This window comes from Lepidochelys kempii, chromosome 3, assembly GCF_965140265.1.
Source record: "Lepidochelys kempii isolate rLepKem1 chromosome 3, rLepKem1.hap2, whole genome shotgun sequence".
Lineage (NCBI taxonomy): Eukaryota > Metazoa > Chordata > Testudines > Cheloniidae > Lepidochelys > Lepidochelys kempii.
In genome coordinates this window covers 38995784-39067872 of record NC_133258.1, presented here as the reverse complement: position 1 = coordinate 39067872, position 72089 = coordinate 38995784, and the positions used below count along the sequence as shown (strand labels likewise).

The following is a 72089-nucleotide window of genomic DNA, read 5'->3' as shown; positions in this document are numbered from 1 at the left end:
AATGAGGAAAAGTTTGTTTTAAGCTTGACTGTTATAGATATATTTTTGGCTTAGTGCTCGAGATATCACATAATGAGTTTCTTTTGGATTAACATTTTAAACACCACAGTCTATCTGAAGCTGGTAAGCAAAGATAAAGTGAAGAGTACTGAAAAAATTAAAATACAGGCATGTACACACACACACAAAAACAAAACCGTGAGGCAGTTTGGTTTCTTAAGGCTTTAAAAAAGAATACAAACAACTTTTATTTATGGTTGTCTTTGAAAATGTTTTATCTACTTCTCCCACTTAGGTATTATGGAAACAGATAGAAACAATTTAAAGGATTCCAATAAAAACAATTTGGCTTTGATATATTGCCCCATATTAGCCGTTCAGTCTCCTGTGTCAAAACCAGGGTTCTCTAGAGCAATAGAACAAAACATTCTTGTTGCCGTTTTTATTCTTGACTTCTCAACAGTCATATGATTCTTCAGGAGAAGCAGCAATTCTGAGAGAAAACTTCAGCTCAGATGAGTCAGTTTCAATCACAGAGGCATGAAAAGGGATTGTATATGGCAGCCCACGCACCAGACCCTAACCACAGCGTAATGGTGGGTGCCAAATGCGTGCCAGTGCAGTTTGGAGGCTTTTCTGAGTGTATATGCTTTCAAGGCCTTGCCTTCTCTGAATCCCATGATTTTTTCTCCTCCATCACAAATCATAGAATCATAGAATCATAGAATATCAGGGTTGGAAGGGACCCCAGAAAGTCATCTAGTCCAACCCCCTGCTCGAAGCAGGACCAATTCCCAGTTAAATCATCCCAGCTAGGGCTTTGTCAAGCCTGACCTTAAAAACCTCTAAGGAAGGAGATTCTACCACCTCCCTAGGTAACGCATTCCAGTGTTTCACCACCCTCTTAGTGAAAAAGTTTTTCCTAATATCCAATCTAAACCTCCCGCACTGCAACTTGAGACCATTACTCCTCGTTCTGTCATCTGCTACCATTGTGAACAGTCTAGAGCCATCCTCTTTGGAACCCCCTTTCAGGTAGTTGAAAGCAGCTATCAAATCCCCCCTCATTCTTCTCTTCTGCAGGCTAAACAATCCCAGCTCCCTCAGCCTCTCCTCATAAGTCATGTGTTCTAGACCCCTAATCATTTTTGTTGCCCTTCGCTGGACTCTCTCCAATTTATCCACATCCTTCTTGTAGTGTGGGGCCCAAAACTGGACACAGTACTCCAGATGAGGCCTCACCAATGTCGAATAGAGGGGAACGATCACGTCCCTCGATCTGCTCGCTATGCCCCTACTTATACATCCCAAAATGCCATTGGCCTTCTTGGCAACAAGGGCACACTGCTGACTCATATCCAGCTTCTCGTCCACTGTCACCCCTAGGTCCTTTTCCGCAGAACTGCTGCCTAGCCATTCAGTCCCTAGTCTGCAGCTGTGCATTGGGTTCTTCCGTCCTAAGTGCAGGACCCTGCACTTATCCTTATTGAACCTCATCAGATTTCTTTTGGCCCAATCCTCCAATTTGTCTAGGTCTTTCTGTATCCTATCCCTCCCCTCCAGCGTATCTACCACTCCATCCCGGTTTAGAATCATCCGCAAATTTGCTGAGAGTGCAATCCACACCATCCTCCAGATCATTTATGAAGATATTGAACAAAACCGGCCCCAGGACCGACCCTTAGGGCACTCCACTTGATACTGGCTGCCAACTAGACATGGAGCCATTGATCACTACCCGTTGAGCCCGACAATCTAGCCAGCTTTCTACCCACCTTATAGTGCATTTATCCAGCCCATACTTCCTTAACTTGCTGACAAGAATACTGTGGGAGACCGTGTCAAAAGCTTTGCTAAAGTCAAGAAACAATACATCCACTGCTTTCCCTTCATCCACAGAACCAGTAATCTCATCATAAAAGGCGATTAGATTAGTCAGGCATGACCTTCCCTTGGTGAATCCATGCTGGCTGTTCCGGATCACTTTCCTCTCATGCAAGTGCTTCAGGATTGATTCTTTGAGGACCTGCTCCATGATTTTTCCAGGGACTGAGGTGAGGCTGACTGGCCTGTAGTTCCCAGGATCTTCCTTCTTCCCTTTTTTAAAGATTGGCACTACATTAGCCTTTTTCCAGTCATCCGGGACTTCCCCGGTTCGCCACGAGTTTTCAAAGATAATGGCCAATGGCTCTGCAATCACATATTACTTTCTCATATTACTTTCTATACCCAGTCACATCTTCCCTCGTCTGCCACTTCTCCTGGGCCTCTTGCAGTTCCCCTAGCATGCTGATATCCACAGGGGTCTGACAACGTTTTTATCTATATACCCCCATCACTACAGTGTGTGAGTGACTTACAATCTCGGAATTATTTATCCTCACAACTGCTTTCTCTTACTCCTACTTACACATCTTGTTGATTCTGCTACCAGTCTTTCCATCCCATACACAGACTTTTGCTTACAAGGCCAGATCCACAGTTGGTTTACCAGATGAGGATCTGGCCAGCAGCGGTGGGTTATTGATGTGTTACTTACATCATTTAAAACTCCTCTACAAGTCACTCTCTGTGATTAACTTTTACCCTGTCTTGTTTTATCCCCTGTGAGATAGAGAAGTACTATCCCCATTGTACAGATGAGGAAGTGAGGCACATAGAGACTCACTGATTTGCCCAAAATCACACAGGAAGTCTGTGGCAGAGCAGGGAATGTCCCAGACTAGCATGCTAGCCAGTGGGGCAAACTTCCTCTCTTTGTGAGCTAAAATCTGGCATTTTGTAAATCCTGGCCAAGAAATTTTGTGTGCTCTACCAAGTTTCTCCAGTTCTGAAAAACCCCAAAGGGCTCTCCTCCTACTAGTGCTGGGGAAGCCCTGGAACTTGCAAGATGTGATGGCAGCATATGCTAGTGTACCAAAAATTGCCAGCTCTGCAGAGATCCCAGAATGGATCTGAGCACAGATAGGAGGGCTCCCGTGGTCCTTTTAACAGAGGTGATGGAGAGGGTATGACCTTTTAACCTTTTCAAACCTAAAAGACTTTCTGGTTCAGTTCAGTTTGAAATTCGAGCTCATCTATAAAATAAGGGTAATAAACACATCCTTCGTCTGGCTTTTCTCTTTGGATTGTGAGAGCCACTTTTCTCATTTGAGCTTGCATGTGTAGGTTTCAGAATCCTGGTTGAATTCAGACCTGAAGTGAATAGTATTGTAAACTAAACATTGGTAACGCACTGCAAGATTTGTTAAGCCTCTGGGCGTGCTGCAAGGCCCATATTCTCTGTCAGACACTTGAGGAGGAGGCAGGTTGATCTCCTGGGGTTGTTTGTCATTGACATTGTTCTTTTGTGGCGCATGAACACACTCAAATGTTATTATAAGTTTATATTTTTTTGCAAGAATGTAACTTCTAAGTCCCTGAGCCTGGGACGGCCACTTATTAATTGAATAATTCAGACCTTTACTAATCAAAATAAATATTATTTATTTATGTATTTATTATTAATTGTATTGTGGTAGTTTCTTGGAATCCCAGTCATGGGCCAGGGCTCTTTGTACGAGGTGCTGTACAAATACAGAACAAAAAGACAGTCCCTGCTCCAAAGAGCTTAGAATCTTAAATACAAGACAAAGCAATGGATACAGACAAACTTACAGGAGAGAACACAGGAGCAGTACGACAATATTGGTCATCCTGGCAGGCAAATAAATAGGATAATTAAATGGATGCAAATTAGCATAGTCTAGATGCCGAGGGGGTGAAAGGGTTTAGTTGTAGTGGGAAAAGCAAACAATGGGAGGGCGTATGATGTCAAAGAACTAGACAAAATGTGTCAGTAGTCAGCTTCATCTTATACTGTCTCTGATGGCCTGCTTTCTCTTACTCCTACTTACACACCTTTTTGATTCTGCTACCAGTCTTTCCATCCCATACACTGACTTTTGCTTACAAGGCCAGATCCACAGCTGATGTACCAGATGAGGATCTGGCCAGCAGCGATGTGTTATCGATGTGTTACTTACATCATTTAAAACTTCTCTACAAGTCACTCTCTGTGATTAACTTTTACCCTGTCTCATTTTAAAAGATTATTTAAATACTCCCCTATTACTAATATGGCTGTTTTCATAGGTAACATGTTTTATATGACCTGAACTCTTTTAGTTCTTACATTGCTTTTTTTTTTTTTTTTTTTTTGGTATGCTAGTGAAATGTGTTGTATCAGATAAGGCTTATAGCTACATCTGCAAAATCATCTGACTTAGTTGTCAGGTGCTGAAAAGGGATATTTAATTAAATAGCAACTTCACCGAAGTTATACCTTGACATTCATAGATTCTAAGGTCAGAAGGGACTATCATGATCACAGACCATTGAACTTCCCCAGAATAATTCCTAGATAGATCTTTTAGAAGAACACCCAGTCTTGATTTAAAAATTGTCAGTGATGGAGAATCCACCACACCCTTGGTAAATTGTTCCAGTGGTTAATTACCCTCACTGTTAAAAATGTATGCCTTATTTCCAGACTGAATTTGTCTAGCTTCAATCTCCAGCCATTGGATCATGTTATACCTTTCTATGCTAGATAGAAGAGCCCATTATTAAATGTTTGTTGCCTGCGTAGATACTTGTAGACTGTAATTAAGTTACCCCTGACCTTCTCTTTGTTAAGATCATTGATAGAGCTCTTTGGGTCTATCACTGTAAGGCATGATCCTTTAATCATTCTCGTAGCTCTTCTCTGAACCCTCTCCAGTTTATCAATATCCTTCTGAATTGTGGGCACCAGAACTGGACATAGCATTCTAGCAGCAGTCACACCAGTGCCAAATATAGGGGTAAAATAACCTCTCTACTCCTACTCAAGATTCCCCTGTTTATGCATCCCAGGATTGCATTAGCAATTTTGGCCACAGCGTCAGATTGGGAGCTCATGGTCAGCTGATTTTCCACCACAACTGCCAAATCTTTTTCAGAGATTTATTTGCTCAAATTCTGTTCATGCCTATGTTCTGGTAGAACACCGTCACTTACTGTATAAACGGCATGTTTAAGAAAATCCTTGTGAATACTATTTTTGTAAATGACCTGATGCATGCTGTCTTTTTAGAGTCAACTCGTGCCTGCATTTGATATGTACTTTTCTGATACTCAAAAACCCGAGCTTCTGAAAAGTCTGTTGCAAATCTTCCCAAAAGACATTCAGTCTGGAAACGCAACCAGAAATTCCCAGGTTTACCTGAACTATTGAACTGAAATGTTTTAGTCTGGAATTTGGCTGGAAATCTTGTGAGAAGAGGCTATCTCAGGAGACTTCTGGTAATTCCAGCTTTCATTGAAAACAGACACTGAAAGGTGATCAGCTGTCCCTTAGCATTCTGCCACATCTGTTTCTGTATTTTGCCAGCACCACAGTTGCAGCTGCATCTATGAAAATTAAAATAATAGGTTGGAAAATATAAACTGAGCATTTCAGAACCTTCAAAAAGATCCAGGGTCAGATTCTCCAGTCAACACTAGCAAGGTTTCCCCTTGATGCTCTTATGCCAGCCCCACTTCTGCTCCCTGACTCAGGATTGTAAACAGGGAAGAGGAGATTTGGCTACGGTACATCCCATTGATCTCAGTTCCTTAAGCAGCTGGTGCAGTTTAGAGCCACCTCTGAACCGCTCTAAGATGTGTTGAGAGACCAGTCTGGCACTCAGCTATCACAGCTAGACCTGCAATTGAAGGATCTGGGGATCAAAGGTTTCTTAAAGTCCTCTTTGTCCATTTTTGTTCTAAAAAAAATGAGAAAAGGTTTCAGACAGGATAGGGAGTGGTTCTTTTTGCTATCAAAATGATTACAGCCCCTTAATATCTTAGAGCATCTTTTTATCTAGATTTTAAGTTTTGCTGCTTAAGAAAGTTATTTAACAAAAGACACTAAATTAGCAGTTCTCAAACTGTGGGTTAGGACCCCAATGTGGGTCATGACTCTGTTTTAATGGGATCGTCATGGCCCAAGCCCAAGCCCAAGCCCCACCTCCCAGGGCTTCAGCCCTTGGTGGTGGGCCTCAGGTTATAAACCCCCCACCTGGGGCTGAAGCCCTTGGGCTTCAGCTTTGGCCCACCAGCATGGAGTGGTGGGACTTAGGCTTTGGCTTCCGCCCCCTCCCCCTCTTAGGGCAGTTGGGCAGGATCAGGCTTCAGTCCCTGTAGTAATTTTTGTTGTCAGAAGGGGCTCACAGTGCAATGAAGTTTGAGAACCACTAAATCATCCAGAAACATTGCAGAAGTGATATGGGATATCACAGGTTTTTCACTTTTCAAAACTTTCTCTCTCAAATTAGAAGCTAGGAGTGAGTAGCTTTCTTTACATTTCATTTAGTTTTTGTAAAGTGAGTATAGCTGTGATATGCTCTATGGTAGCTTTCTGGGCACAAAAACTGTGTTAAACATGGAAACAGGGCCGTCCTCAGGCATACGCAGCGTATGTGGCTGCGTAGGGCACCACTACATTTGGGGTCCCGCCGGGACGGGTAAGAGTGGGGTTGGGTTGTAGACACGAATGCGCCGGCGTGCGCATTCTGAGGGAGGGTACTGCTGGGGTCTCTGGGAAGGGGCGGTGGAACTCACCTGTGTGACTCTCTGCCCACTGCCATTGAGGTGAGGTGGGCCGGGTGGCGCTGGGTCCAGTGGTATCCTTTGCTGCCTGGGTAACGCATTCTTCTTTTCCTCTCCCCTGTGCTGAGCACAGCCCCCGCCTCCCCGTGGAGCGGCCAGCACCCCTCCCCCTTCCAGCAAGGCTGGGTGGGGTGCAGATGTGTGGGCTGTCTGGCTGCGTGCTGAGGAAGTGACTCACTTTCTCGGCAGCCAGCCCGAATGCCTCACTCCAAGTGACCACACTGGCTGGAATGCGTACAGCTGGCTGGGCTGGGGAGCGCGTCTCTTGCCCGGTAGGTGCTGCACCCTTGCAGCGATCCATCCGATCCGGGAGGAGCCATGCAGGGTAGGAGGAGCTGCTGCTGCCCCCCAGGTTCCCCAGCCCCGAGATGCTGCACTTCACCGTGGTGCCAATGGCGTTGTCCGGTGACGTGACCTGACCTGAGGGTTTGCTGCTGTTATTGCCACTCTGCACCCCAAGAGGTAGATTTTGGGGTCCCACGGCTTTCCACCTATCCCTTCTACTGCAGCTGTTGGACCAGTAGGCCGGGGTGAGCCATGATGAAAGCAGTACTGTGTTGCCATTGATCAGCTTTGAGCATGAACATGTTGTTAGCAATAGAACATTATTATCAGATCAGAGCTATTTTTTAATTGTTTTTTATTTTTTAAAACTGATTATTTTTGTGTTGCTAAAAGCAAGTTGGGCATAGGGGCACCAGTTTAATAATATTGCATAGGGCACCATAAATCCTAAGGACGGCCCTGCATGGAAAGACAGATTCTACTGTTTACATTGATGTGGTATAATGTGCATGTGAAAGCAGAGTAAAATTTTACCATCCTGTTGAAATGCTCTTTGTGGACTTGATATTGCTTTCACTGCATTCAATGAGAGCACAGTTGGAATCTGAGCCACTGAAGTATTAAAGTCTTACTCAAACATTTCCTCGGCCAGTCTATACACTGGTTCAAAATTACACTCTCAGTTATGCTGCTGTACAAACGAAATAACTCCACTGAAGTCAATGGAGTTACGCTGTGTTTATACCAGTGTAATAGCAGCATCCAATGTGTGGAAAAATAATTGCTGAGATAAAAGGTAGGGAGCGTTCTATTATTTTGTCTAAGTAATAGCTTAATATCACTTTGTTCTCTGAAAATTGCTGCAAAACTTGCTATTTCTTGAATCTACCACAGCACTTGCAGGGCTTACATATGTGCAGTGGATGAGACATCTGGTTTGGAACAAAGCCATTTTTTAGCCAGGAATAAACTTCAGTTGCTCTTCAACCACAAATAACAGACTGAGGGTAGGGATGAAAGCTAAGTAAACGTTTAATAATGCAATATCAAACTTGATTACCACAGTAATAGCTTACAGGGCATATGATTTCATTACTTCTCCAGAACACATGGAATTTGACAGCTTTTAATTTTTGTAGCCACTGGGTTGTGGTTAACTAGGCATGATTTACTATCTTAGAACAAGATTGTGGCCTCTTACAACCTATACAGGATAGTAAGGGGGCATAAAGTACCTCCTTATGTCCCTGTACCACCTACCTGCATTAGGTTAGTATGAAGCAACCTCCACAGAGCCGCTTCTGACCCTTCTATGCAAAAGGACAGGGAATGGGCGGTGCCTGGGCTCTGTCTCCATAATGTGTACTAGAGTGCTGGGAGATGTACACTGTGGCAGGTGTAGGGCAGAGGGTAAGTTCCCTCCACCCCCTTCTATGTAGGGGGGAACCAGAAGACAGAACTCTGATTTTCTGGTTGGGAATGCCCCTGGGGCAGTGCAACCAATGCACTGTCCCCATACATTGGACTTGTGCCAAAGCCAGGATTGAGCCCTGAGCCTGCCAGATGCCTTTGTATTCCTTAAACAATGTGATGGGCTTTGACAGCAGCAAAATAGGTGATTGGCCCAACTGGTTGAAATATTTTTGGATACTTAGTAAATTAGAGATGTTTGGGAGACTATCCTTCAGTAAATATGTGGTTGCTGCCATTGTAAATTATATCATTTCTGATAATACATTTGAGAAATATTATATATCCTGGAGGAGTGGTGTTAAAATAATTTGTTTCTGGTGCTTGGCAACATGGCCACAGATAAGATGGGTATTTGGGGTGTGTAACAGTATACTGACCCTTCAAGGTTGAGCAAGGAAGACTCCATGGCCATGCTACTCTGGTCCAGGAGTTGTCTCTCAGAGGTATTTACACTCCTAACTTCCAGTGGTTTAAATAGGAGTTAGGAGCCTAAATACCTTTGAGGATCTAGGCCAAAGAAAATAATCGCTGAGAAAGAAGAAGTGGTCCTGGGGTGACAATTTACGGGTTGGAAGAGAACATAGGCTTCTGACTCCGTCCAGGGCTTGGAATGAGAACCTTGAAGTGTGATGGGGGAAGGGTCCTCTCTTTCTTAGCCAAAAGGACTTTTGGGAAATGTAGTCCCAGGCGCTACAGGGATTTGTAGACTTCCACAAGAAAGCATGCTGGGAAGAAGGACAGGATATAAGCAGGTTCTTTGGTGAAGGCAGGAGAGAATGAAAAGAGAGCTGGAGGGGTTGCCAGTTGTTCCTGACCTCACTGAGTTTGCACACTGTATATTAGGAGGAAATACCATAGTAGAAAAAAGGGGGGGTCATACATGTATCCCCATAATGTGAGGTTATGGATGCACGTGTATCTACGTGGTTTGCACATGTTCCCCCCATAATGTTAAGGAACCTGTATTCGAGGTGGAGTAAAGGTACAGTTTGTGGAAATGGTGAATATCCTGCTGTTTATTTCTTTGCATATGATGTATGTGCATGTGTTGATATGATTTAATGTGTATAATATGTGTGTGTTTAATGTGCCCCAGACCCCAAGTGATAAAATTTAAATTCCTGTGCATGCCCCTGCCTGGTTGTTCTGAAGGCCATGAGATCCCGAGAGACTATGCAAGAGCTAAGTAACAAGAAGGAATTACAAACAAAGTAATCACAAAATCCTAAAAGCAGACTGTTATCTGAAGGTGTAGTAGAGAGTCATGGTCCTCTAGTGATGACCCTGTGTCACAGTAGGTCACATGATGTTTATGTGTATCTAAAAGTAGCTGTTGTTCTTGTGAGGGTGGACTAGACAAGCTCACCTTGGACAGCTGCATATCTTCTTTCATAATATTTTGTGCAGCATGATATGGATCTTGATAATCTTCTGCAGTGATCCATTATTACCATAAACACATCCCCATGGTCAAAGGAAACTCTAGGTGCTGTGCAGTGGCATAGGCTATGTCTACACCATCACTTTTGTTGGTAAAACTTTTGTTGGTCAGGGGTGTGAAAAAACACTGACTGACAAAAGTTTCACTGACAAAAGCACCGGTGTGGACAGTACAATGTTGGTGGAAGACACTCTCCTGCCAACATAGCTACCATAGCTCTCTCCCACCAGCATAGAGCGGCTACACAGGAGACCTTACAGGGGCACAGCTGCACCAATACAGCTGTGCTGCTGTAAAGTCTGTAATGTAGACATAGCCATAATGAGTGTAACAGACTTATCTGGAGTGGTGTTAGTCTACTATACAGATTTGATTCTGGGAGCAGAGATACTGAGATACTTTTTACCAGAGATCCCAGGCAGGGAAGACAGTAACACAACAGTCAATGCATACTGTGTCCTTGTTAAACACACATAACCTGTAAAGTTACCATTAGAATTGTTACACTGAGTAAAACATTTCAGCCTCCTTTCCTTTATTTTCCAGGCACTTGACAAGAAGAGCTCCTGAGGCTCTGAAGTGAGTCATGTGGAAGCCAGTTTAGCTATAGTAAATAAAGGCCTTATAATAGGTCCATTGAACTGTGATGACAGCTGCTGCTAGGAGTTATTAAAACGTGTGGTAAGTGCTGTGCGATGGAACAGGAAGAAAACAAGGAAAAACATGTTTAAGTTTGCAGGGAGTCAAGTCAGGTGAGGACTCCAACATTCCAGGAAAGAAATGGTACAGAGGAGAAGGTATGTCACAACTTATGGCATAAATTGTAAATGGTTTCTGTGGCCTAGATGTACATGTAGAACCGCTCTACATGTAAAGAAGGTTTGAAGCAGTAGCTGAATCCCTACTGTATACAACAGGCAAATTTGAGGTGTAGCACAACACTGGCCATAAGAATTGAATATTCCAGCATCTGCATCAGCTTGTTTGTTTTTGTAGTTCTCACTTCAGCAGTTAGAAAAAATGCTTCAGCCATTGGCAGGATGCGACAGAGCCGCCATATCGGAAATGGGTGAGCTAGATAAATGCTCAGATCAAACAAGTGATAATCAAAGTCAAATGGTTTGCCCCTGTGCCAGACTGGTTAGTTCAAGTTAATTGTGTTGGATTAGACTGGTTGAGATTTTGGGCCAGAACCTGTAGCTGAAGACAGTGTATCTACAGTGACTTGCACTAGCTGAGGGTCTGGCCCTTTATTTTGATTTCAAGTCAGTGCATATTATTGTATGACACTTCAATGCCTATTGATAGATGCCTTACAAGCATATTCAGTAGTTGTAAAAAAATAAACATGTAAGATCCCGATTGACTTACTACTTTCTTACTTTCTGCAATTATGAACAGTTTAATGAAAACATTTCATACACACATTGTTGTGTTACTGAAATATGTGAGAGTCACACAGAGCAACAGGGAAGGCTTTTAAAAAGTTGAAACAGGGACAGGTTTGATTTTTTTTTTAAGAGACAAAGGCAGTGTTAAAAACAATTAAAAACAGATGGCAAAACCAGGAATCATGCAGCATTTTAAAATAAAGGTAGAAAAAATCAATATACAGTAAGCAACTTTGAGAATTTTGAAAATGTAAAAAATTTTCCCCAAAATTTTTAAAAAATGGATCAGCTCTGCAGCTCGTTGTTAAAAACAGTAACAATTTCTTACTAAATTTTTACTAACTTAAATTCTTAATTTAAAACATTCAATTTTTTTTATCAAACACTTCAACAGTTTGAGTTAAAAACTAATTAAAAATTTAGTTATGAGTTTAAAAAAGAACTAGAGAAATGTGAGGTTCGTAGATTAATAGGTTTTTTGTTTGGTTTGGTTTCTGGCCAGAAGGGACCATAAAATCATCTAGTCTGGGTTCTTTTTTGTTTTCTGCTTGGTGAGCCTTTAGGGTTCTCTTTTTTTAAGCTTTTCTCCACCATTGTGAGGGCATGTGTGTGCGTGCCTGTAATATATATGATTTCTTTCAGCTAAGTCTTCTACATAATCACTTGACTCCAGAATCTGGGGCTTAAGAAAAGCACCAGATATCATCATTAAAATCATGATAGCTGGCAACACCAGATCCTTTGGCAGAATTCAATTTTATTTTTTGTAATTTCTGTAATTAATATTGATTTTTATTTTTAAGCATTTTTATTTGTAACTATGTTAATTTTCACAGTTGTGGGAAATAAAGGGAGGTTAGAATTGGGGTTAGGATTATGGCAATGCTGACAACGGGACTGCAGGGGGATTTCTGTGCAGCTGAGGGGTCCGAGACTCCCAGGCACAAGATGAGGGGGAGGCTGAGGTTTTGGCTGATGCAGTGAAGATGCCAGGCCAGGGCCATGAGGAGGAGGCGGCAGAGTCCCCAGCTGTGGGTGAGGCCTCCCTGCTGAACAGTTCTGGGACATCCATATTCTGTACTCCTGGCTGGTGAGTCAGTGGGACTGTAACAGGGGGGCTGCAGAGGGCTCCCTTCACAGCTGTGGGGCCAGTGTGGGGAAGGTAGCAGTCCTGACAGGGCAGAGCAAAGACACTCAGTCAGGGCTGCAAGGAGGAGGAGGCACCCTGGCTGCTGAATGGGTCCTGCCCGGGGATGACCCCCATACTCTTGGCCATTAGCAAGCAGGGCTGTGACAGCACGGCTGCAGAGGGCTCCCTACCTGGCCATGTGGCCGATAACATCAGATCCCTGTGGGCACTAGGTTTGGGGGAGGCTGCGGTTCCTGACTGTTATTGATGGATTGTTTTTTGTTGATTTTTGGGTCGGATGAAATAGATGTTTCCAGGTGACTAATGATTTAAACTGAATCCTGCTTAGACTACTTATGAGGCCTGACAGCCAGCAGTAACTTATGGCTACTAGTGTATGCTGTAGCTGGGAAGCTCAGTGACCTCTGAACTAAGGTGCTTAACTAGAAAAGCAGGAAATTGGTTTTAAAAAAGGACTTGTAAAGCAATTCTCCTTTTCCCAGGGTGTCCTGTCCAAAGCATATCGGTATCGTAACAGGAAAGACAAACCCATTGACTGGCTGGTCTTATCTCATTTAGAAAGGCCCTTTAGACTTGAAGAGAGAGTTATGGTAATAGCTTTTTCCAAACAGGAAAATCTGCCAAATTAATTGGCCTGTTTGTTTGGCTTCAGAAAATACAATTCCCCTCTTATGCTGGTGCAACAGCTAAGTGATTTAGATAATAAGCTGCTTTTTGTTCACTTCCTATCAGTCCAACACTCCTGTGAGAGAAAACAGAACCAACCTCCTGTCTGGAAATTCCTAAAGAACTGGGGGAACAATTCCATGAGGGGCCCAGCATGGCACCTACTATCTGCCAGATCCCAGTTACCACTTGATAAATCCTGCCTTTACTAATAGAAGAATTAATGCAGCTTACACGAGGTATTTCGTTTACAGTGCAGACAAACAAAACTGGATTAGTTAAAAAAACATTGTGCTTAGTGGAGTCTGATTAACCTTCTGACCTGGTGTACTGCAGATGTCACCATTCCTCTCCGTGTGATGGACAGGGGCACAGTTTTACATTGCCATGACATTACATTACATAACATTATTTGTGGGGTATCATAACGGTGAATATCATGATTTTTAACTCCACACTTGAGCTGTTTCCTCCTCTCCATTGATCTGAACCCAGGTGCTCATCTCAAAGCAGTGAAAGAATCACTTCTTCTTCAAATGGTCATGAAGAGAAGGGTTAAAAATGGCACAAACTTACTACAAAAGTTAGAATAATAAGTGAATAAATGTTTAATATAAAATATTATCAAGTGGCTATTCTAATTAATAAAACGCAGAACTTCAGCTGGTTGGCAACTGAGGAAAGGGAGAACATCTGCTTTTACATTTAAGAAAGTCAACCATATGGAGGATTATGATTAAACAGTAATAACCTTCAAGAGGATCAGTTGTCATAAGTATAAAAATTGAAGTGTACTGTATAGGTTGAACACACTGTGGAGGGCAAGGAATGTTATTGTGTGTCTGTGTCTTTGTGTTAAACGACCAGTTCTTATAACCAGAAGCACCACATCGTTGTTATTGGGCCATACACAATGCTTTACTCAGATGTGAAAGTGCTTTTGGACATTAGGTGAATATATTAAATGTGGCAGTTAAAACACAATACATGCTAATATAGTCTGTCTGAGGTGACTGGATTGAATGAATAAACTAGCTTTGTGATGATAAAGTCAAGGTTAATATAAACCACTATAAAAAGAAGGAGTACTTGTGGCACCTTAGAGACTAACAAATTTATTAGAGCATAAGCTTTCGTGGGCTACAGCCCACTTCATCGGATGCATAGACTGGAACATATAGTAAGATATATATACATACAGATAAGTTGGAAGTTACCATACAGCTAACAAAACTTAGGTTCTGTCTGGAGGACTGCCAGAAAGTAAGTTGTGTAGTGGGGGAATCTCCACTGAGAATATTTGGCCGTTGCCCTGGACAATTAAACTACAAGAACCAATAGCAAGAGCAGGAAAATAAATCTTAATTGCCATTGAGTCCTGGACCATTCAATTCTTTAAAGATCACAATCAACAAATCCCAGATGAGATGACTCAAAGGGGACAGTGATATGTCACAGACTTTGACTGATCAGTTTCTGGAGGCTGGCAGGACAAAGCATATGATAGACTATTCTATAGAACAGTACATAATAGAAATTAATGAATAAATGTCACTTTTCACCTTAACAGTGACTACATTAGACTACTCCTGCAGAGGAATAATGTCTTATCTGTGGCTAAACCTGTGGTCTGGATTCATGAAAAGAATGAGTGCATGCCTTTCATCTGGAGTGAAATTTCCTCCTGTGCAGAGGGCCATCAAAAAGTCTAAGCACCATTTAAGTTCTCCATGAGCCCTGTTTTGGGGATTTAAGTAAGATGGAGGTGTGCCTCTTGCAGTGCTACTGCACAGGGGTGAATTTCACCTTTCCAGAGCTTTAGCAAAGAATAGAATCCTTGTTTAATATTTAGCCACTTTCCAAAGTGTTGCAGCAGTTATTTCTGATGTGCTATTCTGCATAAAGAACGGATGCGCCATTGACTTTGGGTTATTGATGGGTACACTTTCAGTATTCTGGGTGGGGATTTTGCTATACAACTTCCATTAATTTTAACAGGGTTCTCCCATCATAGTGAACATTTACACCACATGTAGTCTTTAAGTATGATATTTGTTGTTTGTATATCATGCCAGAGACCTGTATGGCAGTTTATAGACGAAATAAGGGACCTGGTCCCCAGACTCAAGGCATTCGCTTGCAGTCTATCTTGAATATGATCCCAAATGACACAGGCTGAGATGTGCCATTTACAAAGCGGCAGGGAAGGAGACCTGCACAAGCCATTTATGAAGTTGCTTGTTTTCAAAATGTGCACCGCGTGCTAACACCACTCTTTTTTTGATGAATTTAGATTTTATTTCACTGACATGGGCATGTAGAGCAGCATAAAGAGAGCGTCCAACTAAGTGTGTTCTGAGGAAGGTCCTGAAAGAGAAGGAAGGTTTGTGGCATTCAGGATCAGAGAGAACAAAATGAAAGTTATTGTTTAAGCTCTGAGAAAAGGAGTACTTGTGGCACCTTAGCTCTGTGTCTGAATTCTGAATGAGCGATATAGCAAACAGGAATGTCCCTGCTGTAATCCAACCACTGATTGATAGCTCCCAAATTATCCATAGTTTATTCTGATCACATCAAACCCTGGTCCCACTGAAATCAATGAGTGTTTTGCCATTAACTTCAGTGGGGCCAAGATTTGACCCTACATCCATCTGAAGGAGTGTGACATTTCAGTTCCATCCTTCTGATGAGATATTGGAGCCACAGTATATTTAGGGTTGCCAACTTTCTAATTGCACAAAACCAAACACCCCTGCCCTGCCCCTTTTCTGAGGCCCTGCCTTGCTCACTCCAGCCCCCCATCCCTCCGTCGCTCACTGTCCCCCACCCTCACATTCACTGGGCTGGGGCAGGGGCTTGGGGTGTGGGAGAGGGTGCAGGCTCTAGCTGGGGGTGTGGTCTCTGGGGTGGGGTTGGGGCATAGGTGCTGACTTTGTGGGTGCTCCAGGGCTGGAGCACCCATGGGGGAGAATTAGTGGGTGCTCTGCACCCACTGGCAACCAAGCTGCCCTTCTTACACTTCTTCCAAAGCAGAATTTTTCTGCCTCCCCGCCCTTCCCACAAAACAATTTGTATTTTTGACTTTGTCCCAATTCAGGATGGAAAAACTTTCTAAAACGCAAACAGCTTCATAAGAATAGCTTTTCATTTTCTGGCTGGCTCTAAAGAGAGACAATATGGCCCAGTGAACAGAGCACTAGAATGGAACTCAGGGAATCTGGCTCAGTCACTGGTCTGCTGCATGAACTTGGACAAGTCACATCACTGCTCTGTGCCTCATTTTCCCCATCGTAAAATGGGAATGATGATACCAAGATCTTTTGTAAAATGCTTTGAGATCCACTGGTAAGTGCTATATAAGAACTAGGTGGTATTATTAATGCTAGGAATGTCTCCATTTTGACAAACTGAGCATCCAATGAAGACAATCAAATGTAATCCATTATTATAAACAAAGTCCAGAAAAGAGTTGCTACATTAAAGAACACTTCTGCTGAATGTCAGAGATTTTCAGTAAAACAGCAGGAATGTGTCAGTTATTTATACCTACAAACACCAGCAATTTGTGGGAATAGTGCTTTTTTATTAATTTCTGGCTAATTATTTTAAAGCTAAATGTATTATTTTCAGCTCCTTTTCCACAGCTGAGTATAACAGGGATGGGAAGAGAGCACAAAGGAAAAGAGCACAAAGGAAAAAGGGAAAACAATTAAAAATTTGGCACAGCAATAGAAATTTGGCACGTACAGTGCTGTCAGCTACCAGAAGGGAGTTAAAAACTTTGTCCCCTTCTGCCCCCTCCCACTCCCTTCTGGAAAAAATGAATCAGATGAAGCCATGAAAAAGATGTGTGTGTATATGTAAGACTCCCACAAAGACCTATGTGTGGAACTTGCAGGAAAGCATCCCTGTTCCTGACAACACTTAAGTACTTGCTTAAGTCCCACTGAAACCTGAATAGGGATGGAATTAAGCATGAGCATAAATGCTTTGCTAAACTGTGGCTGCCGTATGGTGAATTAATCACATACATAAGCCTTTGTAGGACCGGGACCTTACTGACATCTGGGTGTTATTGTAAGTCTTGTTCTTCCTCTTTTTTGTGCTGTGTGTAGGGTGACCAGATGTCCTGATTTTATAGGGACCGTCCCGATTTTGGGGACTTTTTCTTATATAGGCACCTATTACCCTCTACCCCGTCCCGATTTTTGACACTTGCTATCTGGTCACCCTAATTGTGTGAGACCCTCACTTGTTGCTCCATGGCTGAATTTAGATGGTCAGTTATTTGGAAGCTACCCTCCTCTGCACCAGCCTGATATCTGATTGTCAGGGGAATTTTATCCCAGGGGAAGTGGCACTACCATTGCATCCCCCTGTTCTCGCCTGTGAAATCTGTATAGTATAGGGTAAAAGCACAAAAAGACCAAATTTCACAGAAGGAGACCAGATTTCACAGTCCGTGATGTGTTTTTCATGGCTGTGAATTTGGTAGGGCCCTACTCAGAGGATTCTTATTGATGTCAGCAGGGGTGCTGTGAATGAGCTGAGAGTAGGATATGCCCGATAAGTTGTATGGCACTTTAGGGAACTTGCAGGTGAAAGGTACTCACAGTTTCAATCTGGCAAAGCACTTAAGTGCATGCTTATTTTCAGTGCATGCTTAATTTTAAGCAAGTGAATAGCCCCAGTGACTTTGGTGGGAAAACTCATGTGCTGAAAGTTAAGTTTGAGGGTAAGTGCTTTGCTGGATCAGGGCCTGAATGTAAGATAATAATTAATAGTTTTTATCTATTATAAAGCCAGTAGGCATTAAGAACAGGGAAGCCCATTCAGCCTTCCACCCCTAACATGACTGCTACTTAACTTGGTTGGGGGCAACAGGTAATTACTGTTGAAGATAGAAAATTATCCTCTGTTTTCAGTAAAAGCACGTTTCCCCGTTTTGTTTTCCTCACTCACTTTGGGACATTTCATGCTACTGTTTTGTATGCGTCTTACCTACCTTCAGGGCTTTCCCATTTGTTTTTTCTCTCTTGTCTCGCCGTTCTGGGAGTTGGAGTTGAAAGGAAAGCAGAAGCTCTTTGAGGTCACAGCACATTGCATTAGTGAGACATGCAGCTCCTCCCCGCTTCCACCCGCCCTTTCTGAGTTGAGTGATAACATCAAGGGGGCCCTTGCTCCTTGCTGTGTTCCATGTGTTCTCTCATCTTCTCTCTGCCTGTCACTAGTTTAATTCCACATGCACCAGTGAACAGCAGCCGCTGACGCTTGAGCTAACCACTACACAAAAATAAAGGCTGTAACTTGAGCTTCCTGCAAACATGCATTTTTAACTTTCCAGCTAGTCCAGCACACCTCCTCACATTTCACATTATCAGTGAGCTGTACCGAACCAAGCAGGCTGTTTGCTCTAATTTCTGTGCAGCCTGCTGCCCTGTGTTATCAATGGCAAGGGTTTATATTGGAAGTTACTGCCCAGTAACTAAACATGAGGTACTGGCACCTTGTGTAAGAAATATCATGTCTGCACTAACTATTCAGTGTTAATATGGGCTTGTATGATCTCTCCTGTGCACAAATGTGCAGACAAGACCCAGCTAATGGAAGAACTCCAACCTCTGTCGGATCCTGCAGTCCACAGCTCTCCCCTCTGCTCAGGGCAAATCTACATTACAGTACTACACGGGTGCAGCCGCACTGATGCAGCTGCATGGTTGTAGAGCATCTGGTGAAGATGCGCTATGCCGACAGGAGAGCACTCTCCCATCGGCATAATTACTCCAGCTTGGTGAGAAGCTAAAGCTATGTCAGCGGGAGAGCGTCTCCAGCTGACATCGCGCTGGTGTGGACAGCACAAAACTTGTGTCACTCGGGGTGGGAGGGTGGCTTTTTCACACCCCTCAGCGACGTAAATTATATTGACTTAGGCTGCAGTGTAGATCTGCCCTGTTCCAGTGACACTGCTGGATGGGGGCTAGCAGGGACAGAGCCAGAGAAAGGAGAGAGAGCCAGGATGCTCAGCTGCCCAGAGGGACTTCCTCACGTAGCCACACTGTGGTGCAGCCTCCAGCCTACACCGTAGTAGCAAGGTATGGCTGGTAGCCAGGATGCCCTGAAGTTGTAACTTCCTCATTGCCCAGTGCTGAGCTGTTCTGTGGAAAGGAGTCAGATTACTCATTAACTCCCACCACCCCCAGACCATCCTGGGAGGGGAAGGAAAGAAGAAACACTGTGAAAAGGGAGGTAGGAGGAGAAGGAAAGAAAACACACACACACACACACGTACACACACACGGAAGGAAGAAAAACACACACACGCTGCACTGGGGAGGCTGTGAGAACTCTGTTCTTTTGGATACATGCTCAATATTATCCTTAATTGCCTAACACAGAGACCCCATGGTGCCAAGTACCTTAAAGCTAAGATAGATAGACTGCATATTGGAGGCGGCATATGCCCATTACAGTGGCTGTTTCCATATTCGTTGCCCTGTCTGTTCCTTCCATGTAGTCCCTGGACTGCCTGGATATTTAGTGAAGGGACAGAAGTGGCTTTGTGAATGGGCAACGTCACATATTTCCCCTCGTCAGGGCCTTGCCATGGTTTTCTCATCCAGTTTCCCCCCCTCTGCACTGCACAGCTAAGGGGGGAAATATGGATCTGTGTGTAAAAGTCATCTTATTATACAAAGCACCTGTATATGGTGCAGTCTGACAAAATGCACTGGCTTCTGTGCAAGCTGAAATGGAACTGTGGATATTCCTACTGGAAGATGCAGCTGCCTTATCAATTTCTTGGTTCCAAGAGCCTCAGTCAGATGCCTCAGGTAAGGCAATAGCCTATTTAAAATACCACATTAAAAATTGATGAATTTCATATCCCTCTGACTTTTGGAAGAAAAAAATATTTCACAAGCAAAATGCAAATTTCATAAATGGTTGATCCAGCTTTTGCAGAAGGGGCTTTGGCAAAGGACTGAGAGATCCGTCCTTATTTTAAACAAATAAGGGCACCCAGAGCAATCAGTCATCCTGTGCAGTGATGAAATTGTTGGTAGCATTGTTTATAAGGGATGGGTCAGAGGGACTAATGATTGACTTTAAGTGGATGTCCACTGTTGTCATTGCACTGAGAACTAAGGGATCCAAAGCCCAATGAAGTCAGAATACCCTAAACACAAAATTCACCTTTGTGACTTTCCCTCTTAAGCTTTTTCTTTCATATGTACACACACAAAATAGCCCCCTAAACAAACAACAAACTCCCATGAATAAATCAAGCTATTCTTCCTATTGGCTGAAAGGGAAGGAAGAAAGAGAGAACAGTATTATTTCTGTTTTTTAGCTACTTGTGAGGCAATTAGGCCCAGCTCCTTATAGGGTAATTAGGTTTCTAGCTCTCATTGATTTCAATGGGAGTTGTCTGCCTAAATAACATTAAGGAACTGGGCTAGGTGATAGTGGCCATATAAGAACCTAGCTAGATCGTGAGATAAATAATTTCTTTGTAACTATGCATTGTGCCCACATGTACTGGAATAGATCAAGCATCTGCTAGCTGTATCCAATACTGCGAGCACTCAGCTAGCACGTTTATCTTGAAAGCAATTGAATTCATTCAAACTCTACCAGGATGCAGGGATCTGTCCATTAAGAACTGTTTGTAGGATCATAAAAACATAAGAACGGCAATACTGGGTCAGACCAAAGGTTCATCTAACCCAGTATCCTGTCTGCTGATGCCAGGTGCCCCAGAGGAAATGAACAGAACAGGTAATCATCAAGTGATCCATCCCCTGTTGCCCATTCCTAGCTTCTGGCAAACAGAGGCTAGGGACACTTGAGAGAATCGTTTTGTGTCCCTGCCCATCCTGGCTAATAGCCATTGATGGACCTGTCCTCCAGGAACTTATCTAGTTCCTTTTTGAACACTGTTATAGTCTTGGCCTTCACAACATCCTCTGACAAACAGTTCCACAGGTTGATTGTGCGTTATGTGAAGAAATACAATTGGGCAGCAAGGTATATATTTGTATTGTGATGATGGCCCATAGATCCCTTTATTCCCAAGACCCCAACAGTTTCCAGAGGAAGAGAAGTGATTGTTCATCAACATTACTACCACGATAGGGAAAAATACTGAGAGCAATGAAGGAAAAACACTGATGATTTTCAACCAAGTAATAAAAATCTTCCAAGAACTGGCAATGTCTACCCTTTGAAAATGCACCAAAGAGATGAACCACCAAGACAAGAGGATAAAGTTTAGAGGAGAAATAGTGATCCAGAAACAGAAGAACATGATTAGAGTGTGGTTGGGGCATTATATTTTTTAGGGTTATAATAATAAAAGATTATAGTTAAATAGAAACAGTGAGTGGAAATTGAACAACAGGATTTTAAATATAAATTTAGTGCACTGAATTTTTTTTAACTAAAAGATTTAGATCAGGGGTTCTCAAACTGGGGGTTGGGACCCCTCAGGGGTCACAAGGTTATTACATGGAGGATTACGAGCTGTCAGCCTCCACTCCAAACCCTGCTTTCCTTCCAGCATTTATAGTGGTGTTAAATATATTTAAAAACTGTTTTTAATTTATAAGGTGGGTTGCATTCAGAGGCTTGCTCTGTGAAAGGGGTCACCGGTACAAAAGTCTGAGAACCACTGATTTAGATCAACATAAAAATATCAGAATGACACTTCAGATATGGAATTTGATACAGAAAATGAGTCTAGGAACATTATTTATGGGAAAGGCCTGATCTCCTCATGGTATACCAATGGTTACTGATGAATCTAGAAGATAAGACTACTTTTATGCAAAAAGAGAAAAGGCTCTAAAAGGAAAAGTCACTTTGGAACAACAGGAAAATATCTGGAGGAAGATCAAAACCCTATCTATTTGTGTAATCAGTAAGGAAAATTATTGCAAAACCCTGTATCAATGTACCTTGCTCCGACTAAAGAAAGAAAAATATATAAAAAGGAAGTTATATATTCTGAAATGCATGGTGGGGCTGCCCTAAGATAATTGTATTTTGGAGGAAATCAGCAAACAGAATTTTCAAGATACTAAAGACAGGCTACTCAGAGAAAATATTGGTTCTATTAGATTACAGTTCAAAGGAGGTTGCTGACTCAGGGAAAAACCCACTGATAACACAGTTACTACCAGCAGCCAGATGCATGATAGCTCATTTTTAGAAAAGGACGCATTTGGAATGGATACTGTTATAAATAGCAAAAATATTTACAATTACTTTAAAGAGCAACTTCTTTCCCCTTCTGTAACTCACCATTTTTGTTTGTCACTTCCCTTTAAGCTACAATTTTGCTCCATATTTTCTAGTTTTTCTTCAAAGGGCACAGCATAGAACTTCTAGCTCAGGGGGAGGAGATGCTAAGGTGGTTTTAAGACATTTTTGCACCCTCCATATTTGGGGCTGCAATAGCACACCCAGGGTAACTTAGCCTTGGGAACTTGGTTAAATTTTGGTAGGCTCCCAGAACTAAGATAACTGACTCTGTGGATGAGGGGAAAGCAGTGGACGAGTTATTCATTGACTTTAGCAAAGCTTTTGATACTGTCTCCCACAGTATTGTTGCCAGCAAATTAAAGAAGTATGGATTGGATGAATGGACTATAAGGTGGAGAGAAAGCTGTCTAGATCATCAGGCTCAATGGGTAGTGATCAATGGCTCCATGTCTAGTTGGAAGCCAGTATCAAGCAGAGTGCCCCAAGGGTCACCCTGGGGCTGGTTTTGTTCAGTATCTTCATTAATGTTCTGGAGGATGGTGTGGATTGCACCCTCAGCAGGTTTGCAGATGACACTAAATTGGGAGGAGTGGTAGATATGCTGGAGGGTAGGGACAGGATACTGAGGGACCTAGACAAATTAGAGGATTGGGCCAAAAGAAATCTGATGAGGTTCAACAAGGACAAGTGCAGAGTCCTGCACTTAGGACGAAAAAATCCCATGCACTGCTTCAGACTAGGGACTGAGTGGCTAGGCAGCAGTTCTGCAGAAAAGGACCTAGGGGTTATGGTAAATGAGAAGCTAGATATGAGTCAACAGTGTGTCCTTGTTGCCAAGAAGGCTAACGGCATTTTGGGCTGTATAAGTAGGAGCATTGCCAGTAGATCGAAGGATGTGACCATTCCCCTCTATTTGGCATTGGTGTGGCCTCATCTGGAGTACTGTGTCCAGTTTTGCGCCCCACACTACAGGAAGAATGTGGAAAAATTGGAAAGAGTCCAGCGGAGGGCAATGAAAATGATTAGGAGGCTGGGGCACATGACTTATGAGGAGAGGCTGAGGGAATAGGGATTATTTAGTCTGCAGAAGAGAAGAGTGAGGGGGGATTTGATTGCAGGCTTCAACTACCTGAAGGGGGGTTCCAAAGAGGATGGAGCTAGGCTATTCTTAGTGGTGGCAGATGACAGAACAAGGTGCAGTGGTCTCAAGTTGCAGTGGGGGAGGTCTAGGTTGGATATTAGGAAACACTATTTCATGAGGGAGGTGGTGAAGCACTTGAATGGGTTACTTAGGGAGGTGGTGGAATCTCCATTCTTAGAGGTTTTTAAGGCCCAGCTTGAGAAAGCCTTGGCTGGGATGATTTAGTTGGGGATTGGTCCTGCTTTGAGCAGGGGGTTGGACTGGATGACATCCTGAGGTCCCTTCCAACCTTGATATTCTATGATTCTGTGAACTGCCCCATGAGCTGCAGCACTGCCAAGAATCTCTGTAGCAGTGTGTACTATAGCCTTGCCCCTGACATACCCCTTCCCCAACCCCGCCTTTGGTATATTGCCAATGCAAAGACTTCTGAGAGGATCCTTAGGAGGCAGCCTAATGGCTGTCCCCGGCTCCACCCCAGATCCTGCACCCCCAGCTGGAGCTGGAGCCTCCCTGCACCCCAACCTCCTGCCCCAGCCCAGAGGCCCCTCCTGTACCCCAAACCCCTCATCCTCAGCCCCACCCCAGAGCCCACATACCCAGCCAGACCCCTCACCCCGTCCTGCACCCCAGCCCACTGCCCCAGCCTGGAGCCCCCTCCCATACACCAAACCCCTCAGCCCCATCCCCCAGCCCAGAGCCCCCTTCTGCACCCCAAAGTCCTCATCCCCGGCCCCACCCCAGAGCCCACATCCCCAGCCGGAGTCCACCTGCTCGTCCACACCACAACCCCCTGCACCAGCCCGGCACCCCTCCCACACCCTGAACCCCTCATTTCTGGCCCTATCCCAGAGCCCACACACCCAGTCAGAGCCCTCAACCCCTCCCGTACCCCAACCCCCTGCCCCAGCCAGGTGAAAATGAGTAAATGAGGGCAGGGGAGAGCGAGCGACGGAGGGAGGGGGGATGGAGTGATTGGGGGCAGGGCCTCGGAGAAGGGGTGGGCATGGACGGGGCCTCAGGGAAGGGGGTGGAGCAAGGGTGTTCAGTTTTCTGTGATTAGAAAGTTGGCAACCCTAAGTGGGGGGTGAGGATCTCACTCACCCTCTGTACTTTGGTGTTTTAATGTTGGTTTATTCTTCATTTGTACCTTAACTATAGTGCTGAAATGGCATTTTGAAGACAGGTTTTGGATTGGTTTTCAGCAGCTATAGCTTTGTGTCAGGAATCCCTAATAGATATATGGTATCATTTTTATACCTTTATGTCTATTTTACATCAGAAATAAGAGCTGCTTGGCCGTGCATTTCCCGGGTATTATTGCACTTCACAGGTGGCTTGAGGCATTCAGTCTTTGGTCCCTTACTGTGCAATGCACCCAAGACATTCAGTAATTCCCTTGTAATGCCTTGCCAATGGGGTTTGATTGCTTAATTATTTTACATGCCACCCATTAATTAGATGAATCTAGTCTGTACATGCTATAGAACTGTTTGCAAAGGAATCGGCAAATGCCTGAGTATTATAGCTCATGATTAAGGGTAAGTTCTTCTTAAATGCTATTTGTTCATGTAGAAAGTTTGAAGTAGAGGTAGACAGGTGACCCAAATTGCCTTGTGAGTGGTGGCTGCTGGGAATAATTAACTAAATATTAGCATTTCTAAATCACCTTTTCTCTTGGGTAGAAGTGAATTAAAGCTGAGTCTTGCCAATTCATACAGAATCTAACTTTGCTTTGGGGTATGGCGAGTCTGTGCATTTTCAGTTTCCCACAGGAGAGTAATAAACGACCCTGCCTTCATCTGAGCTGAGTTTGAAATAATAAATGGATTGGGCAACTTCCTCACACTCAGGCAGGTGAGAACACTCATTAGTTGAGTCTGAGTTTGGACTCTGCCATGGGAAGTTTTCTCAACCTAGCTGCATATTAAAGACTTCATAGTAGCTGCTACTACCCACACTTGGTATATCCAGGCAGAATGTTGTACTGCTCATTATGTTTGGTATGTTCTCTGGGTGGGATTTTCAAAAGTGCCTAAGAGAGTTAGGTGCCTAAGTCCCACTGAATGTCAATAGGATTTAGGCTCTCCAGAATCCTCAGCATATTTGAAAATTTTCTGGCCAGCTTTCCAGCAAAATCCTACTGAATCAGAATGGCAGCAATTTACACCCACTCAGCCCTTGCTTGACCCCGATTTACATGACTGCACAGTGTGCAAAGCAGTGGAGAAAGAGGCCCAATATATTATTTATTAATATTAATATTATATTAATTTGTGAAATTTTAAGAATTATCAGTACAAAGTTGCTGTCTACCTGTGGCAGGATGTCTCCATGCTATTCACCATCACAGACTAGGGTGGCTCACCAACAAGTTAGAGTGACAGAAAGTCTGAGTAGTTGAAAAACCTTCCTGTTAATTTTTGCATGATATTCATGAACAGTGAAAATAAGCTAAGAATGGACAATGCACATGCGGACAGTCATAGTTGGATGGCCCTGTGGTGTCCGCTTCCTATGTCCACCAGCAAGACAGACAAGGTGGGTGAGGGAATATTTTTTACTGGACCAACTTCTGAGATGGTGAGTCCTCGGGGGTGATGTATGTTTTGTTTCTTGTATTTCCTCAGGAAGTAGAAGCTGCTGTTAAGTTTTGCTTCCTTTTCTTTCATGTTGTGGAGTTTCCATTTCAGATGGCAACATTCAATATCTTCCATAGTTGTTTGCAGTGTTGTAGCCGTGTAGACCAGAGGATATTAGAAAGGCAAGGCCAGTCATACTTCTCTGAAAAACACAAGTTTTCATCAGATGGTGACTTGTGCAGCGGGGACAAACATGGCTACCAAAACACTGCATTCACCAGCGAGAGTAACATTGGAACAGGAAAAGAGGCCACGCAGAATGGAGCCAAGATGAATGCCTTATTTATTGGCCCTGTGATCATTTTTAATTAAGATGAATACATGAATTAACAGGAAGGTTTTTCCACCATTAAAGAGTGTATCAAGTCACCCTTTCTCTTGGCTTGCTGCCTAATTAGGAACATGTATTTCTGAATGTCATCCACATCAGTAAGTTTTGGTATTGCTGTTATGTAAACACCTACCTCGAAGTGACTACACAGATCCCAGTGATTAATGAACTCATTAGATACCTGAGAGCTCCAAAACTGGCTGTATTTGCAATATTCATTTTAATTGCTAGTTAGAAAATGTTAATGCGGGGAAAACCCATGATAATGTAACAGGCCTGTGCAACTATGGCAGCTTACCTTGCTAGTGAAATCCACTCATGAATGTCACCAAGGAGCTCTGAGGGGAAATTGCTCACATCTGGGCTAAACAAATAACTGAATGGCTGAGGAAATTGGCATGTGTCTCTTTGGTGCTGCTAAGCACTGGAATAAATTGCTCAGGCAGGTTGTGGAATTGCCATTACTGGAGATTTTTAAGAGCAAGTTAGACAGTGTCAGGGATGGGCTAGAAAATACGTAGTCCTGCCATGAGTGCAGGGACTGGACTAGATGACCTCTCGAGGTCCCTTCCAGTCCTGTGATTCTATGATTCTATTAATACTTTACTTTTGGAACTACAGCAGACAGGATCTGCTTGTACCTTGAGGACTGGTAATCAACAATACAGATTCCGTCTGCAAACAGTTGTGATCTCTGCCCCTTTATGGGAGGACGCGAGTACAGTGTATGATTTCCAGGAGTCCCCAGCATATTTCACAGAGTGCTACATAATGTTGGTAATGTTGCACTGCACAGTGAGTGTCTAGAATTGTTGGGTCTGTGTGTGTGCGTCAGAGAGAGAGAATTAACTCTGCAATTTAAGAGCAAAGAATTAATGGATTATTAATCCTTTTTGTAATTGTAATATGGGGAGGAATTTCGGAAATGTCAGCAAAAGACATCTTTTACCATCAAGGCTTATCCTTATGACCTGATATATAGCATCATTTAAGCTACCTAGGGGTCATACTCTGGTCTCCCTTCCCTTTTTAAATTGTTTTTATGCACTTGGTTCCATTATTTATAGTGGCATTTGTTCTTCAATCCAGCCTTTCTTTATTTAACAAAATTCTGAATGAATATCTATCTATCTATCTATCTATCTATCTATCTATCTATCTATCTATCTATCTATCTATCTATCTATCTATCTATCTATCTATCTATCTATCTATCTATCCCAATCGCTGAGGTATCTCAGCTAATAGTTTGTTTTCCCCTGATGTATTAATATGTGATATCTTCTTTTTAAACTGGCTATATGAAAAGTAATTAAAACAAATCTCTCTTTGCCTGAGTTTCCCCTTCTGGAAAATAAGGATAGTAATGTTTACTTACCTCAGAAGGCTGTGGTGAGGTTTAATCCATTAATATTTGCAAGGTGTTTTGAGATCCTTGAATGGCAAATTACTATATAAGTACAGCAATTGCTATACATTAAATCTGTTGGGAACAGAGATAACTACAGCTAATTCACCTTCCCTCTACCTCACTGTTTGCTGATAACTGTGTATTTAACATGAGTTAGCACTGCACGTACAAACATCAAGACCTTGCTTTGCTGTTGCCAACCGCAGGAGAGATGGATCAGCCTCAAACAAACCCAGATTCGTGTTCCAAAGTGTTTTCCGTTTAGTTATATATTAACAGCCACAGTAGTTGTACATTCACATATGCAGTCACCATCTGACTTTTAAGTTAATATGAAAACCAAGGGGGTTTTCCGCTGCGAATTTTGATACAAACAAATTTATTTTTGTTGAAACTTTTTTAACAAAAATTTTATTTTTTCACCAAAATATTAAACCAAAAAATGTTCAATGGAAACTGTCAGGTGAAAACAAACAAAACAAAACAAAACAAACAAACAAAAGATTTGGAAGCATTTCATGGGAGCTGTAATTCAATTGCCTCATGTCCTCATTGTCATCTATAGGCAGGGTTTTCTGGCCAGATTGTGTCCTCTGTGATGCACCATAATCTTCTCTCTTGCTGTCAAAGAGATATAATAAGTGTCAGTATGTCTCAGTTAATACTGCACTGAACAATGGGTCCAGAGTTTAACATAACCTCAAAAAAGTCAATGCGCATATCAGATAATGAAGAGCTTTTCTGGGCAGCTGGAATCTCCAGAGTTAGATTAATATTCCATAGGTCTGTTTATTTTTACCAACATGTGTATTCCTAAAAGTCAATGCACATTTTATAACTGTCACTGCACATTTGTGTATCACTGTCACTGCACATTTTTTAAGCCCCGTCTGCCCCACATGTCTGAGGGTTCCAATCCCACTTAGGGTGACCAGATGTTCCGATTTTATAGGGACAGTCCCAATTTTTGGGTCTTTTTCTTATATAGGATCCTATTACCCGCTACCCCATGTCCCGATTTTTCACACTTGCTGTCTGGTCACCCTAATCCCACCTGTCCTCAAACCCTCGACAATGCTGATATTACAGTGCTCTTTCAGGTGTATGTGCACTTTAGGGTTGTCATACTTCATACAGAGCTGCCATATTTCACACCCAACTGAAGCTTCTTCTACTCATCTCAGCTAGCTCTTTAGCTGAGACCTTTCAGAAACAGTAGATATCCTGGCCAAAATACTTCACCTCAATAAGGGCCTGAGCAAATGCACATTGAAAGTCATTGGGAGTTAAGTGCCTAACTCATGTAGGTGCTTTTGAAAATCCCACTAGGTACCTATCTGCATCTTTAGGTGTCTAAATGCCTTTATAAACCTGGCCCTAACTTGTTTTTGAAAATGGAGTTTAGGCTCCTAAGTCACATAGGCACTTTTGAAAATTTTACCCCAAAGCTATGTATGAGACATTGGGAAATGTCTTAGTACCGCTCCTTTTGTCTTCACAATCACACAGCTCCCTTAATATAAGAACATAACAAAGGCCATACTAGGTCAGACCAATAGTCTGTCTACCCCAGTATCCTGTCTTCTGACAGTGGCCAATGCCAGGTGCCCCAGAGGAAAAGAACAGAACAAGTAATCATCAAGTGATCCATTCCCTGTTAAAAGAAAAGGAGTACTTGTGGCACCTTAGAGACTAACCAATTTATTTGAGCATGAGCTTTCGTGAGCTACAGCTCACAGCTGATGAAGTGAGCTGTAGCTCACGAAAGCTCATGCTCAAATAAATTGGTTAGTCTCTAAGGTGCCACAAGTACTCCTTTTCTTTTTGCGAATACAGACTAACACGGCTGTTCCTCTGAAACCTGTCATTATGCAAGGCACTGCATTTAGCCGTATGGAGTGGAAATCTATCAACTGCATGGCTGATGAAGTGAGCTGTAGCTCACGAAAGCTCATGCTCAAATAAATTGGTTAGTCTCTAAGGTGCCACAAGTACTCCTTTTCTTTTTGCGAATACAGACTAACACGGCTGTTCCTCTATTCCCTGTTAAGTGTCCCTGCTAGGGACACTTCAGAGCATGGTTTTGCATCCCTGCCCATCCCGGCTAATAGCCATTGATGGACCTATCCTCCATGAACTTATCTAGCTCTTTTTTGAACCCTGTTATAGTCTTTGCTTTCACAACATCCTCTGGCAAAGAGTTCCACAGGTTTACTATGCCTTGTGCAAAGAAATACTTCCTTTTGTTTGTTTTAAACCTGCTGACTGTTAATTTCATTTGGTGACCCATAGTTCTTGTGTTAAGAGAAGGATAAATAACACTTCCTTATTTATTTTCTCCACACCAGTCAGGATTTTATATACACCTATCATATATCCCCTTAGTCATCTCTTTTTCAAGCTGAAAAGTCCCAGTCTTATTCTCCAAAAGTATTTCCTTTATCATTACTCAGTAGAGCACTTTGAGAGAGCTTGCACATGAAAAGCACTACATAATATAAACTCAATTTCCAGTCTCTGTGATTACATTCATAATTTCCCCAAAAACTCTGTTTTATTTCAAAAACTTGTCAAATTTGTAAAGCATAGTAAATCCATGCTGACTGTCTCTAATGAGGCCCTAGCAGTCCAGGTGACCTCTCAGTTTATCCCTGATGAATTTTTCTTATATCTTCCACACAGTTGAAAATCTTATCATCATGTTTACACACATAGTTTTTTTTCACAGTCTGCAAGCTCTCTATTTCATCTCTGTCCCCTGTTTTGGGTTCTAATGCATCCTTCTTGAACTTTTGATTGCATTTGTGACTTCCTTGTTAATCTACATTGGCTTTGTTTTCTCTCCTTTTGGCACACCTTGCCCATGGGATACACTCATTTATCTTTGAACACTTTCTATTTCCACTCTGTCATCTTTCTTTCCATTGCATTGTCTCATTTGATTTCATTCAAAACTGTCTGGTTTACATCCTCTTGAAATTCAGTGTCTTTATTTGTCCCCTAGATGCTGTCACTGTTAGTCATAGCTCAAGGATAACTAATTTAAACATGGTCATTATTGTTCAGAAATTCTCTGTCTTCAACTGTGTCCTCTATGTTATTCAGAACAAACCCTGGAATTTTGGAATGGCTGTTGAACTTGCTTCCAAAAGTAAACGATTTGGGAACCTATCTCAGTCTTTATAACTAAATAAATAAAATATTAAATTTGTAGTTTGGTAGCACCTAGGAACCCCAGTAATAGACCAGGACCCCGTTGTGCTAGCTGCTGCACAAACATAGAACAAAAAGGCAGTCCCTGCCCCTAAAGAACTCACTATCTACACAAGACTCATTTTCTGACAACAAAACCCTCAAAAACTGGACATGGCCTATCCCAAAGCTCTGTATGGGAAGACCCTGAACTTGCGTGAAGTCTTGACTTGAATCAAAATCCAACCTTTATGACAAGCTCTTCCTCTGTGGTGCCAAAATCTGAGATCTGCACTTTCCTGAGTTTGGATGGTTTAGATCTGGATCAGAAATTTGCAGCTAGAGCTCCTCCATACATTAGCCAATATCCAGAAAAACTCTTGGAAAGATCAAAGGTGAGATTTTGTCAACAGATGCATAGGTGGGGCTCTCAGTCAAAGCAGTGAGGGACACACACACACACAGGGATCCAAGTGTGACTTTAAGTGAGGGGGAGGGTTAAATAAGCAAATTTAAGTTGCCCACCTAGTTAGATATATTTTTTTTCAGTCTGTACACAAGGGTAAACACAGGGCTATTTGAAACAACAGAGTGTTCACTTGCACAAAAAGGAATCCCAGTTGTAGCTCCACCACTGTTTTCTCCTTTTAACTTACTCAGTGGCACATATGTTTTTTATTAAAGAATAGGGCAAGGCACAAACTGACCCTAAAGCTGCTGTAGGAGAATAATGCCAGCGTAAGGGGATGAGCAAGTGGTTCTGTCACAGCAGCTCCTACAAACCACCCTTTCTTTCTGTTAGGGTAGGGGGCATGGTGAAAGGAAAGAAGCGTAGCTCTAAGTCCTTATCTACAAACAAGCTTGTGCCATTTGAGTTAAACAGGTGCAAACCCTTGAGTAGACACTCTTATTTCAGTTTAAAAGTGCTTTATTTTTCTTCAGCTTAACCCTGCCAACTGACTGAGCAAACCAAAATAACCCACTCTTCAGCTGCAGTCAGAGCATCCACATGGGGGTTTGCACTGGTTTAACTAAACTGGTTTAAATTCAGACCCTTAGTTAAACCGGTATAACTGTGTGCATACAAACCCTAAGTGGGGCTTTCTTTATGCTGTGGGAGGTGACCATACTTTTGCAACTTGCTCCCCCAGATCCTGCCAGATCCAGATTCTGGGTAGGCTACTACGCCTTTCTTTTTATAGCCTATTAAGGAGGAAGTAGGCTCAGAGTTGGGAAGATTATATTCACAGGCAGAGCCATCCCTAGGGAGGTGCGAGGTCTGGGGTGGAAGTAATGGGTTTGTCTCTTCCAGGATCGACCACGCCGGCCAATTGCACTGGCCTGCGGGGCCCCCCACAGTGCGGGTCCTGGAGCAGTCACCCTGATTTGTCCTACCCAAGGGATAGCTCTGTTCACAGGCAGCTGGGTTGCACTATTTGTTCTATTTAAACCTATGGAATAGGTGTTTAGAGCACAGGATTTATGTTTTATATTTTATATGAAGAAAGAAAGAAAGAAAGATTGGCTAGATTGTTGGGCTCAATGGGTAATAATCAAGGGCTCGATGTCTAGCTGGCAGCCGGTATCAAGTGGAGTATCCCAGGGGTCAGTCCTGGGGCCGGTTTTGTTCAACATCTTTATTAATGGTATGGATGACGGGATGGATTGCACCCTCAGCAAGTTCGCAGATGACACTAAGCTGGGGGAGAGGTAGATACACTGGAGGGTAGGGATAGGGTCCAGAGTGACCTAGACAAATTGGAGGATTGGGCCAAAAGAAATCTGATGAGGTTCAACAAGGACAAGTGCAGAGTCCTGCACTTAGGATGAAAGAATCCCATGCACTGCTACAGCCTGGGGACCAACTGGCTAAGCAGCAGTTCTGCAGAAAAGGACCTGGGGATTATAGGGGATGAGAAGTTGGATATGAATCAGGAGTGTGCCCTTGTTGCCAAGAAGGCTAATGGCATACTGGGCTGCATTAGTAGGAGCATTGCCAGCAGGTCGAGGGAAGTGATTATTCCCCTCTATTCGGCACTGGTGAGGCCACATCTGGAATATTGCATCCAGTTTTGGGCCCCCCACTACAGAAAGGATGTGGACAAATTGGAGAGAGTCCAGCAGAGGGAAAAAAAATGATTAGGGAGCTGGGGGACATGACTTGGGGCACATGAGGAGAGGCTGAGGGAACTGGTCTTGTTTAGTCTACAGAAGAGAAGAGTGAGGGGGGATTTGATAGCAGCCTTCAACTACCTAAAGGTGGGTTCCAAAGAGGATGGAGTGAGGCTGTTCTCAGTGGTGGCAGATGACAGAACAAATAGCAATGGTCTCAAGTTGCAGTGGGGGAGGTCTAGGTTGGATATTAGGAAACACTATTTCACTAGGGAGGTGGTGGAATCTCCATTCTTATAGGTTTTTAAGGCCCGCCTTGACAAAGCCCTGGCTTGTATGATTTAGTTGGTGTTGGTCCTGCTTTGAGAAGGGTGTTGGACTGGATGACCTCCTGAGGTCTCTTACAACCCTAATCTTCTATGATTCTAAGAAAGAAAGAAAGAAAGAAAGGAAGGAAAGGTTAAAATTCTATGGAAATTAATTAGAGTTCTATGGCAATTAGTGTAAAAACCTATAGAATTCAATAGAGATGATCCTGTTCCTTTATGTTTCTGTGAATTCCATAGGAGAAATACAATTCTCTATTAAACTCTATTGGACTTTTCTATAAGGCAATCTGCCAGCTTCGTAGCCAGGTTTTCCTATACATCATGCACTCGTGCACTATCCCAATTAATTTTAGGGCTATAATAATGGCAGTTCTTTGAATTGGCTTAGGCATGAGCAACTCTGGCCACTCCCAAGTAATCCAAGAGTCTTGCCACATGATGATACACTTTGATTTGTATTGTAAACATTTGGGATTAAAGTGGGTTACAAATGCAGATTGAGGACCCGATATTGTCTTTTGTGTAGCAAATAGAAGCATGATTGTAAAGCTTTAAACAAAGCGATTATGAAAAAAAACCCGCCTGTTGCATATGACGTGCTTGTGGAACTTGGCATCAAGTCGAAAACAAGGAACATTCTGACCAGCCCATCCATCTGCTGGCTTCCACAATATTCTGAAAGCAGCACAAGATAACAGATGAGTGTGTCATGCTACAGGGCAGCCTGAATTTTGACAGGCTGATTTTAGCAACTTATTATGGAAAAGACAAGAATTTTAATCCCCCAAATCACTTTTCTTCTTTGGAAATTATATATAAAATCTCAGAAATCACAAGTATCTTTCTGGTGTGAGAAAGCCAAATCCAGCGCTGGCATCAGTGGGTGAAATTCCTATTGACTTCAGTGAAAATTGCACCACTTCAGTGAAAATTGCAACTCTTAGTAATTATGAGACCCGGGCAGCGTTTGGCAGGGGTCAGGTGGAAACCCTCTCCCAAAGCAGGGAAGAGAGAATCAGTGCCTGCTCCCACTGCAGAGACTACAGTGGAACCTTGCCATGAGGGAATGGGAAGGGGTGTGACAGGGATGATTTCCCCACTCTGATCCTAACTGGATTATAAGCAGAGTGTTCGGGACATATGCTTGATCTGAGAGCTTGAAAGGAGAGAGAACAAATGTTCCCTGGAGACAAATGGAGAAGAATAGGAAGACTTAAAAAGTCAGGTGGAGTTGACCCCTCGTTGGCTAAGAAGCATTACTGCTTCATGGGAGAGCTGTTGACTGACAACCCCACCTTTCTGAGAACTATTGGCTGGAGAAAATTACCTTATTTTGCATTTGCAGTGGGACACACTGGGCTGCATTATTGTTTCCTTCATGTTTATACTCTGGCAGTGAGAAGTGCTGACTTTGAATATGACTCTGAGCACAAGAGGCCTTACTTTGCTGAAGAAGCTGGTTGCTGAGCAGGGGTCAGTCACCAAGGAATAAGAGGGGCAGGCTATTCACTTCCAACAAATTTATGAAAAACTATGATACATTGGCCCTGATCCGCAATACCCCAGCACCCTTTCCCCCCTCCATGCTAACACTTGTGCAAGGCTTGTATTTTAGTACCCAGGTGACACGTTATTATTTTCACTGGCCAGCCATTCACTCTTACACTTCTGTGCTGCAACCTTCTTAAATGCTTTGGAATATATTTCATCTTTAAAAGATTTTTATGATTTATTATTTATTTAGCTCCCAAGGTGCCCATGGCCTTTCCAGATATGTAAAGTGACAACCGCAGCCACAGGGAACTTACTATCTAGGCTAGCTATAACCTAACAAGGGATGACATTAAACAAAGGGAGGGGATGTGGCAGGAAAAGGGCTAAAATAGTAAACGTTCATGCAATACCATTCTGATTAACTATGCAACTTGCAGATCCTGGGCTCTTTGCTTGTTTTGTTTTCATATAGTTGTGGCAGTGTCTACAGCAGTGGTGGGCAACCTGCGGCCCATGGGCCGCATGCAGCCTGTCAGGGTAATCTGCTGGCAGGCCGCCAGACAGTTTGTTCACATTTTCACAGCTGCCCACAGCTCCCAGTGGCAGCGGTTTGCAGTTCCTGGTCAATGGAAGCTGCGGTAAGCGGCGGCCAGCATGTCCCTGCATCTCACGCTGCTTCCCGCAGCTCTCATTGGCCGTTAATGGTGAACTGCAGCCACTGGGAGCTGAGGGCAGCCGTGCAAATGTCAACAAACTGTCTGGCGGCCCGCCCTGACATGCTGCATGCGGCCTGTGGGCCGCAGGTTGCCCACCACTGGTCTAGAGTTAAGGCAGGGAAGGAGGATTTTTTGTCTCTCTGGAAAATGTCATTCATAAGAAAATAACATGCAACATTTACCTTATGATAGTACCTCAGGTTGTGTATTCATTGTCTGGATGAATTAGCTTGAAATGTAAACACAAAATGGGACTGTCAAGGCCAGCATAAGCTCAGCAATTAAAGCTCACAGATAACTCTGGAACAGTGAAGGGGAACTGGTTAGACTTTCAATGACCTAGATTTTCAGTGAAAAAGTAATCAAAGAGGATACGTTAACAGGAAGAAATTAGCAATACCAGGTAAGCCCTATCAATATCCTTGCATTTGTTTCTACAGTTTAGCTCGTTAATGGAGGAAGATCTGTTCAGCACTGATTTACAGTCATCACAGTTATGTGACAAACAATCAGATGTTTTAGTGGTTTAGTGTCAGTAATTACTATTCCCATCTTTTCGCTACAGGTGATGCTCCTGAAAGGTGGTTGATTTTTGAAGCATTTTCCTTAATCCACACAGGACTCTTAGCTCTCTTAATCACACTCCTCGCTAAAACAACCTAATACTTCTCAAATTATCCAAGCTAGTTTTACAAGTTTTCATGTACTTTCTTGCTGAACTACTGGATGGGGATAGGGATGTCTGAAATCACTGAAACTCATTTTGGTGTTGGTGATGCTGTTGCCTTTTGTCTTTTTTCTTGTTTATTTTTAAGCTATATGTGGCAAAATTTTGGCAGGTGTAAATGGGCAAAACCCCACTGAAGTCAATTAACTTGGCCCACAATATGTTAGGTAGTAAATAGCAAATGAAAGCACGTGCAGCAGAGTCCAATATCAGAGCTAATCAATGGTGTGATTATATGCTTAACTTAAACATCACCCAAATGTATAAAAGACAGTATCCATGAGTGGCACACACAAAAGTTCTAATGCATGCACATAAGTCATTGTTATGTGTGAACAAAGTTATTTACACATAACAATCCCCAGTTTCACATATGTACTGAGTATCTGATCCTCAGTTGGTGTATGACTGAGAAGTTCCATTAACTTCAGTAGAGTTCTGTTAATTTATACCAGTTGAGGCTCTGGCCAATAGTGTTTTGCATGTAAAATCTTGCACATGCAAATGTGTGGCCTTAACTTTGGGTGCAGACTTGTAACCCAACTTGTAACCATTTGGGCCCATGCATGTAATGCATACACAGTGTTCATGACCCAGTTTGTTGTATGTGATTGAAAAGAAGTCTTGTTTCCTAACTGAGATCTTTAATAAAAAAAAATTGGTAACAATTGAATAATATTTCCTCTGCATGCAACAGTGGGGAAAAGCACAATAGAGTGACCAAAGAGAAACAGAAGTTGTGACTTTGCTCATCTGCCAGAGCTGCCTGAAAAGCACCACTGCCTAATTGTGTGTAGTGTGTAGGAGATGGTATGAACTAAGGCAGGGGTCTCAAACACGAGGCCATTTATGTGCGTTATCTGCTGCGGCCCGCCATAGGCGCCGACTCCACCGGCAGCCAAGCTCCCCTGACCCCCCGCCTCTGTCCCCCAAGCATGCTGCATCCCCACTCCTCCGCTTATCTCCCAGCACTTAGGACTTTCCAGGAGGGAGGGGGGAGGAGCAGGGATGTGGTGCGCTCAGGGGAGGAGGCGGAGAAGTGGTGGGGCAGGGCTGGGATTTGGGGAAGGGGTTGGAATAGGGGGCAGGGAGGGGGCGGAGTTGAGGCGGGGACTTTGGGGAAGGGATTGGAATGAGGGCAGGGAAGGGGTGGGAAGAGCTGGGGCAGGGGCAGGGCCTCGTGGAAGGGGTGGAGTGGGGGTGGGACTGGGGGAGGGGGGGGTTGTATTTTTGTATGAAAAGGTGTCAGTGATGGGGCCCTCAGGCCAATGTACTAGTCCTCATGTGGCCCTCATGGTGATTTGAGTTTGAGATCCCTGAACCAAGGGTAGGTGAACCTCCAGGAGGGTGAGTTTTTTCAAATCTACTTTTTGGGGGTTGGAAAATTAGTTTGAAGTAGTCAGGCTTTTTAACCCTGTAATGTAAAAATATCTTCATTTTCTTTCAAGGATAAGCTTTAATGAAACTAAGAAGAAGGATGGTCCAGTGGTTGCAGCACTCGTCTAGGACTTGGGGGCCCTGCATCCAAGTCCATGCTGTGCCACAGACTTCCTGTATGACCTTGAGCAAGCCACTTAATCTCTGTGCATCAGTTCCCATCTGTAAAATGGGAACAATAGCAATTCCCTACCTTATGGGCAGGGAGCGGTGGTTGTGAGGATAACTGTATTAAAGAATGTGCTCAGATACTAAAGTAAGGAGGGGGACATAATGTATCTTATTGCACCATTTTTTAAAAAAGAGAGAAACTGTGTTAGGAGGCTTGTCTTTGCAGGGTTGTGTAAGTCACTTATGTGCTAGGGCGTCTGTCAGTGGCAACTGGACAGAGCTTCAGAGAATGCTTTGTGAAAAGCCCTTCAAGATCTTATACACTCTAATGTTCAGTAGACACCAGTCTGTGTAAAGCTGCAGCAAAGGGTCTTGTTCTCAGCTGTAAAATCACCACAGGCTCTCTTTTCAACAGCTGTGCTTTGTAAGCTGTTCACAGATGAGCAGAAAGAAGAGCATCTTGATGAGTAATTTGTGAAATTTAAAAGGACTGTTTATCCACACTGGGCAATCTGTGAACCTGAGCCTGCAAATCCTTATTTGTGAGAGTGGTCCAGCTGAGTTCACAGGCTTGCATGAGGAAGGCCTACTTAGGAGGAAAAGGACTGCAGGGCTGAGTTCTAATATAATAAAGATGTACTTAACTGCTTTGCTGGACTGGGACCTCAGGAAGTACAGTGACTGCTGTTTCAGCCCTGAGACTAGAATACCAGCTGCAGACTGCTAAGGCGGCTTGTCCCACCCGTAAGTTAAAAGCATGAATTCCTTCCTCTGCCCAGCCTTTGCTTAGTACCTTGCACAAACACCAATTAATTAGGATTTGTGAGAGGGGTTGCATTTCAATGATCTCAAAATTGCTTTCCGTTTTGTGCTAAAGACCTTAATCCTACTGGCTGCATAGCAGTGAACTCTGAGTTGTGTTCAAGCTCTTGTCAGTGAGACTACTTTTACATAAGTAGGTCTACACTTGTGGTGGTGTGTAGACTGAGCTAGCAGGGGTATAAGTAGCAGTGCAGACTGAGGCACTGCTTTGGTGAGTGGAACAGAGTGCCCTAAATGTCTGAACCCTAGAGTATATATCTTACACGGCTCTCTATATGCCCAAACAGTGCCTCCCATGTCTACACTGCTGTTGCTAGTGTAGAAACTACTGCTGCTTCCCTGCTGCTGGAGTCTTTCCCTGCCTCGGTGAAAGACTCCAGCTGCAGAGAAAGGCTCAGGTAGCAGGGAAGGCAGGGAAAGGCCCAGGCAACTTCCTGCTCCTCCCCTTGCAGGAGCCTTCCACTGTTGCATGTAGCCACACATACACTACACCCTGTCACAAGGGTAGGCCCGGTCTAAGAAGATTAGATTATAGAATCATAGACTTGTAGGACTGGAAGGGACCTTGAGAGGTCACCCCTGACAGGTGTTTGTCTAGTAGTTTGAAGGGCAAATGATGTTGAGACCCTAGGATGAGTATGTATTAGTTTCAGCAAAAACTCACTTTAAAAACCATTATTTCACTTCTTCCCACAAAACACACATTTATTAAATCTAGTTTGTCTCTTTCAATCCATTAAACAAAATTATCTCAGTAAGGTTCCTCAGATAGAGCTTTTCCTGATGGACCCAAACACCCAGCTGTTCTGGCCAGTTGGGTGTGAGGGTAATGGCTGTACAATATTGCCTGAGGCACATCCTAGTTTTTGAGATTGAACAAAACCAAATGTAGGTAATACCGAAAATTAGGGTTGCCAGATGTCCAGTTTTCAACTGAACACCCGGTCGAAAAAGGACCCTCCCCAGCTCTATGAAAATGACTGAGTGAGTGAGGGTGGGGGAGAGCACACAACAGAGGGAGGGGGTAAGATGGAGTGAGTGGAGCGGGGCCTCAGAGAAGGGGTGGGGCAAGGGTGTTTGGTTTTGTTCAGTCAGAAAGTTGGCAACCCTAATTAGTTTGAAAAAGTTTTGTTTGCTTTTAAAAATAAATGTTACGCCACTTGAACCATGACCTAAAATGGGAATACAAAATTATTATGAGAAAGATTAGCTTTGTAGATATCAAATTTACTGATACCAGAACCCACTATCCATTTTATGAGAGAGATTTTCTTAAGAGATTGCCTGCCTGGTTCTTTACGCAGAGATTGGGATATGTTTCAGAGAATCATCTGCACCTTTGAATGTTTCTTCAAACCAAAGCTTTGCTCACCACTACAAGAAGCTGCTGTCCCAGAGCAATTAAACATGTGACAAGGAGTCTGAGTTTTAAAAAAACTATAGTAACAGTAATGTAAACAACAAACAAAATAAAACTACAAGCTACCAAGAACAAATTACAAACTTTCAGTTGTGTATTTTTTTAATTTGTATGCAATGAAATAAAATACAGATTTGTTTTTTTATAAGAATATAAACGTAGGAACCTAGGAAATTCCATACTAGGTCAGACCAGGACCAGATGAAGGTGCAAGAAACCCCATAACAGACAATGATGGAATAACATGCTTATAGGAGGCAGTTTCTTCTTAGTCCCCATCAATTAGTGGTTGATTTATGCCCTGAAGCATGAAGATTTATATCCATTTTAAAAATGTGTATATATATACAACAATCTGCACTCTTGTTACACAAGTTTCAGAGTAGCAGCCGTGTTAGTCTGTATTCGCAAAAAGAAAAGGAGTACTTGTGGCACCTTAGGGACTAACAAGAAGTGAGCTGTAGCTCACGAAAGCTTATGCTTAAATAAATTTGTTAGTCTCTAAGGTGCCACAAGTACTCCTTTTCTTCTTGTTACACAGATTCCTGTACATGGCTATGTACAATATACTGAAGGGATCATAGTTTACACCTGATGTCTTAATTGTAAACACCAGGCTCTCGCCATAAAAGCAGACTTTGTACCTTTTTTCCTGTTAAATTAAAACTATGGACACTGTCCCTTTTTACAGTGATAATATTAGCTTTAAAAAACTGGTTATGAAGAGCACTGGACCGTTAAAATTAAGCTGTGCAATAGGGTTGCATCCAATGTGGCTTTCTTTGTTTGCATGGTTCCAGTCAAACAAAAACAAGTGAGTTAATTTGTGATCTTCTCCCAGCAATCCTAGTTTTATGTTTGCATGAAAATAAAGGGTAAGTTCTGGCCCCACTGATGACAATGGCAAAACTCCAATTGACTTCAGTGGGGCTGGGATTTTACCCAAAAGCGCTAAACAAAACTTGAGGAACCCCTTACAAAACACACCCGTTTCGTAATGAAATAGATGAGTTTCCCAGTGCATCCCTTCCTTATTTTAAGGGTTTTTGTTGAAGGATAAGGAGAGTCAAAGGATAAGGAGAGTCAATGGCCAAGAGTAGCCATTGGGTTCCCTATCATCATGGGGCAGGTCAGCATCAGAATGAGGTAAAAGGCTTTATAAGTAACAGCAGCAATGGAACCTGAGCAGAATGTGCTAATTCCCACTGTTCAGGATGAGCGTGGTAAGATGTCCTCTCCCAAGAGATGTAGGGATAAAGGGACTGTCAGCTGTCCCCTTTCCTGGTAAGGTGGAAAAGGGTAGATCTACTCAGAAGACACTTATAGGTAAGGGGAATTCATAGCTTATTAGGTGTAAGGAAAGGTCTTGGGCAAATCTTCTCTGAGGTTCAACACATCCAAAGTTGAACAAAGCCAGGTGCATTTGCTCTAGTGTTGGTGTGAAAGGTCAGCACAGCTCCATTAAGCAGCTCATAAAGGCCAAAGGTGGGATTTTCAAAAATGCACAATCCTGGCATAACTGATCCCACTGACATCTATGGTAAAACTCCCACTGACTTCAATCGGGACAGAATCAACTGATTCTCTATGCTTTTGAGAATCCCATCTAAGTCCTTTACATATCTCTTCCTGTTATTTAAAGTCCATGGCCAACTTATCTCACTACCATCTCTGATACAGACCCAATGGAAACTTGAAAGGGAAACCAGAAACCTTTCTAAAAACCCGGCCCCCCTTCCATTGTGTTGGTGCACTGGTTTGTAGCTGCGGGATTTCTCATGAGCTCTGAGCCGTCTACAGTGGTTCATTCGTATTTCCAAGAAAAAGCATTCAATAGCTTTTGATAAAACATATACATAATTCCATGTACAGTAATTTGCAAAGTGAGCATAAGAATACAGTGGGTCACATTGCTGACTTATCAATCTTTACAATCTCCCTTTAAACAACTGCACATCAGTGGATAACTCTAACCATATTAGCATTGACGGTGTAGTCTATCGTGAATCAAAACCGAAACTTAGATTATTTGTTTTGAAGGTGCTAATCTCTAAGTATACAGTAGCTCACTGGTGCTACTTGGTCCTTCCTATTCTCTGCCTGTGGCACATAATAGTCTATTCTCCTGTGACCTGTAATATTTTGGTCAAATTTTGGTTGTTGGGTTTGGTGTGTGGGTGCTGGGTGGTGTTGGTGGCTTGTGATAAAAAAGTGGTCAGAGCTGATGATCTGGTGGTCTCTTCTGACCTTAAACTCTGTGTCTCACTAATACAATCATTTCAGTTTCCCCTGTGTAGAGCAGATTCAATAAATACTTTATTTGGAAATGTTATTTTTATATATATAGACAATTTAAGATATGTGTATGTGAATTAACACTAAACCAATATAGACAAATGCCCTGCATTCTCATACTGGGGGTGAGAAATAGTGACAAATACGTTTTTCTTAATTAAATAAGGTTAGCCTGACTCATAAGTCTACTGTTAACTTAAAGTCAACTAAAAACTATTAAATAGCACTTAAAGTGCAGTATTTTGGCTCACAATGGTTGAATAAATTAAAATCGGAAATATTTGATTCTTATGGTTAGAGTGAATGCTCTATAAAAATGCCATCACTCAGTCCTTCTCCTCCCTCTCTCATAGTTATGTTACAAGACTAAGTCTTTTATAAGATGTTAAAAGTGCTGATTAGGTGTTCATTCCATCTTCTCCTCTATGCCTGCGTCTGGTTCACTTTGTTCGGTGGGGGCATGGCAGCTCATCGTTGAAAGGGGCTGATTGACTGCTTACCGCGTATAACCCTAATGGAATGTTGGGAATGGAATCTCATTTTCCTGTACTTGTTACAGTACAGGTCTGAGAGTCCAGTGCTGTAAACAGAATACTATAGCCATGGTAACCTGTGGTTCAACTTTTAACCTTTCAGCACACTGAAATATAGGGCCAGATTCTGATCTCTTTTTTATCAGTTCAATTATTCCAGATTGACACTGCTATAACTAAAATCAGAATCTGGTCCCTACTTCATTTCCCCCCCACCCTGCTTTGTGATTTATGGTATCAGGAATAAATAACTCAGGGAAGGGCATTTTCTGATAACTAATGACTGACTGAGCTAAGGATCTGAGGCATAGCCAAGGGCCATAAACTCACATCTACATCTACAATCAAACTGAGTGACACAAATTATTTTTAAACAGTGTTTAAACACAGTTCAAATAAAGTTTGCTTGGTCAGTGCAAAGTAGGTGTAGTCGTTATAACAATTATGTTGACATGGTGCTGTCTATACTACAAGTCGAATAATCTCAGCACGTTTGTCTGGTATGTTGCGGTTGTGTCCTAACATGCCTTCTTGTTTACAATGCAGATAGGACTTGTGTCCTAACATGCCTTCTTGTTTACAATGCAGATAGGACAATGCTATTATAGATTCATGCTAATCAGCTGTAACATTACATATGCTGTGACACTATTCCCTAACATGAGTCAATAAACATGTTGCCCATCCTCAGTACAAAAATAAATGTGTTAGACTATAGACAACCATGTGCTGGCAGGGTCTGAGATGTAGTATAAGAAGAGCCTAAGGGCCTACCTAGACTGCACATGTTATCATGCTGGAGCACTGTTATAACAAAGAGTCCTGTCTAATATGGAACGTGCATTGAGTTTCCCTGTGTCATAGCTAGGCTTTGGGAGTATGCCCAAGACCATATGTGAAACATGATTTTAGCCATCCATTCCCACTCGCTGATCAGCCTGGTCTAGTTGGAGAACATGTTCTCTAGTTTGCCTTAAATCTCAATCTAGACAAGGCCTCAGAAGGAAGCTAGTGTACAGCTGGCTTTAAATACTGTTTATAAAACTGTCATGTTTGGTCCACTGTCACCAGCCAGGCAGAGTGTGCTGAATTCATGTCAGCATGAGCCAGGTTTAAAGTCCTGTTAACACACTTTCTTTGAAAGTGTAGGTGGAGCCTCCCTGCAAAGAAATACCTGACCCAGAGGTCATTGCCACTTTGCTCCCGCTTTCTCCTCCCCGGGTCTTGTTGATGGATTTGCCATCAGTCAGAGCCAGACATGCCACACCAACCTTCCTTCACATTTAGGATGACATCCTGGTGCACTGACCTCTTTCTGGATATTACCAGATATTTTAGCACGTAAACCTGCCCCTGCTCTTCCAGAAGCTTTAATTTCCCTCCATCTCAGTTTGTAACTTCCCTCTTGCTGTTGTACTTCTGTACACACATATGCCTGTGACAAAGAGTGAGCCTGCAGACGGGTGGGAGGGCAACAGGAAGTTGATAAACTTGCACAGATTTATCATAAGCCAGATGATAGAAGAGTTTGCTGTGGGTCTATCTGTCTGTGTCCTGTTTAGTCAGCCGCCATCTCAGGGAATGTTTTCAGTCTAAGGAAAGAAAAAAGTGCTATTTAAAACACTTAATGCATCATACTGGTACAAGGTAAGCTTTAACACTTCATTCCAACTGCTTACAACTACTACCAACATAATCAATTCCTTTCCTGAGAAACCCACCCTAAAAAGGAGCATTCTTTTTTTTAAAAAATGCTTTTGAAGCTGAGGACTGATATGAACTGTGTAATCTTGATTACAATCAGAGAGGAGGATGTTCAGTTCACCCTTTTTTTAAAGCCATAACCATCATTAAAGCAATGAGGAGCAAAACTCCCTGAAAGCCCATAGAGTTGTGCTCCTCCTAATGTCATTGGTGAATTTGGCCTTTAAGACTTTGTAACTTTATAATGCTGCTTATCTAGGCAAAATCTAGTCAATTACCTTTGGGTTATTTTGAGGCTAACTATAGATAACATGGCTTCTTAATTATCATCCTGCTCAAACAAATGTGTTAGTTCACTTCATGTCTCCAGCAGCAGTTTTATTTATGCAGTGTTTTACCAATCATAACAGAATTCATGAAAAATTAAGCTAGGAACATAAAATATTAATAGGAGCGTCTGACTCAGTAAAAACCTGCAGTTTAAAAAAGCTGTTCTACTCAGAATGAACATTAGAGTCTAGGAAACATGCACAGAGGGTTTTGTTGGTTTTTCTCTTTTTTAAAATATGGTGCAACAACTTCAATACACCAGGCCATGCCAGGGGCTTTAAGGAATATGTCTGTTGAAAGGCAAAGAAAGCACCTAGTTTCCCTGGGGCAGGTTTCCTGGGTCTAGTCCATTAGCCTCCCTGTTCCCACAGCTGATAAATGCTGAGCACTTTGTCTACACAAAGGCCAAAGGGAGCTGAAGGGCTAGCTTCTATTTTCAGCTTATCTGTCTGATCTCTGTGTGGTGTGATGCTCCCCACTCAGGTTCCCAGAATCTGGGGTGCACTTGAAGCCCGAATGTCTCCTCCCACAATTTTACAGCCCCGCAGCCTGACACCATGAGTCCAAGTCAGCTGCGGGTGTTTAACTGCAGTGTAAAAATACCCTGTGAGCACTGCATTTTTTGCAACAAACATGATGGCCTGTGGTCAGGATAAACTCTAGCATTGACAAGAAGCTAGCTTGTGGGTTTGTAGGAAACACAAGTCTCAGACCCAGAGTCAACACCACCAATTGTCTGGTGATAACTACTTTAATTCAGCCTTATTTATTATTAAATATTTATATGAAGGTAGCTCCAAAAGGCCCAAATCCTCTTTGTGCTGGGCACTGTACATTGATATTTGTAGGTGAGTTTTATAACGGTTACTGGGTCTGTTAAAAGTAATGGCCTAAAATCAGCATTGTTGGATTTTCCTTGATTTTTCATTAATTGTGGACCAGCTCCTCTGCTGGTGGAAATCAGCATAGCTCCATTACTGATTTACACCAGCTGAGAATCTGTCCCTATATATTTAAAGTCAGGTTTACGGTACAAACTGCAAAAACAGAGTGTACCAAAATATTTGCCTGGGATGGACAACATAATGTAGTGTGCCCCTCTGAATATCATTCCAAATTAAACTCAAGATGGCATCCTTTCTGCGAAAGCAGCTGAGGGAAAAGCTACTTTCAGCCACACAGTCCCTAGGTTGTTAGAGTTAGAACAGCCATATCTAGCCTATGAATTTAGTTTTTAACCAATAGATACCCAAGTTCATGCAGGTCCTTCTCCTACTCTGTTAAACCAGGGGCTGTAAATAGCATCAGTTTTGAACTGTTTATTTGACACATTCATTGGGTAATTAAATACAATTAAGTGACATGTGACTGAGCAGATCTCAGGCTCAGCAGTTAAAATCTCTTTCTACCCCGTCTAAAAATAAGCAAATTATATGACCTGAGTTGTATATTCACTCACACACTCTTCTACTCAAGTAATTTGTTACCAATTCTAGGTTTGTACTATACTTCTCTGCATATTATTGCCAAGAGAGTTAGAGTACTCGTGTCCCAGTCATACTCATTCCCATGCGGATTAGTTTTGCCTTTGTAAAATTCAAGGGATCAGTAATGCTAGTAATGAATGTCTCTGTATGCTTTGTGGATCACATCCAATATTTGCAGAAAGCCAGGATGCATTGCTTCACTTCAGGAAGTTCCCTGCATTGCTTCAAAGGGCCTAGGCTGAAGGCTTAGCATGTGAGTGGTTAATTTGTCTCACTGTGGCTCATCTTCTGATTAACCAATTATGTAAACACGTGATGAGTTATAAGTGGAGATTTTGTGGTTTAGATTAATACAGAAGATCATTCTGCTAAGCGTTTCTTTTGTACAGAAACATTAGTACCAAAAAAAGAGTAAGTTCTTAAATATTAATGAAAGTGTTAAGGGTTTATATGTATTCTTGAGGACCAGTCAACCAATCTTATTTCAGGTCAATCATGGAAAGGCTTGACACTGTAGATGACATTTGTTACCATGAATTTTCACGTGGTACCCACATATTTCAGCATCCTCTGAACTGTTAGTTGGAACAGAAAGCAATACCAATAAACATTTCAAGTGTGTCTTCCATCCACTCTAAAAACATGATTAAAATCTCACAATGCCCTGGGGAGGTAGGGAAGTATTATTTCTCCGGGGCATAAGCCAGGCTCAAAGAGGTTAAACCACTTGCCCAAGATCAGACAATAGGTCAGTGACAGAGCCAATAACAAAAGCCCTATCTCCTAAATTCCTGTCCTGTCCTAATACTTGTATCTGTTTTGAAAACACACAAAAAGACATGTACAACTATGTTTAAGCAACATTAAAACTGTGACACAAACTCATAGAAAAAGCAGGTAAGGAATTTTAAATGTGTTTGCCACCATGTCCTCAAAAAACAAAACAAAACACAACCCTGTGCCTATATGGATAAGAAGAAATAGGTTATAAAACTACCTGTAATTCAAAGGCACAATGGGGTGTCAGTCAATACTCTGAATTTCTTTGTCCTTACTATTAATGATATTACTTAAAAATTTCTGGTGTATGCTTCCTATGTATTCCCTCTTCCCCAAACCACTATCAAACGATATTAAGGAAACAAAGTTTAAAAGTAAATTTCCCATCATAACATAAGAAAAATTGTGGCTACAATTTTTAAAGACAGAAGCATGAAAACATTTGCACATATGTATGGGTCTATATTTATGTGACGTTACCCTACCTGTATGTGCAAATTGGGCCATTGCATGTGCAAATGGCTATTTAGGTAGCTACTTGCCCAATTCTCCTTTTATACAAATCAGGTCTATGCATGTTTAATGCTATTAACTTAATAAAATTAGCACTGATTTACACTGGTGTAAATGAGAAAAGAATCAGGCCGTAAAAGTCCACTTGGGCATGCAAAAACCCCATCTGCACAAGCAATTGAGATAATTATGTTAACAAACGTAGGCACAGAAATGCGCTCACATGTTTGGGCAAGGTTCTTTAAAGAGCTGACCCTGGATAGCTTGAAAATAAATTAGTATGCCATTGTAAAATCAGAATATTATTTTTTTAAATCCATTTAAAATCTGCTATGCTACATTTTAGAACCCAGTACTTTCATTTACATAAAAAATTCTATGTCTTTGAAAAACCTGTCACAGCTTTGGCCCTGCTTCTGTCTTTCCTTTGCATACCCCCCTAAAGTGCAACAGAAGTATAATTTATCTAAAGTCCTGCTCTGTGGATTATTAACATGACAAATATTAAGGGTCCAATCAAGAAGAAAGTCTCTTTGGCTGCAAAAGTACCTGCGGCCTCAGATGCTGACTGTGTGATGGGTTGGTCAAAGGGCAGAAAGAGAGAAAGGCAACACTTGATTCTGCACCAGGGAGTTGCAGAGCTTCTGTGAAGGTGGGGAGCACATGTGAATGTACTTCCGGCTTTCCATACATTACAGCACCCTTTGCCAGACATCTTTTTATGATGTGTGCCTAGCTGGTTTGTAGGCTCTTTAGGGTAGGGATCATCTGTCTCCTGTGTCATCTGCAACACTGAACACACTGATAGCATTTCACAAATAAATAATAAGAGGCCCAACAGCCTTCTTCCATTTGACAAGGCCCACATGGCCCACACTGTAACTGTAGAATTACCACAGTTCTAGTAGGAGAATAACCTCACAGCTGGCCCCAAGAGCAGTGGCAAAGAGATCCTAAAGCCAGACGTCTCTTGTTTCCCTTTATACAAAGCCAGTTGCTTTATACAAAGCCAGTTCCAGGCTCCTGCACCCAGTAGCACGAGGTGGTCAAAGGCCCCACCTTCATAATTGTGTAAAGTTCACAGCTGCAGAAACTTTTGCAAACCCCCACATCCACCATCTGTTTTATGTGGCTCCCTCTCACATCAGCTCTAGAGAGTGAGGGAGGGGAACTCTTCAGCTCAGAGAAACCTTCTCTTTTCTGCAACTGAATTCAGGCATGGAGCTTTTACCCAGTGACATATCTGTGGGTTGACAGCATCACACATGACAACTGTCCCTATTCTGGAGGCACACTCTAGAGCTGGTGAAAAATATTTTGTGGAAATGATTTTGACAAAAATCAAAATTTTTGAGTTTTCAACATTTCAATGACAAAAGTAATTCTATGAAAAATGGGTTTCAGAGTAGCAGCCGTGTTAGTCTGTATTCGCAGAAAGAAAAGGAGTACTTGTGGCACCTTAGAGACTAACCAATTTATTTGAGCATAAGCTTTCATGAGCATCTGATGAAGTGAGCTGTAGCTCACGAAAGCTTATGCTCAAATAAATTGGTTAGTCCCTAAGGTGCCACAAGTACTCCTTTTCTTTCTATGAAAAATGTAAATGAAAATGCCTTTTTTGTTTTTCTCAAACAAATGCACAACCAGAATACTTTTTTTTATCCACCTCTAAAAAATGTCCTGTTTTTTAAACAGAATCTGTATCAAGTTTCCATCTTGTGCCTTCTAGAAAGCTCTCTTAGCCTAATATATTTCAATGGTGTTAAAAGGTATATTCCTCATTAGGAATGCTCAGAAGTTAGTAGGTACTGTATGCTGCATCTTTCAGACTCTTTTCTGCCCTACGTTGTCAGACAACCAAGCTAGAATCCACCACCATGTTAGCATGTCAGGAGATACAGTGAGTATGCTTAATGCATATCCCAACATTTTCATAACCCTGAGCCCCCAGGCAACTGCGTGGGATGGAGTCACAGGCCCTTACTCACTTCCTACCTACAATAATGTAATGTGGGATTAATTTCTTTGAAGACAGTGGATTCATATCACTATAAAATCGGTGTACCAGGAGAAATCTGGGTAACAGTTCTTGATCCACTAGGAAATTGGCTCAGGCATTATAATATCCATGTTCTTTTGGATAAGCCATGGACTCATTTCAAACAACTGTGCCAAGGGCTGATTAGTATCCTCTTAATATACAGATTATGAACATGATAAATTCACAAAGGGCACATGTAGCTCATTGTGTCAAGGATCAGTTAGCACAATTTAAAATAATACTGTGTAAGAGGTCCAAGGCCTAAGGGATGTATGTGCTTGGGTCAGTAAGATTTTCATATAATGGATACTTTGGGCAATTTGCATTAATGAATAGCTACTAAAGTTCCTAGGAAAACGGTTCTTGCCAATAGACAAGACTCACCCCAGGCATAGGTACAGCTCTTATTAAAAGTCAATGGGAAGTATGCCCACTTACACCTGGAGTGCATTTGGCCCATTTCTCTACGTGAAGTAATAGCTTTCCAAGACTCTCACATTTTTATTCATTGTTGTAGTTTTTAAATATCGGCCCGGCCCACCAAACAAACCACATCACTGACTCCCAAAATCTGCTGCTTGAATTGCAGTAGCACAACCATGTGGGCAAAGCCACGAACGTTCTTCAACGTCAAAAGAGCCAAACTGATTACAATCGACGTGAGCAGAAAGAGCAGTCCCACTTCCCCGCAGAGCTTGTGAAATGCCAGGCATCAGCTGGCAATTCCTACTGCCAAAGCAGAAAGCTCTGTGAGAATGGGATCTCTAGAAAAAGCATGGATATAATAAGTGCAGGCAAAGTGGGAGGGATAGAAAGAGAGCGAGACAGAAGGGGAGGGAGGGGGAAATTGTACTACTACACGGTAAATATAGACTACCCCTAAACGTTGAGTGGTTCAGTTCAGTTTGTTTGATCTTACCTGCTACAATTAAGGGCTGAATAATTTTTCTGGGGTTTGTCTTGAGTTTAACATAGCAGAAACTGGTGAAAACAAGTCATTTACAAAGCAGGAGACTGCAAAGGGCAGACATTCCTTGTAAACCCTGACTGTTTACTTTCATTTGGGGATCTGATCCAAGCTTGCAAATTACAGTTGGTTTCTCTTTTTTTTGTTGTTGTTGTAATACCCCGGACTCCTGTTTTACAAGAACTCCATTCCCCCAAACTAGGCTCCTAGGTGCTATTGTAATTCTATAAATAATAATAATAGCAACGTTATGTGCAGAAAGCAGCTTGTTCCTGCCATTCATAGAACAGACAAACTCAGATAAATCAACAGTGTTTTAATAAAAAGATAAATATTAATGGGCATGGCTGGGCTTTGCACACACCTTGAGTTTACCAGGCTGTAACGCATGCTGAAAGGAGAAGCCTTCACGCAAGCTCTTGTAGCATGTTGTTAGTCTCCTTGGCTTTCTTACAAGTATACAGCCATTTGATTATCCGAGCGTTGCGCTCAATCACTGACGTGGTGCTAGGGACCTGCTCAGTCAGTTCTTCCTCCAACAGCCCATCATCCCCACTGTGCCTTGTGAAATCGCTCTCGGATGTTGCCAGGCTGATGCTGCGGATCCTGAAGGAGATGTCAGAAATCACAGAGAAGTTCTCTCTGCCCAGATCCTCGACTACCTCGGGTTCGAGGCCGCAGTACTTAAAAAACGTGTCAAACTCAGAGAAAGACTTGGAATAGCGAGAGCTGATATCAGACTGGGAACGATGCAGCCCTTTCCTCCTCATGTCCTTGACCTCATCAGGTGCAACAGTCAGTTGTGAGGAGTCCTCACACTCACGCTCAGGAACAGCTCGTGCGTCTGTGTTTGCAGGAGCAGCGTGCTCAGCTACACGGCTGTTTGGCTCATTGGCGGCGTGTTTGGTGGATACTGTCTCCTCACTTTCTGGTGTGAGGCCCTGCCCAGTTATGTTGGGCATCTCAGGGGAAGTCAGCAGCTTCTCCTTCATGGACCCCTGGAACAGCCACCTCACCAGGCCCCCTCGTGACCTCTCATTGCTTTGACCTTTCACAAGCTCACATTTCTGGCGATAGATCACTAGGGAGTCTGGCCGTACCTGCTTCTTGGAGCTGCTGCGCCTTGCTATGGGTGGATCAGGTTCCAGGGGAGCACTGCAGGAATACATTGCTTTAGTTGGCTCCGAGTTTTTTGTGCCTTTCCCTCCACCAACGTCCCTGCTGATTTTTTTGTTTTCCACTGAACAGCTCTCACTGCTGCTCTCTGAGGCTGAGCTCAGCCCGATGACGGGTTCCTGCTTAGTGCTGATTACATGCTGACTTTTTACATACTTGGCCTTATCAGCTGCCAGTCTTTCCACAGCACTTTTCCTGCCTGGGGTGCCTGCCTCCATCTGTCTGCGAAGGTATTCTGGCCCCTTGCTGAGGAGTCGCACTGTCAAAGGGAAGTCCGAGATGGCGTGCATTCTTACGGCGTGAGAGATTTCAGTTGGCATATCAGTTTCAGGTACACTTATTCCACTTATGGTTCTGGGGAAAAAAAAAGAAAAAAAGCCACTCTGTGGAATCTGCAGCTTGCACTCTTCCTGTATAAGTGCCCAGTGAGTCTTTCCAAATTCCAAAGTCTGCTGCTGGTTTGTTTATTTACCTATGCGAAATACAAAAGGCTCTTCAGCCTCAGTAAAGCCCCACTGTCTGACTGTGTCTGCTGCTAACACTCTCTGACTACACACCTCCACACAGCTGCTTCCTTGCATATTCACCTTATAGCTAAGCCGGCCCCTGCAATCCAAACATAGCCAATCAGGTCTGTGTGCAGAAGGCCCAGCTGACATCACCAGTGAGCTGGTTCATTGACGTTAGAGGAGTGGCTCAGATCATCAACACTCCATTGCCTCCAGCAAGGACAAGCACTAATTAAAATATTGTTTATGAGCATATGCTTTCAGTAGTCTCCTCCTCCAGCAATCTGACTGAGTCAAAACAGTAGAGGAGTCTTCCTAAGATTAATGGGGCCACTACAGACATTTGGATTTTATGGGAACAAAACTTCAGAGATGTGTTTCTTCCAGGAAGGCATCTCTAGGACTATGTGGATCCTGTACTGTACATGCACCTAGAACTATAAGCTCCAAAGCATTGTTAATCAAAACATTTCCCCTAGCTACCTAAGGCATTTTCTTCAATGCCTGCCCCTTGAGATAAGCAAGACGATATAGGGCCTGATCCTGCAAAGTGTAGCATGCCCCTGAGAAGAACTGAGGACCCTCAGTGCCACACCCAGCACCTCAGATGGGATACTTGGTGCCTTGCACAATCAAGCCTTTAAACCTGGACTTTCTGGGTCCCATATTAAAGATTGGGGGGGATTTTCTTTTTTTTTTTAAGTAAAGAGCACATTCAGGCTTCAAAAATGCAGAGATTTAATTCAGCACCTTGCTGTTTGAGATTTCAACCAAAAGGCTTGTGAAAGTCACGTGCTAAACTCTGCAGGCACATGCAGGTAAATGCACCTGCTGCATTGCTGAATGTACCAGGAACAACCTAACATTCCAATGATATCAATAAGATGCTTGTTTGTGGATGGCACCAGCAGAGCGGAGGGTGGGTGGTGGAATGGTCTAAGATACTATGGAATTACACCAGCTCTAATTTCATCTTCCATCATTTTTCTGCTATTAAATGTGGGCCAGATTTTAAAAGGAGCTGAACCCTAAAGTGGGGCCAGAAGTACTAGTCCAGGCATTTTAGAGAAGTAGCTCCCTAATTTGGGAGCACAAGCCATTTGCACCAACAGATCTGCCTGTTGTCTAAAATCGAATAGTGCCTACAAAAAGTGCATATACCTGTTTCTAACAAGGTTCTTTCTGTGTATCATTTCATTGGGGATTAGAGTGCAGAAATGTTTTTGTAAAGACTGACTCAGATTATCATTTTTGCCATCACTAGAAGTGTGGTGGATATACCATCAGTTACAAACAAGGGAGAAGGTAGATGGATGCTCTCTGTCCCAACCTTTAGATATTGCAACTTTACTTTTAGGGGAAATCCTGTCCTAGCCTGTGTGGTATAGAGCAGTGGTTCTCAAAGCCAGTCCGCTGCTCGTTCAGGGAAAGCCCCTGGCGGGCTGGACCAGTTTGTTTACCTGCCATGTCCGCAGATTCGGCCGATCGCGGCTCCCACTGGCTGCGGTTCGCCGCTCCAGGCCAATGGGGGCTGCGGGAAGGGTGGCCAGCAAGTCCTTTGGCCCGCGCTGCTTTCCATAGCCCCCATTGGCCTGGAGCGGTGAACTGCGGCCAGTGGGATCTGCGATCGGCCGAACCTGCAGATGCGGCAGGTAAACAAACCGGTCCGGCCCACCAGGGGCTTTCCCTGAACAAGCGGCAGACCGGCTTTGAGAACCAATGGTGTAAAGGATCCCCAGGCACTGGTGCCAGTGCAGTTTGCTACACAAGGAATATTTGTTGGGGGTCAGGATATGGTGCATTCTGTGCAGCATGAAAATGAGTTCTGTGGAGTCTCCTTGCATGAATTGGGCAGGCTGGGGCCACAGGCTCTGTCCACTGCTACAGGAATCCTCTGTCCTCCCCAGAAAGGATGTGTTAGAACTGCATGAGCAGCCCTGCAAGCTGCTCCATGGATTGAAGGCGAGGATTCTTTCTCTCCCTTCCCCTCAGCACTCACCCAAGCTACTCAGTGTGAACAATGGCCTGAGGATTTTCCTCTTAGGGTACGTCTTCTCCACAGAGTTAGCCCAGCTGATCAGTGCCTGGATTAGCCTATCCCAGGTGTGAGCAGCCACACTGCAAAGCCAGATCTGAGTTACTCTGTCCACACTGATGCTGTGTTCCCCTGTGTGTGTCACTAGGACTCCTAGGGTACGTCTACAGTGCAATAAAACACCTGTGGCTGGCCATGTCAGCTGACTCAGGCTCGTAGGGCTTGGGCTGCAGGGCTATGTAATTGAGGTGTAGTTGTTTGGGCTTGGGCTGGAGCCTGGGCTCTGAGACCCTGTAAAGGGAGAGGCTCCCAAAGCCCATGCTCCAGCCTGAGCCCAAACTTCTGCACTGCAATTTTATAACTCAGCAGCCTGAGCCCTAAGGGCCCGAGTCAGCTGCCACTGCTACCCACAGGTGTTTTATTGCAGTGCAGACATGCCTCTAGGGTCATATCCCATGGTTCTTAGTGCTGCAGTAAGCTGAGCTGATGAGCCACTCTGTGTTTTTCCCAGTGAATTGTGGGAGAACTTGTCTGTCCTTCCAAGCACAGGGGGAAATTGTGGGAAAGCACTGGAGGATTATTGGCACCGAAGTGGTTTAGCCTTCATCTTCACTGCAAAGTGGGTGGGTTACCAGCCCGAGTGAAAGCCTGACTTGGTTTTTAGCTTATGACCTCAGACAAGCCAGCTAGCCCAGGTTGTGGAGGACACTGAGCGTAACAGTTTCAGGCTATCTCTGCAGTGAAGACATATTCTTAACAGCAAAAGACCCAAATGTAGTAACATCAAGCAGACATGTTCTCCTGACACAGTTATGTAATTGCAGTGTAGTCGTTTGGGCTCAGGCTAGAGGTGGCTACACATATAGGTCCTGACTCAAGAAAGCACTTAAACACATGTTTAAATCCATCTCTATTCAGCAAAGCATTTAAGCAGCTTAACTATAAGCACATGCTGAAGTTCTTTTCTGAATAGGATGCTTTTCTGAACAGGGGCCATGGATTATAAAGTGCTTTGAGATTCTTTGCACCAAAGTCTTTGCCAATATGTAAGTCATATTTTTTTTACAAAGACATTCTTTTCTAGAAACATATAGATATAGCTGACTCCTGTAACTGCTAGGCTAAAAAAAGAATGCCCTTGCAAATAAAAAAACATGGCCATAAAAATATAAACACCATTAATGACCATGTAGCATCTGATTATTAAAGCTCTTTACCTACAGATGTATCACTGTCCAGTTACAACGATTATTCAACCGTGCCATGGAAGGTTAGGTTTATAGAGAAGGTTAATTTCTTCTCACAATTAAGCTTGACAATAAACCACTTAGATCTGCTGAATTAATACTGATGAGATCCAGGTTTCATTCTGGCCCCTACATTGACTTAGATTTTTATTTCCTTGATAGTTTCAGGCTCTAGGACACTGTGAAACAGACACATTTTAACAACAAAGACAAAAGCTGTATATCCTGATGTTAAGATGAGCGAGGTGATTAAGCAATTCCTGATAGAGCAATTATAAAGTCCATTCTCCCCTTGCTTTATGCAACAACTGCTAGTAGGAATAACCATTATGTCACAGATCCTCAGGTGCCTTGCTCCCGGGGATTTCAAATACCTTTGTATCATTAGAGAATATACCTAAATCTATAGAGTTAATAAAAAAGATTGTTAAAACATTTTTTAGGGAAAAAGATGGCTGATATTTTCTGAGTTTTGATAAAAAACCTGAAAACAAGCCTCAGATATTTTTACTGAAAATGGAACATTTTTTCAGTTAAACTTTTAACCAAAAACATTTTTTTCAAAATCCAAAAACTTCTCATGTTTCAATTTTTCACTGAGAAACTGAAAATTTGTCCTGGAAAATGTCCCTTAAAAATCAATTGTAATTTTTCAACCAGCTCTGCTGATGTGTCAGATTCTGCTCCTAATTACACTGCTGTAAACACTGGTGATGAAAATGGATGGCATCACATGAGCCAATTGTCATGCTGTCTGAAAAGGGACACAGCTAAGAGTGCCGATCTCAGGTCAGACTACCAGAATACAGCACATATACCCCAGACTGGTGGTATATTCTGTCACGGGGATTGGCAACCTTTGGCACGCGGCGCATCAGGGAGATCTGCTGGCAGACCAGGACAGTTTGTTTACCTGCAGGTTCGGCCGATCGCAGCTCCCACTGGCTGCAGTTCACCGTTCCAGGCCAATGGGGGCTGTGGGAAGCGGCATAGGCTGAGGGATGTGCTGGCTGCCACTTTCCGCAGTCCCCATTGGCCTGGAGCAGCGAACCGCGGCCAGTGGGAGCCGTGATTGGCCGAACCTGGGGACTCTTCAGGTAAACAAACCAGCCCAGCCCGCCAGCAGATTTCCCTGATGGGCCGCATGCCAAAGGTTGCCAATCCCTGCTCTATCATGACTCAGAGGTGGATTAGGAGTTTGTGGGGCCCTGAGCCAGAGCAAGTGGGGACCCCTCCCAATCCCTTCTGACTGCAGTACTCCCCGGCCTGCCTGCGCTCCTGCAGGGGAAATGGGGTCAGGTTTGGGGACTTGCCCCACCTCGCCCAACGCTTCTTCCAGGGAGCTGGGTCGAGGCATGGGGGTTTTCCGTACCCACCTGGTGCTCCTGCTGGGAAGCGGTGTCGAGGTGTGGGGGCTTCCCCCTCTCCCTGACAGGAGTGCCGTGTGTGTGCAGGCGGGGGCTGGAGTGGGTTGGAGTCCCGGGGCACCCATTTTTCCAGGGGCCTCCCAATTGGCCAAAGCCCTGGGCATGGGCCCCGTTGGCCCAGTGGCTAATCCACCACTGATAAAATCTCACCAAGCCAGTAACAAATGTGTGCTCCCAAAATACCGTACTAATTATTATGGGGCCACAGACAGCCTCTGTCAGGCCCTCTAGCCCCTAATGCACCACCCAGACGAACCAGTCTTCTGTGATAAATTATTATTAAAACCAGAAATCACATATATTAGGTTCTTCCAGTTTCAAAGAACCAGACACGCCTCACAGATCAATATGTACTTCTGGATCTCACCCCAAAACCAAACAGGTAGCCAATCCTTTTGTAACTAAAACTAAAGATTTTATATATATATAAAGAAAAGAATTATTAAATGTAAAGTGAATCATATACATTACAGCTGATTTCAGAGTTTGTTAGAAATCTTCATTAGAAGTTCTCCCACTGACATAGCGCTGTGCACATGAATGCTTATGTCCGTGTAATTTATGTTGCGCAGGGAGGTGAAATAGTCACACCTCTGAGCGACATAAGTTTTGCCGACATAGGCTGCAGTGTGGCATTTGTGTGCGTGTCCTACCAGGTGTAATTCGCAGCAGTTGTGTGCGTGTCCTCTCAGGTGTAATTCGTAACAAGTGTAGACAGAGCCTTTGAGATCTTACAGGATCACCACACAAAGTGATATTGGCATAGTCAGGAAATCAAGATGTGGGGAATGATCACATATTCAGACAATTAGTCCTATCTTCTTTCTTGTTTAAATAATGCCTGCAGCCAATGAATGGGAATGGGAGTCCTCATTTCTTTGCAGAGTCAGTGAGGCTAATGGTCATTTGTGTGTATGATTTATGGCCAGAGCTTTGATCTTTATTTCACTCCCATTTTGCAATGATGACCAGAACTTTATATTTTAAACAAAACATTTAACCACATCTGTACCCTTGGAGTGAGACCATGGGGACTGAGGGACCCAAGCACCCTCCCCGCCAACTGATCATGTGTGACTGAGTCCTCTGCTTTCCTGGGAGTGGCCTAGAAAAGGCCCCACAGATCCGTAGGAGAGTAGAAAGAAGCTGGACAGTAGAAAGGAACTATACAGCAGTAGGAGGTGACCCTTTCAGTGTCTCCTAAGTCCCAGTGATGTCACCTACATTAACTATATCCATTTAGATTTTTTGTTTTGTTAGGGGGACCTGGCTGGCTGTGTGGGAGATGGCACAACACACAACAAGTAACGTCTGGTCATAGTGCTCGATTCATAGGTAACCCAGAAGCTCTCCTTTGTTCCATCATAGTATTTGACCGACAGTTACAAAGGGAGGTGGTCAAAAAATGGGGACAATTTTTCTGGAAGAAGTTTTGAAAATAAATCCCCACCCAAAAAAAAAAAAAAAAGCATTCAAAATTTCGAAACTGTTTGGCCAGGTACAAATCAAAAACAAATTTTGGGGAAATTGTGATTGGCTTATGAATAACTCATGCATGTAAAAGAAGGGCTAAATAAAATAAATTGAATACATAATGATTAGTGAATAAGCTCACCCAGCTCCACCCAGCATGGACCTCAGGCTAAACCAGAGGGGAATGTGGAGCTACATTCCATCAGCTCCATATCCAGCAGCTATTTTGTAACAACAATGTTTACAAATATCAAATATAGAGCACAATGCTTAATAAAGTTAAAATGTGTGAAGCCCTTTCACTCATGACTAAGATTTCCAGAGCTTCCTGTAACAATAACAATTTAGATGAAATCACAAAACACTAATTAATTAGTCTTTGTAAAGATCTGTAGGGATTGACTAATGCTTAATTCAGATTTATTTTGAAGCCATTCCTAGTATATGTTAGAAATGTGTAACACCTCTCACTATCTTTACAGTGTTTTCATTTCATGGCTAGCATATAGTTATTTCTTTGTCTAATCGATAAAGATTGAACTGACACTAACCTTCTTATGTTTTTCTTGTAAATTAAGCTGGCTTTGCAAAATAGCTTACAGCACTGTATTATCACTTTAAATACCTTCTTGCTGAACATTTTTACCTACTGTTGTCACAAGTAACACCTAACGTTACCAGAAGTGAGAGAGTTTACAGAAAAGGGAGTATATATTTTTCCAGTGTTTATTTTGTTCCTCTAACTGCATTTTGTACAGTTGTCTCTGTACAGTCAGTCCCTTTGTCAGTTTCCCTTGCTGTGTGTTGGGGTCATTCACACAGCAACAGCTGAGAGAAAATATTTTTTTAAATAAGAAAATGTGATGTTTAACCCAGAAATTGAAAGGGGAACTCAGCGACAGACATAAATGGTCTGAAATTAATATAGGACAAAGTAGGCATGGTAATATCTTTAATCAGACCAATTTCTGTTCTGTTGGTGAAAGAGAGAAGCATTCACAGAGCTCTTCCTCACATCCTGAACTCTCCTCAAGATACCTAGTGGGGCAGGCAATGATCTTATGCTAATAATAACTCTGGGTCTGACTCAAAGCCCAGTGAAGTCCAGGCTTTAGCTCAGTTTGGGAATACACTTAGGAACCTGTTTATACTACAAAGTGGAGCATGCTTTAACCACGTCAGAGCACAACTGTATTATACCTGGATGCCTTGACATGGTTTGCTATGTAGTATAAACAGACCCCGTTTAACAAAACTAGTTAAAGCCCTTCCCTCCCAATTTCTGAGTGCTTTGAAAATGGACCCCAACATCCCCTCAATTTTGCAGAGCTGGAGAAGAAATGACTTGAAAAGACCTGTTTTCTATTGCCTCCAGAAGGACAGTCTATTTTTCTTCCTCCATTATAAGAATTCATCCGGCAAATGATAACAGACTTCCCCTAATCAGATTGACTCGGAAGATTAAATAATGTTTTGGATAACAAGTGTAAAATGGTTCAGCTCTTCTATTATAGAATGATATCAATTCCAAAGCAATACAAACCAAATAAGCTTAAGCCTGAGTATTCAAGCCTCGTTAGGTTTATGTTGCAACTGTTACACTAAACAAAAGCACAGATGTAGGCAGATCTTATCCTACTGCTGTTGTAGCAGCAACTGCTCTGGACAGGACCAAAAAGTTGTTCCATATTAGGGATTGTCAAGTTTCTCAGAGGCACTGTGGTCCAAATTTGTTTTAAAGAAATAAACCCCCATCCTGCAATCATGTATGCAGGAGGTATCCGATAAGATGTTCTGCCTTGTTCAACTTTACATCACTTGAGATAGGTGCAATTCAAGCATCTGACAAAATAATAGGGCAGTAACCTTCCAAGTTAGTAAAGTAAACATCTGGCTAGTACAACCTAGGATCCCACTATTGTGCTGCTCTGATAGAAAGAATGACAAAAGATTAAAGTTCACAGAAAGTACAACTCCAAGGAGCTCCGAGCTGGGCTTATTCCTGAATGTTACATTGTAAGAATTCACATGCAAATCCCATTTGCTTGATTGCGAAAGAGGAGGCCATCGGTGGGAGAGGCCTGGGAGCTCTTGAGATGTTAATAGTTCATGTCTGTTCCAGTATTCAATATCAAATCAGGGCTTTCCCTTTCAGCAAACAATCACCGCACCTACTTATTTCTCAGCATCGTGCATGTTGTGGCTAGATGGTGATCCTGAGTCACTTGTTACCTTACACAAGAGAAACCTACATTTTAAAGAATTATTTCAAGTGGGACAATAAAACAGGCGTAACAAACTTTCTGCTTTTCTGAGGTAATAGCCCCAAAGTTCTCTATTATTTAACAGAGAGACTGAGCTGAATGCTGGAACTGGAGGCAATATGATGTTGAAGGGCTTCTGGGGAGAAAGAGGAAGAAGTGGCTCTTGGAGCCTCTGGGCCTGATTTAAAACCCATTGAAATCAGTGGGATTTTTTCCACTGACTTCAAGGTGGATCAGGCCTCTGATAACAAGAGTAACTTTTGTAAACTTCTCATTTCTGGCGCTGGAGCAATGTACTGAAATAAGGACATGATTGCTGGGGATGGAAGAGATACAGAGACATCATAGGATGACAGGTTTCAGAGTAGCAGCTGTGTTAGTCTGTATTCGCAAAAAGAAAAGGAGTACTTGTGGCACCTTAGAGACTAACCAATTTATTTGAGCATAAGCTTTCGTGAGCTACAGCTCACTTCATTGGATGCATTCATCATAGGATGAGACGCTTACAGATGCCCTGGGTTGGGGGTCTGGGCTAAGGGTGCTTGGTGGTGAAGTCAGATAGGGGATATGTATAAACGAGCACTTAAGCTAAGAAGTGGGAGCTTAGTAGGTTTTAACACATGAAATAGTTTAAAACAACAGGCAACTGTGTGTGGATTGTTTGTAAAGAGTCTATCTGTTTAGTAATGAAACAGAAAATCATTTCAAGTTTAGAAAATGTGGGAACATTTTAGATACAAACAGGAAAGGGAATATAAAAAACTGTATAGATTTTGCAGAACACGACATGAACCTAAAAAGTAACTGTGTTGCCTGATTTTTGTATCCTCCTCTTCCCATTTCCTTATTTCGCCCTCATTGTTTGTTACTATCACTTGGTGTCATTTTTTTATTTAGATCGCAGGCTCTTTGGGCTAGTGAGTCTATTTTATTTGTCTGCAGAGCTCCTACAACATTTTTGGACACAGAATACATAATAAGTAATAATATTAATAATAATTGCCAAGTGATATACAAACTTAAATGTGATAGATAATATATAATGATCACTTCATCAACTACTGAACTGCAGTCTTCTCTGGGGTGAAACGTAACATCCATGTATTCTAGCAGTGTGCACAGATTTTGGACAAAAAGTCCTTCGCTAGCTTTTTTAGTTTCCAATTGAATCTACAGGGGGAGTTTTACATGGGCATAATAAAACTCATTTATCATAAACAATAATTAAACGATATCCAACAAACAATAACTACAGAAAACCCTTAAAAAGTAACCTAGTTAATGTATGGACACATATATCTTGCTGACTATCCGTGCAATCTTATTATTGTAACCCTCCTTGTGATCTTATTATTGTAAACTTTGTCTCTGCTCTCCTTGACCCCCTTTTTCATCTGTTTATGACCATGGCTGGTTATGTTATGTCAAGTTTAGATTGTCTCATATTTTTCCTTCTCCAATAACATGCTTTATAGTTAGCAAAGGGATCTCACACACACATGCAATGACAGGGCCGGCCCACAACATTTTGGCAATTGAGGCGGGGAGCTCAAATGATGCCCCCATACCCCCTCACTTGGTCCAAAACCTTGAAAAGATGGCAATTCTGCCATCTTCCCTGTTCTACTCCTCTCATGGTAATGCTCTGCTACCTACCCCAATAAAGGAGAACTAACAACTTAAAATGCCTTGTTCAAAATTTTAAGTAACACTTAACTTTCAAACGCCTGAACAGCAAATGTAACTTTTCTTGTCTGCATAGTAAACACTGGCATTTTTATCTGTTTGAATAATCAAAGTGATGCTTTCTGTACTTTCTTGGTTGCAAAGATTTGAACTGCTTCCTGAAGGTCCATAGTCTGGGCCAACTCATGCTCTATTGAGATGGTTGCAAGGCCAACCAGTCTGTCATGTGTCATTGTGGAGCATAGATGTGTTTTTATTAACTTCAGCTTGGAGAAGCTGCATTCTCCACTGGCAACTGTTACAGGAAGTGTTAGAAATATGCACAGAGCAACAAAAGCATTTGTAAAGAGGGTGGTCATCTTATTTGTGCACATATATTCCAGAACAGCCTTAGGAGTTGATCCTGCTGAAATGTATCTTGAAAGGACTTTCAGTTCATGACCTAAATCACTCGCATCAATATTGCGCATGTCATCATGTGTCAACACTGTCTCTAGTACCCTGCATTGCTGGTGTAGGTCTTCTTCAGGTATAGTGAGAAGTTTTGGAATATCATACAATATCCTGAATATATTGCTGTGTTCCTTGAGCTGCATGAAACGTTCTTCAACTGACTCTATTGCACAATCTAGCACCTGGTTAAAGAATTCAACTTTAAATTGATGTTTGGGGTTTCTTATGGGGTTATCCCATGCCTCGTAATCAAAATGTCTTCTTCGGTGACTCTTGTATTCTTGAATGGATGGGAAAATAGCTTCAATGTGAAGTTCCTCTGCCAACTTCTGTGCACTCTTCAGAACGTTTTGAAATCCCTCATCTGACCGGTAAGACTGTAGGTATGACTTTGCTTTGTCCAGTTGTTCCATTGCTCCAGATATATCAAGGTCAACACCTTGGAGTCTCTTGTTTACAACATTTATTTCAAAAAGTATGTCATGCCACAACACTAAGCCACACAGAAATTTGAAGTTATGTATGTTTCTGGTGATTCCATTTCCCTTTGTCACTGTTCTCCCATGAACAGTTCCTGTCATAGCATTATCCTCCATAATGGCAACTATGGCATCATCTATCTTCCCAATTTGGTGTTTGATAGGCTTTATTGCCTCCACTCGACTTTCCCATCGTGTGGCACTCAGTGGTTTCAGTGTCAGAGAGGATGTTCCCAGATGTTGCTTCAAAATTTGCCATTGATGAGTTGATGCAGAGAAAAATACATAGGTGCTTTGAATTATATTAAAAAATTCAGCAGCCTCACTAGAAGCTGATGCTGCATCACTGACCACCAAGTTCAACGAATGAGAACTGCATGGGACAAAAAAAGCTCGAGGGTTTAACTCTTGGATCTGTGTCTGCACTCCTCTGTTCTTTCCTCTCATGTTGGCACCATTATCGTAGCCCTGACCTCTCATGTCAGCTATCGCAATTCCGTACCTTCCAGCTTTTTAAGAAGCACATTTGTCATACCAGCTCCTGTAGTATCATCAATGTCAATACATTCTAGAAAATGCTCTCTGACAGTCACCATTGCAGGGACATTTTCACTAGGTTCTGTTGTTGTTACAAAATGCACCATTAAAGTCATTTTTTTCCATATGGCTGATGTCAGGTGTGCAGTCCAGAATAACAGAGTAATATCTTGCTGACTTCAGATCTGCCACAATCTTCTGTTTGACTTTTGTTGCCAGTAACTGTATGATTTCACTTTGAATTGTTTTTTCCAAGGTAGTAGTGTGTGTACATTTCTTGGGTGGTGACTCTTCTTAGATGCTCCTGGAGTACAGCATCAAACTCAGCCATCAGCTCCACAATTTTAAAGAAGTTTCCATTGTTTGGCACATACAGCTGATCTGAAGTGCCATGCAGTGCTATGTTTTGGGTAGCAAGCATTCTCACAATCGCAATGAGCCTTTTCAGAACATTTTGCCAGTAAAGAGACTCTGATGCGATCTTCTCTTGATGCTGATCAAGTGTGGTGGCCTTTAACATTAGTCTCATCTCAAGCTCTTTCCACCTATAGAATGCTCTCTGGTGATTTGCTGCCTTCTCATGACATGCCAGATTTCTAGCCAGATTTTTCCAGTCCCCTTGTTCCTGTAGAACCTAATGTGGCTGGAACATTAGACTGGAGGAGTTTGCAGCAAAAACAGTATGCAGCATTCTGTGTTTTTGAGTACATAAGCCATGGCCTTTCCACTTTGTCACCATTGGGGATTTCACGTCAGTAATGTGTTGGATGGAAACATCTATTTTCATTGTCTTTGGGGAACATGAAGTTTTTCACTTGCTGTGGCCCATGCAGTACAAGGAAGTCCCTCAGGCTACTGCTCAAGTGGGTCCACAGTCCTGGATCATCTAGACTTAAGGAACTAAACTCAGCAGCAGCTGTTTCTTTCGCCTCCACCACACTCTTCTCTGATCTACACATTTCTTCAGGAATGTGCATGGTTACATCCATTTGAGATGGAGATATGGATGCTGCAGTAGCTGCCAGGTCACCTGTACTCTGACTAATTGGAAGATCAGGCATCTCCTCACCACTCACATCCTCACAGGGGCCAGAAGGCTCACTGTGCACATTTGTGTCTATGTATCTCAGGAGAGCTCCTTCCTGCTTAGATAGAAAAGCTTCCTTTGCTTTCTTTCTTTTTTTGAATGCTACCCCAGAGGGGCGTTTTATTCTTTCACTCATGACTGCTGTTCTGTGCCAGCTATAGTGGCTCTCAACACTCAGCTGAAAGGGACAAATAAGCTGGCTGGTAGCAGGGCCTGAGTGAGGGGAGATATCAGCATCTTAATGGCCTAACTGGCTCCTACTACTTCATTTGACTGCCTGTTCTCCTCAAGTGGGTTCAGGGAAGCAGCAGGAAACAGGAAGCTCTCTGAGAAGCTGGTGTTAATCAGTCCAATTAATCAGGCTCCTGGGGTGCTAGAGAGGTACATAAGAGGCTCCTCCTCCTCTCTCTCCCTGCAGCTCCTGCTGCTTTCTGTTATTCCCTCTCACCTTTTCTCCTGCCTGCCTGTTATGTCTCTTGTGCCCTCCTTCCTCCAGCACAGCACTCCACCATCTCTGCGCATCTAGAGCGGAGAGAATATATATGCACCAGCAGCAGACACAATTGTCTACACTCTGGGTCTACACTCAGGTCGCCTCATGGTAAGGCCAGCCCTGTGCAACTACTAACACCAGCAAAGCAACCTCACCACATTTGCATGGTTACATTGCATTTTTCCCTATAATTTCATAAACAAATCTTTAATTTATTTAATTCTCTTCTTTAGGAACAGTGTCTGTGACTTTTTGTACAATCAGAGAATTTCAAACTTCCATCGTTAACACACATGAGAGAATATGTAATTTTACACTGGATGATCAGCTGTAATCTTTGAGTTGGTTGAAGGGTAGTATGAAGAAAAGTGATTGATGAGGATGTTTTAATTATTTGCATTTCACATTATGAGAAGCGACGTGTCGGGGGGGCACATGGGATGAAGTTACCCCCCAGCAGCCAGATCGGGTGGGGAGTGGAAGGGCCTGGACCAGAGCTGGAGTGGATGGGTTGGGACCAAAGCCTCTTCCGGCCTGGGATGCTGCCCGCTGCAGAGAGCTCCTGGCTGAGGCGTCAGGCTGCCCACCCCGCCCAGGCTTGGCTTCCAGGGACATCGGGCCAAGTGAGCTGGAGCTCCTCCTTTTCCCCCGCTCCCAACATGTTTGGCCCCTGTCTCCGGAAGTGAAGCTGAGCCCAGGCAGGGAGCGGGTTGCCTCCCCGCCCCAGCTGGGCTCTCTCCCAGGAAGCTGGCTATGCTGCACAGAGCGGCTCCATCCTGCTCCCCGCCAGGGCCTGGCTGTCAGGGAGAGCAGCCGAATGTGCCAAGGGAAGGGGAGAGCCGGTGCAGTGGGAGGACGGAGCCCCTCCCTGCAGGTAATGTGGGGCAGGGAGAGGGTGGGAATAGTGAGGGAGCCCCAAGCTGGAGGTGGGGTGGGGAGGAGACACAAGGGTGGTCACGTGCCCTCCCCTTTAGCTGGTGCCCCTCCAGTATGAGAAGGCACCAGTCAACATTGCCATGAAACACCACAAGATTCTGGACTGGTCATTCTAGTGCCTGTGCTTTGTGCACCTTTAGCAAGTGTTTTTTCCTGATGACCCAGACTTTAAGGAGCAATTTCGATAGCTTCACTATCAGCAGGCTGGTGCCATGGTTTCCAGATGGAAATATGACACTCTGCTGAAAGAAGCTGAAAAGGCAGTGGATAAATGAACACAATGGGCCTGATATGTAATATGATATGTATGTATTGATATGTATTCTCAATATGCTGAGAATCCTCCATCTTTCTTGCTGTCAGTGGGAGTTAAAGGCAGTCAGCCCCTTGCACGGTCAAGTCCTTTGTCGTTAGTGGTGGAGAGATGCAGGTAGCTATTGTTTTTAAAACCAGTCCCTCTCTAATTCTTCACCATGCTAATCCTGAAGGCTAAGGCCCTGGAAGGCTCAAGGAGCGCACTGTAAATCATCACAAATGTTTCCCTTCAAGTGCTTGAGGCTGCTCTCTCATCTGGTTCGGCAATGCCGGCATTTGCTGAGCCATTCGTGACTCATCTGACACTTGCACAGACTTGTTAAACGCCAGGGTAACCTGAAAGACCAAAATGATCTACAGCTTTTTTCCCCATCCTAGCCCTTCTGGGTCACTGCGTTAATCTATATGAGCATGCCAGGGGTGAGAAGAGAGGGGCTAGTGGGTGAAAATGCAGTGTGTTCTCTTCCTAGCTTTTCATCTGAGAATTGAACTCTGCTGTGTGATCTATGGCTCAATGCTGGAAGGTGGTAAGTACCTTCCATAGCACTGGCTTCAATGGGAGATGAGGGCACTCAGCACCACGCAAGTCTGGTCACTTAATAGATATATCCAGTCCAAAACAAAAAACAAAGAAAACCCATCAGTGATCTAGCTCTATGCTGTGGGTGGGAATATGCAAGCAGTCAAGCAATCAAATACATGGGTGCATTATGGTGCTTTTTATAGGGACACGCAGCAGGTATTTAATAATTTAAATATATTTCTAATTAACTTTTCTTTTAAATAACCCCTTACATACTTAAAACTGTCTGTCCCCACAGTGTGTACAAACCGGTCTGTCATGGGATTGCCTGGGAGTCCTTTTTGTCTGGAAAATACTGTATTATTTAAACATTTCTATTTTTGACTTTGCAAACAGCTACATTAAACCAAAGAGGCGTGTTCTATTTCTGACTAACTAATGTCAGCCGTGTTACTTCTATAGTGTTCCTTTGACAGGTTGAGATTGCATGAGCTGTAATATGTTGCTCTAATATCTTTTTAATGTATTGTGTGATTGAATTAGGGCTATCAATGCTATTGAACGATGGTTAAAATCAACTTTTAATTTTTCACACAGTAGCATATGGCAAACAAGAATTTTATCTCCTCTTCCCAAGATGAAACACAGCAGGGAGCAGATAACATTTTTTTTATTAACATTTATATCATCTTATATTTAATTTCCCCTGAAATGGGTAAAATGGTCTCCCCTTCTCCCGTGGCCCATATGGTATAGTGGCCGCTGCTAAGCTTTGTGATCAGTTTTTGTCCTCCTTTTTCTGGTAGCAACGGATTTCACTGTGTAGGTGAAATTCACCCCTATGGCAAGGACAAGGTCTATGAATCACATAAATCTGATTTATCTTTCCAAATGGGGATTAAGTGGTACCTAAGCCTGTGAAAGCCTTTGCACAGGGGTGAATCTGCTTCTCATTTTCTCTTAAACCAGGCTCCTTTTTTATCTTTATAATCAAACCAAATTTCTCTCCTGATGGCTGGTGTTGATTATCTAATTGAAACATGTGCTAGAAGCTGATTCCTAATCTGGCATGTACAGTATGTTTTCGGAACCTGCCCCATGACCACTATTTATCATAGTTCTTTCTTTGGGATTCAGCATGGAAAAAGGAGACAAATTAAACCAAGTGAGAAGGGAGAATGGGCCCGCTAGCGTTGTGGCTGACACCACTTTCTTCCCACACTGCAAGACATGTATATTAATCCTATTTTCATACTTGCATGTGTTGAGGTAATAATCTCCAGGACACCTGTAGTTTTGATTCAGATGTGGAAATTGGCTTATTGCCAATGAAACTACGCTGATGAAACCATGCGACAGCACCCAGGGGGAGACAATGAGGGCTTGTCTACCTGGGGAAATTGACCAGTATAGTTACAGAGGAATATACAGGGGGGAAATCAATTCTGCAGTAGCTATATCAGAATAACTCCCTATGTGGAAACTCTATTCTGGAATGAAGGTGAGTTTAATTCTGGAGATTAGTTTATTCCGCTATAGCTATGCTGGCCAGTTTTCTCATGTAAACAAGCCCTGAGATTGTAGGATGCTGTGATGATTTCGTCAGCACCCAGTGATTTTTTCCCAGTCAGATCACATTCCTCCATTGTCCTTCTTTTCCATTCCCTTCCTTTTTCTGCCTCCTCCCTCTCACACACTACTATTCTTTCCCCTCTTACGCAGCTGTCTCTTCCTTGTTTCTTTTGCCAGGACCTTAATGGAATGAAAAGACGCACCCTCCCCTATCCCACCTGTGCTAATTGTGGCCTGATGAGAGCCATTTGTCAGCCCCTTTCCACTCTCCTGCCACCCAGGGCCTCCCAGCTGGGATTCAGCCGGTGCTTTTTGTGCCTCCCAGTTGTTTTCAGCAGGGCAACAGATGTCACTTCTGCTCACCCACTAAGAACAGCTGGCAGCTGCCACTGCAATATAGAGCAGTCACTTGTGTTCTGTGCCACCTCTGAGTCTCAACTCCAGGGCAGTGGGCAGTTCCCTTTCTCCTGGGAGAATCTTGCGCTCTAGTAAAAAATATGATTTTCTGCTGAAGCTAGAATGTCCAGGTTTACCTCCAGTGAGATTTCAGTCATTAATGACAGTTAAAAGAAGGCACTCTAAATATAATTTCTAATAATTGTGCTGCTGAAGATCAACCTGCCACATTATAGAGAGCCAATATTTGGGCTAAAACTGACTTTTTTTCATTTTGTTATAAGCACAACCAATAGTATGGATTCTGAAGAAAAATGTGTATATACCATATGGCCGAGATTGTGACTGGGGAAGACAAGCATGGAAAACATCCCCTTCCCTTCGTACTCCCTAAAGAGAGGCCTCTTACAATGGCAATCTTCGCACTGCAAGGACCAAGAGAACTACTTCTGATCAGCACCGATGTTGGCTCAAACTTCCTATAGATGGCAGAGGAACTGGAGGGACAGGACCAGGGCTCCAATCTCAAATTCCATGCTGCCCAGCAGAGCTGGCTCCACAAGTGTGTGTGTGTGTGTGTGTGTGTGTGTGTGTAAAACAATGGAGGCCCTGGAACAGACTTCCAGTGTGTGGGGGGGTGTGGGGAAGGGGGTGGAGTGGGAAGGGGGGACAACCTAACTGGATTTAAGATGAATCTTGATGAGTTTATGAATGGGATTGTATGACAGGGTTGTCTGCAATGGCAGGGGACTGGACTTCATGACCCAGGAGTTCAACCAGTCTGATGTGTGCAGCTGCATGTATCTCAAGGGTAGTGTAGCAGGTGTGCTATATCTCTGTTCCTAGAAGGACCATGCCTCCAGGAGCTTCTGCTGGGGCTATACAGCTGCAAAATCCTTTATCCGTATACCCATTTGTTTGTATATTTTTAGCACTATTTTGTAACGTCCTTCGATTATCCACTCTTGAGGACAGATCTAGTTTAAATACTTATGATTTTGGAAAACTAATTTTAACTGTAGGAAGGCTCAAATATTTCCTTGCAATTGTGTGAGATTTAAAATCCAGCATCTTCAGCCTTTCTCCTGCTTGTCAAGCAGACTGTGGCCATAGGATCTGTGATCAATAAACACAAGTATGTCAGGCTCTATAACAACCCCTGGGGTTAATAGTGTCCTCATCACAACTTCCCACCAAATCTAAAGAAGTGACACACTTCTGTCAAGAAAAATTAGGCATTCCATGGATGCAGTTTGGAAGGAGATCAGGGTGAAAGGGAGAAAACCCTGATGTAGTTCAGTTTTAAATGTCAAATACATCACCCAGGTTTAATTGGTTAATTGCTTAACTATATTAAAGCAACACATTTTAGCAGAACATTCTGACCACAACTTTTGAACAATGCTTGCTTTGACTTAATCCTGCAGCACTCACTGTGACACAACCAGTAGACATAATATCTCATGGCCTTGTACAATGACCACTTAAGGATATTATGATGTCAAGCACGAACCCTAAACTAGATTTTTCTTAATAAGGGCTGTGCACTTAATCTTAAGTCTCCCAAACCTGGCATTTAAACAGAAAGGGGAAAATGTTAGCTTTGTGCCTCAGTCACAAGTCTGTAATGAGAAAAGGAGTATTTGTGGCACCTTAGAGACTAACCAATTTATTTGAGCATAAGCTTTCGTGAGCTACAGCTCACTTCATCGGATGCATACTGTGGAAAGTGTAGAAGATCTTTTTATATACACACAAAGCATGAAAAAATACCTCCTCCCACCCCACTCTCCTGCTGGTAATAGCTTATCTAAAGTGATCACTCTCATTACAATGTGTATGATAATCAAGTTGGGCCATTTCCAGCACAAATCCAGGTTTTCTCACCCCCCCCCCACACACAAACCCACTCTCCTGCTGGTAATAGCTTATCTAAAGTGATCACTCTCCTTACAATGTGTATGATGATCAAGGTGGGCCATTTCCAGCACAAATCCAGGGTTTAACAAGAACGTCTGAGGAGGTGGGAGGGGTAGGAAAAAACAAGGGGAAATAGGTTACCTTGCATAATGACTTAGCCACTCCCAGTCTCTATTCAAGCCTAAGTTAATTGTATCAAATTAATTGTATCAAAGTCTGTAATGTGCACTGAAGAGCTTTAAAGTAGCATGGTTTGAACCCCTTTGATAAATGTATTTTAAGTGATCAGTTGTTATTTATTTATTTATACACACTGACTTGATGTACCTTGTCTTTATCATAAAGCTTATGAAATCTAAAGAGATATATCCAGCTGTAATTAGTGCCAGATTATGTCTTGCCTGTGCACCCACTCAGGGAATACTCCATTACTGCTCTGCACACCCGTTACTGCAGTTAGCTGTGCAAACGGCAGTACATGGCCCCTGCGGAGGCTGTTCATGTGGACGGGGACTGTGCAGAAAGGGATAAGGAGTAGGTGCAGCCTTTGTGGGACATTGCTGGCACAGGGTACATTCCCCTTTCAGAAGGGGAAACCAGGAAGGAGATTTTGTCTCTCTCTATCATTTTCTGCTTCCCAGTCTCTGCGTGGGGCAGTATAACTACCCACTGGCCCATGGCCAGGGT

General features: G+C 42.9%; 1 protein-coding gene across 1 annotated transcript; it reads right to left on the bottom strand.

Moving 5' to 3' along the window:
* Nucleotides 1-42949: 42949 nt before the first annotated feature.
* FAM110C (family with sequence similarity 110 member C) lies at nt 42950-52682 on the bottom strand. The gene is made up of 2 exons (XM_073336173.1): nt 51239-52682; nt 42950-44644 (listed from the first exon to the last, which is right to left on the bottom strand). Exon 1 carries the CDS (start codon nt 52368-52370, stop codon nt 51282-51284), a length of 1089 nt encoding a protein of 362 aa, XP_073192274.1. The 5' UTR covers nt 52371-52682; the 3' UTR covers nt 42950-44644; nt 51239-51281.
* Nucleotides 52683-72089: the final 19407 nt, after the last annotated feature.

Coding starts and splice junctions, on each gene's coding strand:
- FAM110C (XM_073336173.1), bottom strand. CDS start 52,370: ATGCCAACTGAAATCTCTCACGCCGTAAGAATGCACGCCATCTCGGAC.